This window comes from Glycine soja, chromosome 13, assembly GCF_004193775.1.
Source record: "Glycine soja cultivar W05 chromosome 13, ASM419377v2, whole genome shotgun sequence".
In the NCBI taxonomy this organism is placed as follows: Eukaryota; Viridiplantae; Streptophyta; class Magnoliopsida; order Fabales; family Fabaceae; genus Glycine; species Glycine soja.
Genome location: NC_041014.1, coordinates 13,291,400 through 13,363,488, shown reverse-complemented (window position 1 = coordinate 13,363,488; position 72,089 = coordinate 13,291,400). Strand labels below are relative to the sequence as shown.

The 72,089-nt window shown below is 35.0% G+C and overlaps 4 protein-coding genes and 2 pseudogenes across 4 annotated transcripts; 2 read left to right on the top strand and 4 right to left on the bottom strand.

The window, feature by feature from the left end:
• The first annotated feature begins 6,835 nt into the window (after positions 1-6,835).
• LOC114381600 lies at positions 6,836-15,501 on the top strand (annotated as a pseudogene).
• A 16,916-nt stretch (positions 15,502-32,417) lies between these two features.
• LOC114382191 (ATP-dependent zinc metalloprotease FTSH 11, chloroplastic/mitochondrial-like) lies at positions 32,418-47,233 on the bottom strand. The gene is made up of 17 exons (XM_028341451.1): positions 46,535-47,233; positions 45,674-45,827; positions 43,902-43,994; positions 43,660-43,745; positions 43,437-43,560; positions 42,873-42,992; positions 42,492-42,542; positions 42,079-42,140; positions 40,879-40,936; positions 40,634-40,759; positions 40,481-40,561; positions 37,771-37,900; positions 37,516-37,664; positions 34,619-34,900; positions 34,264-34,353; positions 34,093-34,146; positions 32,418-32,997 (listed from the first exon to the last, which is right to left on the bottom strand). Exons 1-17 carry the CDS (start codon positions 47,056-47,058, stop codon positions 32,842-32,844), a joined length of 2,340 nt encoding a protein of 779 aa, XP_028197252.1. The 5' UTR covers positions 47,059-47,233; the 3' UTR covers positions 32,418-32,841.
• Positions 47,234-50,180: 2,947 nt separating this feature from the next.
• LOC114381599 lies at positions 50,181-50,678 on the top strand. The gene has a single exon (XM_028340863.1). It carries the CDS (start codon positions 50,181-50,183, stop codon positions 50,676-50,678), a length of 498 nt encoding a protein of 165 aa, XP_028196664.1.
• Positions 50,679-53,918: 3,240 nt separating this feature from the next.
• On the bottom strand, positions 53,919-54,814 carry LOC114381598 (protein MAIN-LIKE 1-like). The gene is made up of 2 exons (XM_028340862.1): positions 54,659-54,814; positions 53,919-54,578 (listed from the first exon to the last, which is right to left on the bottom strand). Exons 1-2 carry the CDS (start codon positions 54,812-54,814, stop codon positions 53,919-53,921), a joined length of 816 nt encoding a protein of 271 aa, XP_028196663.1.
• A 3,120-nt stretch (positions 54,815-57,934) lies between these two features.
• LOC114382358 (polypyrimidine tract-binding protein homolog 2-like) lies at positions 57,935-64,570 on the bottom strand. The gene is made up of 11 exons (XM_028341719.1): positions 64,427-64,570; positions 63,316-63,521; positions 62,989-63,198; positions 62,056-62,118; positions 61,900-61,973; positions 61,408-61,503; positions 61,114-61,171; positions 60,806-60,910; positions 60,622-60,703; positions 59,455-59,567; positions 57,935-58,587 (listed from the first exon to the last, which is right to left on the bottom strand). The coding sequence occupies exons 2-11, from the start codon at positions 63,499-63,501 to the stop codon at positions 58,288-58,290; spliced, it is 1,287 nt and encodes a 428-aa protein (XP_028197520.1). The 5' UTR covers positions 63,502-63,521; positions 64,427-64,570; the 3' UTR covers positions 57,935-58,287.
• Positions 64,571-67,449: 2,879 nt separating this feature from the next.
• On the bottom strand, positions 67,450-68,273 carry LOC114381597 (annotated as a pseudogene).
• Positions 68,274-72,089: the final 3,816 nt, after the last annotated feature.

Below are 72,089 nucleotides of genomic sequence, written 5' to 3'. Positions count from 1 at the left end.
AAGTCCAATAGGACACTGGGATTTCCAGCATTGATCACAGGTCTCTGCCAGTTCTATGGGGTACTGGTTATGCCCACAAAGCTCATCCAGCCTCCCATTAATAGGTCTTTCATTGAGAAGTACTGCATGCCAAGGCAGGCACAACAGTTGGGGTAGGACCATCAGCAGCAGCCGGTCGTAGGCGCACCACTGCCACCTCCACATCAGCCACCATCTCTAGGGTCCATCTCAGTTCACATGCAAAGAATGGAGCTCTACATGCAGCATTTGGCTGACCAGCAGGCAGCGAACCATAGGGGCTAGGTGCAGTTGAATGATAGCTTCTATCAGTATACACTACATCAGCAGCGCCAGGACCCCAACCCTTACCCATGGCCTACTCCCAAGCAGTTCAAGCCACTGTTGCATGGCCTGGGGATAGGCCTATTTTTCAGGCGAGGGCAAGTCCCACAGAGGCCCCAGGAAATGAAGACAAAGTTGAGGAAGACGGAGACATGGAAGATGTGATGGATTTCTTCCTTTGAGGAGACTAAGCCTCTTGACCAGAACCTTCTAAATTTGTGAACTTGTCTTTATCTTATTTATCGCTTTCAGTACATTTGTTATGTTATTTCATTGTGATGATTGGTTGAAACAAAAAAAACTAAACAAAAAAAACTTATGCGTGGTTTCATTTCTATTTTTCACACGCCTTTTGTTCTTTTGATAGTGTAGTCTCAGATTACAACTTTGCCTAGGTTTCAGTTTTTCTCTAAAACCAACATGCTTTTAAAAAGAAACAATCACTAGTTTTCTTTGAAAAGTTTGCTGATCAAAACACAACAAAAAGGGCTTTTTTTGGGGGTAAAATGTGTACCTAGAGGGTGAAAATAATGAAAGACTTTCCCGAATGCCAAAATGGACTCGGATGTTTTGCATGGACTTGATAAAAGAACAATTGTCGAAACACTGATTTGATCTGAATGTGGAAACAGACCCTAAGCCTTAGTGATTGTGTGACCATAAATTTTATGTTGATTGTCCGCATGGGTATGATCTATGATTGATTTTGTATGAATTTCTAATTATCATAGCATGTGATTCATGGAGGTGATCTAGGCATTCCTTTCTTTCTAAGCCATTGGCCAAACAGTCGTCCCAATATAGACTATTTTCTTCCATTTGCAAGCCTTTTGAGCCAGACATTTGATTTTTTACCAGAACCCTGACCTAGGATAGAAGTTTCCTACTTTACCCTAGGATAAGAGAGCAGGGGTATCTTCCAAGGGGGATTTCTATCATCTTTTGGTTAGTCATGTTCATAAAAAAAAAAAAAGGAGAGAGGGAAAGAAAAAAACAACAAAGAAAGGAAAATGAAAAAAAATGAAGAAAGGAAAAAGGAATAAGGAAAAAGAAGAAAAGAATCAATCAATCAAAAATATAAAAAAAGTAAAAGGAAAATAGAAAAGAAAAACAAGTTCTCTGGAACAAGCAATGTCTGAACCATATACAGAGTTGTTGTAAAGAGTAAAAAGGAAGGGGAACAATAGTAACTTGGTCAAGACATGAAGGGATAGGAAATGATCGTTTGTTTAAGTTACTGACTAAATCTTTGTGTCTGCTCTCAAACTCACACAAAAAAAGGGGGGGAAGACCATAGAGACCCAAGACAAAATTTCCTACAAGTCCGATCTTAAAAAGTCCTATTGATCCATGATGATTATGCACATTATCCTAATTTGATGGGAAATGACTTGCAAAATCGATTTATGACATATCAGTGATTTGGAATTAAGATAAAACACTTACATGTGTGAAGCTTTATACACCTTGTGCGGTTTTCCTCTATTTGGTTGGACCCAATGTTTCTTCTAATGCTCCTTTGAAAATGAAATGCAACTGTCTTAATCTCATTATTGGTTATGAGAAATTCTATCTGTGTGCTTTCATTCCTCATTCGTCGTATTATTGTTTTAAAAAAAATGTGTGTTTGATCTGAGCGGTTTGGGGGGTTTGTTTCTTAACCAAGCCTGTTCGCATTTTAGTGAAATTTTTAAGAGACTTCAATGTCTTCTGTCTTTACATTTTAAGACTTCAATGTCTTCAGTCTTTACATTTTCAAGACTTCAATGTCTTCAGTCTTTACATTTCAAGACTTCGATGTCTTCTATCTTTTACATTTCAAGACTTCAATGCCTTCAATTTTTACATTTCAAGACTTCAATGTCTTCAGTCTTTACATTTACAAGACTTCAATGTCTTCAATCTTTACATTTCAAGACTTCAATGTCTTTAGTCTTTACATTTACAAGACTTCAACATCTTCAATGTTTACATTTCAAGACTTCAATGTCTTTAATCTTTACATTTGAAGACTTCAATGTCTCCTATTTTGTTGTGCAAGACTACAACGTCTTTTGTTTAACACTTTTGATACTTCATGCCAATATCCTTTTATTCTTTTTTACAGGTTTCACTTCCTTGGTTTTCGCCAGTTGCTGGTCGGATAGCAAGATCGCTCGAATGAAATTAGTGTCCTTATCTTTACTGACCTTTTCATTTTCAATAAAAGATAACTAAAGAGGGGCAACTGTCAGACCATAATTTCGTCGAGGGACTATCATTCACTGATGTTTTGATTCTCACTAACCGAACTGTGTTGTTCAACACCGGTTACCGCACAAGATGAAAGATCATTCAATGTTTTGGTTAAGGATGCGAAAGATACCAAAAGGTCATTTCAGGGAATTTTTTGGACCCTAGCTCGCCTAGGCTAGCCTCTGGCTCGCCTTGGCCCCCAAATTACTTAGGACTGAAGGAACTAGCTTGCCTGGGCAAGCTAGTTACTTCAGGATGAAGCATCAGCTCGCCTAGGCGAGCTGTTATGGTCCCAAATGCCATTTTTTGCTATAAATAGGCGTGAAGGGGGGCTGAGGAAGGGGTTCCAGCATTGAGTAAAGAAGAAATTGAGAGAAATTAGAGAAAAGAAGAAGAAAGAAGAGGAAAACAAGGCTGAGGCGCCACCAAATCATGACCGTAATCAATCCCTACGCCGTTTATCACTCCGTGTTCTTCGTTCGTCATTCGGTTAGTGTTTGTTTTTAGAGATTTGAACATGGTCTATGCACCCTTAGGGGTCCTCTTTGTTGTTTCGTGCATCTTCATCTCCTTCTTCTATCATTGTAATCTCTTTTCTTTTGTAAAGTAAATTTTAAATGACCATTAGTGTTGCAAGCCATCTTTTAAAGAGATTGAAAGTCAATAAACAAAACTGAAATAAAATCAACATATAACTGAATTTCTCTCCATTAAAGCCATTTGAGATTGTTCAAGGTCCAACGCCTTCACAACCTCTTTTTGTTTTTGTTAATTAAAATGGATCTTTCAAAAGCCTAAAACCAATTCAATACACAACTTTCTTGCTTTTTTAAAGAACTACGTAGGTCTGAATTCCTCATTGCACCTGAAGATACGTAGGAGTAAGGGTAGAACCCTTGTCGATCCTAAAAAAATAAAAAATATAAAAAGGGAAACTTAATAATATTGAAGTTACGTTTTTTTTTTTTTTTGCACAATCAATTAAAGGCTGTCATCCCTTGGGACGGGCGCGTGTTGTGCTAATACCTTCCCTATGCGTAAATAACTCCCGAACCCTTATTTTCAAAATTCACATACCTCTTTTTGGTTTTTCTAACGTTTTCTTGGAATAAATGTTAGTGGCGACTCCCGCGTATTTTCCTTTTTGGAAGACGCTCTTTTTATTTTGCCTCGCCCTCCCTTAAAAGGAGGATGAATGCAGTGATGATGCAACCACAAACAATAGTCGTCCAGCAAAGGTGTGCTGGTATCTTCCAATAATACCAAGGTTTAAGCGATTGTTTGCTAATGGACATAATGCAAAAAACCTTACATGGCATGCAGATGGCAGAACCTGTGAAGGTTTGCTCTAACATCCGACCGATTCTCCGTAATGGGAGACAATTGATTGTTTGTATCCACATTTTGGGGACGAGGCAAGAAGCCTAAGGCTTGGTCTTGCTTTGAACGGAATGAATCCTTTTGATAACTTAAGCACAAGCCATAGTTCATGGCTTGTTTTGCTGATGATTTACAACCTCCCTCCTTGGTTGTGCATCAAGAAAAATACATATGTTGTGTATGATTATAGCGGGTCCAAGGCTACCAAGGAATGACATTGATGTGTATCTCACTCGGTTGATTAAAGACTTGAGAAAATTGTGGGAACACGAGGTTGATGTGTGGGATGGGAATCTCCAGCAAACCTTTAGGTTACGTGCAATGGTGTTTTGTACCATTAATCACTTTCTAGCTTATGGGAATTTGAGTGGATATAGTGTCAAAGGACATCACGCATGTCCTATATGTGAGAGAAACACGAGCTTCATCCAACTTAAACATGGCAAGAAGACAATATGTACTAGGTACCGAAGATTTCTCAAACCTTATCACCCATACCGACGATTAAAGAAAGATTTTAATGGAAGCCAGGAGAATGAAAGTGCTCATAGACCATGAGCTGGAAATGAAGTTTATGATCGGGTGAAGGACATGATAACTATCTTTGGGAAGACCAAAAAGAAGCCATCATCTGAGACTAACATATGGAAGAAAAGGTCAATATTCTTTTACCTTCCATACTGGTCCGATCTACATGTGTGTCATTGTCTAGACATAATGCATGTCGAGAAAAATATTTGTGATAGTTTAATTGGCACCCTTCTTAACATTAAAGGCAAGACAAAGGATGGTTTGAAATGTTGTCAAGACCTGATTGACATGGGAATACAAGAGCATTTGCATCCAATATCACAAGGTCGGCGAACATTTCTACCCCCAACATGTCACTCCATGTCAACAATAGAGAATAGAAGCTCTTGTCAATGTCTGCGGAGTCTAAAAGTCCCACAAGAATACTCTTCAAATATCAAGAGCCTTGTATCCCTAAATGATCTCAAATTGGTTGGCTTGAAGTCTCATGATTGTCATGTCTTAATGCAATAACTCTTGCCTGTAGCGATTCACGATATCTTGTCTGACAAAGTTAGGGTTGCCATAACTCATTTGTGCTTTGTTTTTAATGCTATATGTAGCAAAGTCATTAACCCTCGATAATTGGATGATTTGGAGAATAATGCTTCCATTGTTCTTTGTTAATTGGAGATGTATTTTCCTCCATCATTTTTTGACATAATGGTTCACCTAATTGTTCATCTCATGAGGGAAATCCGGTTGTGTGGTCCTATTTTTTTACAGTGGATGTATCTAGTTGAGTGGTACATGAAGGTCTTAAAGGGTTATACCAAGAATCAATACTAACCAGAAGCTTCCATTGTTGAAAGGTATGTTGTTGAAGAAGCTATTGAGTTTTGTTCGCGGTACATTAAAACAGTTCAATCTGTTGGGCTTCCTGAAACTCATCATGACTAGACACGGGGAGGTAAGGGTACACCAGGATACAATGTTGTAACAATGACTCAATAGGAGGTCTCACAAGCGCATTTGTATATCTTGAATAACACACAAGAGGTTCTTCTCTACATACCTACTCACAAAGAACACGTTGTGGCTATTCACCCAATAATGAACATGATGAAAGTGTTGCAAGAGCATAAAAAAACTTTCATAAACTGGTTTAAAGAAATAATCTTTAGTAATGGCAGTGCTTCTAAAACATTAAGACTATTGGTTGTTAGCCCAAATCTTAATGTCCCCACTTGGAAGGGATATTATATAAACAATTATTCATTCTATACAAAGTCACAAGATAATAAAAGTAGTGTGCAAAATAATGGGGTGAGTCTTGAGGCTGATTCTGAACACTTTTGTAGTGCATCAGATAACAACCCGATTCAAGCCTCAATGCTTTACTTTGGAGTGATTGAAGAAATTTGGGAGCTTGATTATAGTCAATTTAGAGTGCTAGTTTTTAAATGTAAGTGGGTTAATGAAAATACCAGTGTGTGTCAAGATCCATTGGGATATACTTTAGTGGACCTTAATAAGGTGGCTTACAAGGATGGACCTTTTCATTATGGTAGAACAAGCCAGACAGGTGTTTTACATCCAAGATCCATGTGATTTAAGATTGTCAGTGGTTCTATAAGCAAGACCAATTGGTATCAGTCACCAGAATGATGATTCAACACTTCACATTTGTGAGACACCTTCTTTTTCCACAAAAATGCCTTCTATATTGAAGAAAATGAGGTGGATGACACACATGCAAATCGTAATGATCATGGTGAAGGTTTATGGGAGAACATTCCTACGTAATTGTGCAGAAAGCAAAGTAATGTTTATCATATTATGTTATTTGCAACAAATTTATTTAATGTGCATATTTAGAATTTGTAACCAATTTATGCTATTTGTAATCAATTTACATTAATGAATTTGTTTTATTTACACAAGGTCATGGGAACACCACCAAGGTCCCCTCCACATTCAGATGGTCATTTAGAGGCTACGTCTAGGAAGAGTAGACAATCCACAATGCTAAGAAGGTTGACTTTAAGAACCAAGAATCATCCCAGACCAACGACTAACGTTGATCCTGTAACTGGGAGAGGATCAGGCCCACATAAAGAGAAGTTCCACAACTATCTGGGGGTCGTAGCCAGAGAAAAGAATTCTATTGTACATAGAAATTGGAAAGATGTACTAGAATCTCTAAAGGACCTAGTATGGGATGACATTTTGGTAAGTCCACTTAACATGGAGGTGTATTTAATTATTTGTTATGAACACTTGAAAATGTTGACATTCAATAATTACACAACAATTTCTTTTGCATGCCAAATTTGATATCCCAGAAGCATCGAATGCCAAGAAGGTCATGTCGACGGTGGCCACTAGATGGAGGCAATTCAAATCTTCCCTGTCCAAAAAATTTATTTATGCTGACACTGAGGGTGAAGATAAACAGGCTCCTTCTGTAAAATATGGTCTAGATCCACAAACTTGGGAGGAATTTGCTACAAGCCACAAGAACCCTACCTTGCAGGTTAAATGTCGATGTATTTTACCTTAATTTTCAATTGAAAATATATCATTTCATTTGAATTAAATTACATGCAAATTCTATATGTTGTATGACAGGGAATCGACAAAAAGGCACAGGAAATACAAAAATACAATGACTTCCCCCACATACTTTCTCATGGGGGTTATGATTTGCTTGAAAAGAAGTTATTAGATGAGAAAAGGAAGAAAAGACAAGAGGAGGCAATGTTGACTTAGAATACACCATTGATTGATGATCCCCCATCTCCCATTGAAAGACATGTCAACTAGAAGTTGGCCCGCACAAAGCGATATGGGCAGATGACATCTCAGGCAACACATGAAATATCTGATAAAATTGTGAGTTAATGCTTAACTTTTGTATATTTCAATAATTTTTTTCCTATAATAAGAATGAGCTCATTTGATGTATGTGTATGTCGTTCTTGTTATAGGACTTGTTACAAGAATAGACAACACAGGGTAACTTTGTTCCCCATGGTTGTGACGACATACTCAATGCCATTGGGCGACCGGAGCATGCAGGTCGTGTTCGTGCAGCAAGGTCTGGTGTGACAATCAGTCACTACTACGAAAGGGCATCACATGCCTTCGGCAATTCCTCTACATTCATCACCTAACAACAGTTGGCTGAGATAATTGGTAGCCTTAAGGAAGAGTGAAAGAATGAGATAATCAGAAACCTTAAGGAAGAGTGGAGGAATGAGTTGGGAGAAGAAAACAAATGGAGTCTAGAGAAAATGAAACAGAGTTGAAGGAGACCATCAAAATTGAGTTATCCCAAAGGGGATCGCAGTACTCACCCCCCATTGAGGCGGATATACAGGTATTAGGTGCATGGGTGAGCACAAAGGGGAGCAATGTTGAAATTGTCATCAATGCATCAGGGGAAGAACATATTGCATAGGTGATCGTTGTACACACCTGGTGTGACACCCTCTACCCCGACATATATATAAATAAATAAAATATATAAAAATATCGGTAACCAAATTCACATGGATAAAAGGTTCACATTCACTTCACTATTATCAATTAAAACTTATTAAAACATATTTGGCTCAAAATAAGGCCGTCAAAATTTACAAAAATATTTTGTTAAATCAGTGAGATAAAATAAAATAGACTAACATCATGCAATTAATATAAAAACTTATGCCCCACTGTCACATCCTATCAGAGCATTGTGTCCCGACATCCTTCAGCACAAGGTTCCTTAAAGCACTTCACCTAGCCATCTGCTCCCCCGAACATAAAGTTCAAGATCATCACAGGATCCAAACACAAACAACACACGGGGAGTGAGTTATCACATTCCTAACTAATAGAGAAGCAAGACAACTAGATATACATATCATATAAACAAAATAAAACTTACTTAAATATAACTCACATAATTCCACCACTTTGTCATTCAAAATTCACCTTTCAATCATCAATCACATTACACAAGAATCACACACTCTGATCAAGACATAATAACACATCAATTTCATCATAAACAATTAGCAAGCGTATGCAACAGTTATGCTAAGACTCAATCCTATATGCAATGTGGTACCATGTCACTGAAAAGCCACCTTGGGCGCTTAGGAGTACATAACAAGACACACCACACAATGGGTTTTTCAGGTCACTCTCACTAAGTAAGATCATAGGGAGACTAGTCAGGGTCATGATGTTTTGCGAGAATGCTCCAACCATATGGGATCAGCATAGGCTTAAAGGAGTACTCAAACCCGGTGACCCCCAAGGCCTACACTCCGAAGAGTCCGTCAGGGTCTCTCCCTCCTAATTCAGGTCCAACCCCTAAAATAATTTTGCATGCAGACACTGCTCATGAATTATACAATACCCACGACCTCACACTCGTGTTTTAAACACGTTTAACACAATTGCGCTACAATTTAACACTGGTTCCTAAATAGGAAACCTACACTTTCTCTTTAACATTGGTTCCTAATTAGGAACCTACATTTTCTCTTTAACACTTCGCATCAACGCTTTTCTCAAGATAACACTGGTCGGGTTATTGTACAATTCATAGCTTAAAACACAAGTAATGTCACATCAAGTGTTAACTACACACATATCCACAACCAAAACTCATTCACAATTTCACATCTCATAGTGTCACAATCCACCATCACATGTTTACACGTATCTCACAAATTAACACATGTTCAACTTTACACTTATACTCAATCTCAATAACAATATTATAATCTCAAAGCAACATGTTATTCCATAATCATCACATATTCTATTTATAAACACTGCTCATGAATTACACAATACAACGACCTCACACTCATGATTCAAACACGTTTAACACATTGTGCTACAATTTAACATCGGTTCCTAACTAGGAACCTACACTTTCTCTTTAACACTGCGCATAAACACTGGTCGGGTTATTTTATAATTCACAGCTCACAATACCATTATTGTAACATCAAGTGTTAAACACATCCACTTATTCACAACCAAATATCATACCCATAATTTAACATCTCATAACATTTCTAATGATATTCATAAGGTACAACATACACATGTTCATCAAATCTAACCATAATATTCTCAAACTCCAACACTTAATAATTTATAACAACTCTACAATATTATTTAAATAAAATATTAATATAAATAAATATATAACTAATTCTATATATATAAACTAGCAAACATCATATTGGATCACGAATTTCAAAGTAATCTTTCAATGCACAAATTCTAAATAATTATATGAACACTTTGGTCAATTTCAATTATGATATTAATTTTAAACTATATAAAAAAAAACCTAAAAAGCATGAAAAGAGAAAATACAAAATCAATATCTCACTCTAAATTTCTTCTTACTTTATTTCATCAATCCATGCTAATTAGAAAAATGCTCGATTTATAGGGTTCACACTCGACACAATAGCATATCAATTTCACAACAATTGGTTTGTCAAACATATATAATTCACAATTATAATGATAATGATAGAATCAAAAATGGCGGAAACACCCCAAAACCCATTTCAATTGATACTCTAAGGATCCCTACACATGTTCTCACTAATCCCCAATTGTGAATAACTCATCTCTTACCTCGAAGTAGTCACTCAAGCATTCTCCATTATCAATTGTGGTGTGTTTGGTGCTCTCTAGAGCTCCTTCTCCGGTTGTTCTGTTAGGGTTAAATGAGAAGGGATTGAGGTCTCTTTTCGTGTGATTCATCTTTCTCTCTCCATAGACATTACTTTGCAAAACCCAACGGTGAGGACGTGCGGAAATGACTCTCAAACAACATATCAAAATTTCACTACAATCCAATGGTTAACGAGTCCGGGATCTTAGTTTTACCGAAAAAGTTTTGGGTTTCTACGGGAAAAGAAAAAGCTACGATGCGAAGGATATTTCTCTCAGCTTCGACATTATTTCAAAATTCCTAACAGTGAGATTTCTCGAAATTGAGTTGCGAACCTGGTGCATAAATTTCACGACAATCCGACGGTGAATGAGTCTGAGATGATCATTTTTCTGAGACAGGTTTGGTGGTATGCAGGAAAAAGAGAGGGTTTTGAGAGGAGAAGGGGAAAAACGAAAATGAGGGAAAGAAGAGGCACCTTCAGTGTGAAAACTGACCTAACGCTATTTATAGCTAGGTTTACTCTATTTATTTATTTATTATTTTATAAAAACAAACTCTATTTTATTCTCTATCAAACAAATAAATAAAATACCCTTTTTATTTTCTCTCAAATCATTATTTTAATTAATAATTATATCTCCTTATTTATTTATTTATTTATAAAATCTTATCATTTTTCTAAAACTCTATTTATTTATAAATAACAATTATTTTTAAATTAGCTTATGAAAAATGGGATGTTACACCTGGTGCCATTAGGAAAAATATATGACGGGGGGTTTACCATACACAGTGTGGCTTATACAGATGATGTGGTAAGGGTCAGTGTTGAAAAAGTTTTTGACGGTGACACTTAAGTCTCATTCCCAACGTTAGAAATCCAGTATGTCAAGCAGGCCCTTGACACATTCATTGCATGGTTGGCACAGCTTGTGAAACTTGTATCACATGAGGTAATTTTTATTTTGTTTAACATGTATTAAGACAATCGTAGATTGGTATAAATTAGTTAATAACATTAGTTTAATTCTTCTTTTCATTAACCATATAGGATTCACATATTAGTCCAAATAAATTGGCTAGACCTATTCAATGGTCGAATAATGTTGCGGCAGATGATCATTTACGTGACTTGATTAAGAGCCTATATGATATTTACGAGAAGCCTATTGAGTTATTGTGGGATGGGACTAAATTTGGGATAATGTAGATGCATCTTTCTTCTTAACATATTCTGATGTAAATGAAATAATATCAGGTGACAAATGTTTGAACATAGTTATACTACAGTTATGGATGATGTAAGTAAATTTCATATCATTGACTAATAATTAATATTCCTATAACATACATCATTATCAATTTTCATTTGAAATGTTGAAAATAGGTTTTTGGATTAGTGGAGTTCAAGCTTGGGCATGGTTCGGTGTATGGATTCCTCGAGCTTTAGTCCATACACAATGCAACGGATAGACGCGTTGAATGTCAACATTACATTCAAACATAGGTGAAGGATTCCCAACGAGAGGTCTACCTTGGAGCTTACTTGAATCAGTAAGTATAATTTATGAAATGAGTGTAAAGAGTGTTTGACCTAGTATGAATTCAGAGCCCATTGGCAGTTGGTTGTTCTGTGTCCTAAGAACGATGTTGTCGTCTGGTTATGTTCGTTGCGTAAAAAGCCTGATATTCATATCAAAGTTGCAGTTAACAAGTTAAGTTTTGTATTTAATTGATTTAATCTATTGTAAACTTGGATAGAAAAATGTGTTATTGTCGTATATACGTTGATGTTTTTTTTCTAACCAGTGCAATGAAGACTTAAAGACTACTGTGGATGGTAAAACTGATCAAGTTGGTCCTCAGTGGATTGAAGTAAAGGTTAGTCTTTTAATTGGTTGGCTTTTTTTTGACTAGTGATGTTTTGTAACTTCGTAATTGATAGATTCAATTGTTTTTCATGTTGATTATAGAGTCATGTTCAAAGCGGAGGTTATGAGTGTGGCTATTATGTCATGCATTGAATGTGGAACATAATAAGCAGGGGTTTAAAGAATGATTGGACCATTGTATATTTACTTTAACAACTTTAAATTATTAGTTGACTATCACATTTTATTCATTTTACATGTACGTCACTAATTTGTATATTTCATATTTTGTAGTGGTTCGGTGATGGCACACCATTGGACGTCGAGACCATAACAACACTTCACAATAAATGGACAACATATTTTGTAAAAGTTCAAAACACTAAATTTAGAAAGGTGTAGATAATATAGGACGAACCACTATGGTGTATTTGATGTTTAATTTAAACATTATAAACAAGTTTATACAATTATCGACAATTATTTGAGAATAAATATACATATTTGTTTATTTCATTTTGTCTGCATCAAAGGCCTTAGACAATGCATTTTATTTGCAATGGGTACTTGCATCGTAGGATAAGAGTTTTTTGTACAAAAATGCTGCCCATTTTGCAGGTCATTGTCGAGTTGAGGATTTGGATAGTACTGATGATAGCCCAATTCGCATCCACATAAATAGTTTCAACAACTATACTCATGTATTTTGATATGAAGCTTTTATTTTTCTATTTTGTTTATTGTCAATTTTTAAGTAATTGATACTATTCATTATGTATTAACATGTCGATGCTGCATCAAAATTACAAATCTCAATGGGAGGGTGTCCGATGAACGATTGACACTAAATGCTTTTGGGTTAGGTCTCCTGTTTTCGTAGGCATGATCTAGCTACAAGACCAGCTTCCATTGTTTCTTGTACAAAGTTTTGAAAACAGGAAACAAAGTGAAAGCAAGGTAGCATTTTTTGTAACTGAAAGTGACTCAAAGTAAACATACCCTTATATTTGGTATTTCTTGGTGTGCTCTTTTTTTTTTACATTCTTTGTTTTTGGTAAAAATGTTGGCTGATAGCTAACGTGTTACATTTCCCTCATGCAGCAAATTCATTCAATTGTCTCGTTACTGAATTTTACTACAATTGAGATCAAGACAATCAATTCTCTTGACTCTGGATGGAGGTGTGCTTGTGATGGTCTCAGGTTTTGTGAAGATAAAGGATGTCTGTGGGAAGCCGAAGTTTGTTCAAACTTTCTTTCTTGCTCCTCAGGAGAAGGGTTACTTTGTAATGAATGATATGTTTCATTTCATTGATGATGGAGTAACGAGCCCAAATCTGGTACCAGTGGCATCCAAAACGATTGACACACAACCACATCTTTCTGCTTCTCTTGCTGAGCCACCAGGTAAATTAATTGCTCAATTATGTTTTCATGACATTTGTTTTTGACTAGTTTAACTGGAAATATTTTTGCTGCAGTCTGTTATCCTAGCATCTGGTTTGGAGATTCATGATCTGTGTGCATCTAATGGCTCTTATTTAATAAAATATTTTTTTAGTAGTAGGGCATAGCTGGATAGTATATAGGTTTCCTGGTGACAATGTTTACGAACGAATTTTATGCACACCTTTCTTATTAACCAAAAGATGAGTGCTTGTGTGACTAATTTTCTCAGTCCTTGTTCACTCTGATTTAAAATTAAATTTCATGTATATAAAGCATCAGTTAAATATTGTGCATGTCTTGCATCATTTTTCATTGCCAAAAATATTGTTTTTCTGAGTCCAGAGTCTCTGATTTAGCAGTTTCAGACTACGGCTTAGAGGAAGAAGCCAGGAAATATGTCAACTCAGTTCATATAGATGATGATCCAGTGGACAAGTATAGTCTTCCTGAGCACCAGTAGCAGCTACAAGAAGAACTTGAAACCGAAATAGTGGTGGAGGAAACTTCCGTACAGGAGGCATCTCCACCAATTCATACCGTTGCACACATTATCCAAGAACCCCCTGTTGCTCTTGTGGAAGAGTCCTTAGAGGAGCCTCCTAAGAAAACATATGCATCTATTGTATGTAATACTTTCTTTACATGTATTTTTTTTTCTGACTACTTGATTTTTGTGTCTAACTATGCACCATCCATAAAAAAGGTACCACACCACTGGAGTAACTAATACTCACTTTCTAATCAAAACAATCTTTTAGGTAGTTTTTTTATATTTGCATAGTCCTAATTCTCGAAATCATCTGCAATAAAAAAATTGTGTCTTGCGACACTCATTGAGAACTCCTAGGGATGTAGACTTTTGGCTGGGCTACTAGCGTTCATTTATCTGCTTCTGTGGGATTGGCCGTAGGCAGAAATTATATGTCTCTTAGATGCTGGAAGAAAATCTAAGCATGAAGGGAGGCAAAGATTAAGGTCGTCAAGAAATACATTTTTCTTATTTGGTGGAAGTTATTGCTTTGAAAGCTCCTCTTTCTGTCTTTAATGTAGTATTAGGCATCAAATATTGGAAAAGTGTTAATTCATTGTCCTTTGCTGTATGTTGGATTTAAACCTAAATAAAGAGCAATTATATTTTTAACTTTCGCGTTTTGTCTTAATTTAATCATGTTACAATGAACTTGCAGTTACGACATACGAGTTTCCAAAGGGCTGCTAGTGTTGTCAGCTGCTCCAAAGCATGCTCCACATTCTTTCAAAAGTGCTCCACCTCCTTCAGAGTTGAACCATGTAGCACAGCCTGCTGTTCAGCAGTCAAGCTCTGCTTCTATGTATATTCCCGAGTCAGGGACCGAGGCAGCAGAAGGCTATAGACTAGAAGAAGGTTTAGTTTATGTTCCTGATATTACAATTCTTTTCTTGGCATATTTGGCGTCTTCATATATTTGAATACTCGTGTCATTTATGCTAATATGTGGGAGTTTCGATCCAAAGTATTAGAAATGAAAATATTAGCATTAGAAATTTCTTTTGGCAGAGACTTCAGAGGTGGTTAGGAGGGGGATAAACCTTTCGATCCAAAGTATTAGAAATGAAAATATTAGCATTCTTTTTATGGTAAAATAGTTGCTTTGTTCATGCGTTTTGGAAACTATTAACATTGTTGCATGACTCACATCATTTAATATTTGAACTTTATATTGTCTTAGAATTTTTATAATTAAAATATCAAGTTGATTTCTGATCTTAATTGTTCCAGATGAATTAACATCTGTCTATTTTGGAAACTTGCCTGCTAATGCTACTGAAGCGGAGATTGATCAGGAATTCAAGAATTTTGGCAGAATTAAGCCAGATGGAATATTCATTAGGGTCTGAAAGTTAACTCCTCTCTTTGGATTACACTGAATGCTCATATATCCATCTACGAAAAAAAAAACTAAGTATAAATTGACGTGTACAGGAAATTGGAGTCTGTTATGCATTTGTTGAATGTGAAGACAAGTATACATAGAGGAGCGGAGGCCAAATCCCAATTTTTATAATCTAGATTAAAAAGGATTGTTATTTATAAATAAATAGAGTTTTAGAAAAATGATGAGATTTTATAAATAAATAAATAAATAAGGAGATATAATTATTAATTAAAATAATGATTTGAGAGAAAATAAAAAGGGTATTTCATTTATTTGTTTGATAGAAAATAAAATAGAGTTTGTTTTTATAAAATAAATAAATAAATAAATATAGAGCAAATAATAGGCTGAGTACCCTAGGTATAAATAGTTATGTTAAGTCATGTGCCTTTTTTTGGCCTCATTTTCGTTTTTTCCCTTCTCCTTTCAAAACCATTTCTTTTTCCCACGGCCCATCAAACCTGTCTCAGAAAAACAACGATCTCGGACTCGTTCACCGTTGGATCGTCGTGATATTTGAGTACCACGTGTAACCCAATTTCGAACATTCTCACCCTTGGGAATTTCAAAATCATATCTGAGCTTAGAGGAAAACCCTTCGCATTGTAGCATTTTAATTTCCCGCAGAAACCCAAAACTGTCTTGGTAAAACTACGATCCTGGTTTCGTTAACCGTTGGATTTTTATGAAATTTGGATATGTTGTTCGAAATTCAATTACGCACACTTTAACCGTTGGGATTTTTGAGATAATATTTATGGAGGAAGTAAAAGGAATCGCATGAAGATAGTACAAGTGGAGGTTTCAATCTCTTCTCCGTCTCTTGATGTTTGAGAATTCTATCGGAGCAGTCGGAGGAATAACTGAAGGAATCTCAGGGAACCGCTAGAGATGTTACTATCATTGGCTAAAGACACGTGAGTCCGCTCAGAGGTAAGGGATGAGTTATTCACAATTGGGGGTTAGTGAGAACATATATAGGGATCCTTAGAGAACTAAATTTGAGTTTATTTTAGGATGTTTATTGAATTATAATTTTTCTTTATGATTATGAATGCAATATTATTGTGTTCTATGTACCAATTGATGTCCTGATGAGAATTGATTGATAAACTTGAGTGCTCTTGATGTCTTTGTGTTTAACCCATGATTTTGATTAATTGATTTTGATACAATTGTGAGAAACTATTTTAGAGGCTTTACATCCCATGTTGTGATAAAATCTTTTGTATAAATTGTTATGTTGAGGTTATGAAATGATGATTCAAACTGTGAGTGTGTGATAAATTGAACATGTGACGGATGATGAAATACATGTGTATTGAGATGAGATGTGTGTATTGAGTTGTGAACTATGAACTGTGCAATCACACAATTGTAAGACCCTTTAAGGGCGACGAGTATTGTGATGAGATCCACTGTGGGAACTCGACGAGTTAAAATAATTTTGAAAACAATTGAGTAAATGTGTGTATTGCATAGTTCATAGATAAAGTGTATATGATTCATGAGGTGTGATAACATGTTAAATTGAGATTATACTATTGTGATTGGGATTAAGTGTATGTGATAAATTGAGTATGTATATGATTGAGATATATATGTGCATTGAAGTGTTGTGTGCATTGAGTTGTGAACTATGAATTGTACAATCACACGATCATAAGTCCCTTCAAGGGCGACAAGTTAATGCTAAGTCCCTTTTAGGGCGATGAGTTGATGCTAAGTCCCTTTTAGGGCGACGAGTTGATGTTAAGTCCCTTTAAGGGCGACGAGTTAATGATAAGACCCTTAAAGGGCGATGAGTTAAAATTATTTTGAGAACAATTGAGGAGTCGTGTGTTTTGTACAGTTCATAGATAGAGTCTGTGTGCTAAAATGTTTTATGGGTTGGACTTGAATCAGGAAGGAGAGGCCCTGACGGACTCTTCGGAGTGTAGGCCTTGGGGGTCACACGGTTTGAGTGCTCCTTTAAGCCTATGTTGATCCCATATGGTTGGAGCATTCTCGCAAAACACTGTGACCCTGACTGGTCTCCCTATGATATTACCTAGTGAGAGTGACTTGACTTATTATTGTGTGGTTTGTCTTGTCATGTACTCCTAGGCGCCCGACGAGGTTTTTCACTGACATGGTACCACATTGCATATAGGCTTGAGTCTTAGCATAACTGTCGCATACGCTTGCTAATTGTTTATTATGAAATTGATATGTTATTATGTCTTGATCGGAGTGTGTGATTCCTATGTATAGTGATTGATGATTGAAAGGTGTGATTGATGGATGAAAAGTGTGATTGATGAATGACAAAGTGATGAAATAATGTGAGATATGCTAAGTAAATTGTATTTGCCTACTATATGTTGTGTTGTTTCTCTCTAGTAGTTAGAAATGTGATAACTCACTCCCGGTTTGTTGTTTGTGTTTGGATCCTATGATGATCTTGAACTTTGTGTTCGGGGGAGCAGATGAATAGGTGGATGACTATGAAGAACCTCATGCTAGAGGACACGGGAACACCACGCTCTAATAGGATGTGACATTAGGATATAGGTTATATATTAATTGTATGAGACTTAGATGACCTTCTTTGAGTCGAGATGACTTTATTATTTATTTGGACAAGTTTGAATATGATGTAGAAGAAAGTGAATGTGAGCCTTTTACCCATTTGAAAAGCTTGTATTTAAAATTTTTTTTTAAATACTTTTAATTAATATTTGAATTTTTATTCCTTTATTAATATATATGTGAGGGGTAGAGGGTGTCACAGGTGCAGCTCGGGGAGGAAGTAATGTTCTACTTCACTTTTTGTCTCTTACTCTCAAAACTTTTGGCTTCTCAAGTTATGTGGGTTTTACTTAATGGTTAATAAGAAATCTTTGTAATGTTTGTTGCTTGCTGCAATTCCTAATGTTGGAGTGCACCTAACAAAAAATTGTGCAATACATTAGTGATCAGAGTGATTGAATTATGGTTGTACACGCTAGGGCATCGTTGTTGTGGCAACACTTGGTATTTTGTATTGAAATGTCCATGTATATCTATTAGGTATTAGGTTAAACCCTAAAGTATTAAGTTCTAAATGACATGGCAATATGGCATATGTGCTTGGAGAAGACTTATGGGGTTGTACATGCTATTGACATTGGAAATTGTTATAGCTTTTCACACCTATGGGAATATTGTTTGAAACACTTTGTTGTGGCTGGTGCTGTACATCAGAGGAACTTAACCATTGCATTGTTGTTGTTCTATACATCATAGGATCTTAGTGTGACAAGGTGTGATGGTGATTGTAGTTTGGGGCCTAGCTTGATGATGATCTAGCGGGGAGCGGAAATTTCATTGTTAACTTTTTTTGGTATTGATAAAACTTAGATGTGAGTATATAGGTTCCATTTTGTGAAATTGAAAGTACTGTTGTGATTAGGATGTAATGTTTGTTGAATATTTATTAGTTGAATACTAAGTTATTTAAGGATGTGTCTAAATTGTTTGATCCTTTGCTTTAGGACCGAATATGATTGAATATCAAGCATTTAATAGATTTCTAGGAAAAGGTCAATTTCTCATAATGGGGATATATATATATATATATATATATATATATATATATATATATATATATATATATATACATGTTCACAATTTAAAATCGTGGTCACATTATCATGTTATACAGCTTCTTAATTGCTACACAGGTCTGCTAGTTAAGCACCATTCTAAGACTAGGAATCGTCTTAGAAAAGCTACAATTTTAAGATGGTTCTTAGCTATCAACCATCTCAGAAGGATCTTTCTTTAAGACGATTTTGAAGAAACCATCGTTGAAATTGAAGGCTTTCTACGACGTTGCTTTCAAAGATGGTTCGAAACCATCTTTGTATGTCACTAAGAACTGTCGTGGAATGGCCTTTCTTCAGTAGTGCATCAAAACCTCTCATGGGCAGATCTTGTTTTCTTTACTCTTGCATCAACTAATGCACTTAGCATTCTGAAGTACCTTCGAACAATGAAATGTTGTTCAACTTCAATCTTCTAATGTGTCCTCTATTATTGTGGCATCATATGGAAGATATGATGTTGTTCTTGTGATGCATTCTGAGTCATTCTAAACCATTATAATGTTCAGTTATTCAGAGTCAAGGTCTTCATCATTCTGATGTAGACTTTGACATAGATTCACTCTGATTCTATATGCTCTTCATGTAACCTTTGATGAATCTTCTATGTAAGAACTTGTTGTCCAGTGTCTTGCTAAAAAGACAAGTACCCAAAGAGAAGCATTTTTTTTATCTTTTTGATGGGCTTCAAAAACATCTTTTGAGTTCTCAACTTTAATAGTAGTTCTAAACCTTTCTGAACACTTCAAAATGAATGAACATGTCTACTTATTAAAGTAATAAGCACTAAAACACTTAAGTAGAATATTAGTTATCACTTAAACCCATCATCCTTTCAATTTGCATTGCTAATGGTTTATCATAACTAAAACCAGGGAGGTGGATTCAACAGTTACATTGGGCATCACTTATACTTGATATAAAATAGTTTGTGTAAAAGGAGCACAGTGTATAGTTTTCACATTAGAGTGGAGGCTTGGTTATAACAACACATTGGACGTTGGGTGTTACTTTTTAATAAAACTAAGTTCCACTTGTGAATGGATGCAACAAATAACAACATTAAGATAGATAATTGCCACGTTTTCTCATATGTAGAAGTCCCGTTTCACCTAAGAATAATTAATTAATCCATCAACAATTTATAACCATGTAATAATCAAAATTAGGGATAAGAGTGGATCGTCCAGTTGTGACTAAGTGAATCATACAGAACTAACACAAATCCATAATTTTATAACCACAAATAATCTTTCTCGAAGTGAACTTGATAGTGTGCATAATTTACACTCCACGGAGCTAAACATTTTAGGATCCTTGAATTTATACAAAGATTTGAGATGTATTCAAGACAGAGAAAAAAATCATGTTAACAAGTTCTCCCTGGTTAATTATTAAAGTTTTGAAATTTATTCTTGAAACTAATTGTCTCTAACATTATTATGAAAAACAAAAACGCAGACTAATTAAATAGAAGTCCAAAGAAAGACAAACTAAATATATGTTTAAAAGGTTTTAAATATGGATATTTTTTTCAACTTTCTATCCAAAATATATAAAATAATTATCCTTGATATGTTTAATTTCTTATTGAAACACATTTTTTTCTTAAATTTTATATTGTCTTAATTTATTAATTATGTGAATTATGTAAAGAAAATAGTTTGACATATTTAAAAAATATCCCATCTAACAATTTATGATTCAATTCATAATTCTTTAAATTAAATTTTAACAAAATTAAAAAAATTGTTAAACATATTAATTGTTTGACTTCCTATTTAGTGTCAAAATGTTAGAATTGAATACTAATTTTTATTTGCATGAAAATACGCAATTAAGTTAATTTATAGTTTCTTGGGTATAACTAATAAATTAGATAATGTGTAATAAATTAGATAATGTGTGTGTGTGCATGAAAATAAGCAATTAAGTTTTATAGTTTCTTGGGTATAACTAATAAATTAGATAATGTGTAATAAATTAGATAGTGTGTGTGTGTGTGTGTGTGTGTTAACGAAATTGATTCCCAATATCATAAGGTTTTTTTTAACTCAGTTCAGAATGTGAACGGAGTGGGTGTGTGGGTGTGTGGGTGTGTGTGTACTAACGAAATTGATTCCTAATATCATAAGGTTTTTTTAACTCAGTTCAGAATGTGAACAGAGTTTTCTTTTGGTTATTTATTTACTTTTTGTTATTTCTTTTTTCGAAATTATTTTCTATTATTTTTTTAGAAAAATTAATTGTTTTTTGTTTTAATTTGTTTTATATATATATATATATATTAATTTATGAAAAATATAATTTATCTAAAATAGTATTTAAGAAAAATGCATATATTTAAATACTCAATATAAATATAATTTAGTTAAATATTTATAAAAAATATAATTCCATATGATTTATATTGTATTTAAATTTAGTTAAAAATTTTCTTTGTTATGATTTACATCATATTTTTATTAATTATGTTACTTATTTAATATATTTTTCAAGAAAAATGCATATATATTTTTAAGTGATCATATATTTTCTTACTTATTAATTATATTTTGTTTTAGTTAGAAAATTGAATGAGCAAAAGAAGATAAAAAAAAATATAGCAACAAGTTAAATTGAACTTAAATATTTAAATTTGAAACAATACAACAAAATTTTTAAAATACAAAGAATATAACATAAATTCAACGTTGTTGGCTTGAGTTTACACAGTGGGAGCAATTTTTCTTTGAATGACCTGGGATGTGACACACGGAACATCGCTTTGGTTGACCTAGTTCTTGGATAATCATTTCGGTGTGGATACGAGAAAAGATAGGACAACCCTTAGAATTTTTTTCATGTCAGGGTCGAGGCAGATTATTAGCTTGTGACATGGTGGCAAATATGCTTCATTGTGTAATTCTGCAAGCAATTCTCTATACATGTTGGAGACACTTTCCAACATATGCACAGGACATATGTAGTTCCTGGACCCATGGCGAGTATGCTTACAAGTAGCAACAACATGAGAACAAGGCATGTGTAATTTCTGGAATTTGCCACAGTTACACCACCATTCATCCAACCTGACCATGAAATCTCCAACAAATTGAACCTCTCTCAGGTTTACTGTCTCCTAGACCAAGAACCATGTATCACAACAATTGAACTCAAGAATAGTATGAGTGTTTGCCTTTCTTTGTACGTCTTTGATGACCTTGTTTAGTACTTGCATATAAACTTGGTTGATACAAGCATTGTTGTGGCTTCTCTCTCTCTTTTGTTGAAGAATTATTGCATTACACCTTAGATATGTTGATTTTACTAGCGCAACTATTGGCAAATTTCTTGAGTACCGAATTAATTGACTCAACAGGATTGGTGGTCATGTGCCCCCATCGTCGGCCACCACCCTATGGGAGAGTCTATTTTTCTCCCAGAATCTCACTAGCCAATTAATTGCTCGGTTAGCATCTACTTCCTCCCTTGGAATGTTGTAGTAGTGATTGAACGTAGGCTTTGTCCTTGCATATGTTGAATAGTTATAAAAATACAATTTCAATATTTTGAATAATACAAAATGAAATGATATTTAAAATGAAGAGAAAGAAGTTTGGCACTCACCCATATTGATAATTAGTTTCTTGATGGCATTGTTCTTGTACCTCCTCATGTAATTTTGTGGAATGTGTCGAATGTAGAACACATGCACAAAATTCTATGATGTCCATCCACTATCACGTCTTTAGTAGGCACTTTTTATTGACTCATGTCTGTCTAAAATAAAAAAAGACCATGTTGTGGGGTGGCATGCCTTTTTAAATTTTGGAATAAGAAGTGTCATGCTCCCATAGATTCATTCTCGACAATAGCAAAGGCTATTGGAAGAATTTTATGGTTGTCATCTTATGCAACTGCCACAAGGAGGATCCCTTTGTACTTACAGTACAATCATGTTCCATCAACCTGAACCATAGGCTTGCAATTTGAAACCCATCGATACATTGTCTGAAACTCCAAAAAAGATGATGGAACATCACGAAACCCTTTATTGGTTGACCTCCTTGTGGTGGTATTGGAAATGTTTCCTTCTCCACAACCATTCCAGGAAGAAATTATTGTATAACTTGTAACAATCTCAATAAATCATGGTACGATCTTTCCTAGTTGTCGTAAATGTTTTCAATAGCCCTTTGTTTTTCCTACCATGCTTTGTGGTACATGGTGGTGTATCCTTCAGTGCTTTGATGTGTATTATCAAGGTTGGCATTGAAGTTGATGGATCGTTTTCAATCAAGTTGTGGATGCTTTTACTGATGAGCAAATATGACAGTTTTCCATGATCTTGTGAGATTGATGGATTTGAACATGTATAGGGTTCATGGAGCTTTCTTATTTCCCACTACTTACTTGCAAGGATGTATGATGCCATGCACCTTCAAGCACAACTATTATAATCACAAATGAGAATTAGCTTTATTGGGTTTGATAGTTGTGCATTATAGTTAGCTCCTTAGATCACATGGTATTGCTGCAAAACATGTTGTACTTCTTGTTTTGTCAGAAAACACATCCTTTCAAAGAGAGTCCTCACCGAATGTCAGACTTCTTCACGATATAAGCTATGGCCGTATTCAGAATCTTGAAAATTAGATTCTTCAAAATTTTGCATGTGTGGTGGTATGATTGTGATTGGTGGAACAAGCTCAGCTTCTTCGTCATCATCTTCCTCCTGGGTTTGATTGTGTAGAACTTCATCTTTTTCCTCACTAAAGGGACCGATTTATTCATTAGGTAAGTCAGGTTTTGCTGTAAACTCAAGCTTGTTTGGTTGGGTTGATGAGGTAGGCTCTACTGCAAGGGTACTCAAGTATGGGTGAGGTTGATCCTCAATTGCATCAAATGCTTGTGAGTTAAAAAAAATTGGTAGAAAATGGTGCAAAAAGAAGTTGGGTAAAAGAAGATGTGTTTGGTTTAAATAAATTTTGTTGTGGTTGGGTTAAAGTAAAAGTATCTTAGGTTGCATCAGGTGTGTGTAAATAATGGGACTGAGGATAATATTGTGGTTGATGAGGTACTGGTTGAGGGTTTAGGGTGGAAAGTGTATATAGCTCAATGTTTGCATACAATTCACAACATTGAAGAATCTCACTTTGGCGAATAGCAGAAATCAGACCTTTAGCATCCTCACTGTCAACAAGTTACACTGTTGTAAACTTGAGCATTTCGTGCCCCACTACTTGTGGGGTATCAGAATGAAATATCGCATACTTGATCTAGTGGTTAAAGATGGAGCCTTTCGTGGATTTTTCTTTTCAAGGCTTCAAGTGTGAGACCTTGATTTGTTTGAAAGAAAAATGGGTGGGGGCATTGAAACATATCCCCTTCATTTGTTTTTATTATTTGACCATTGTAGTGCCCTAACCATTTGATAGAAGAGGAAGACATGTTGTGTAATAGAGAAAGAAATGTGACAGAGGGTTTGTGTTTGCAAAGTTGGAAGAAACTAATAGAAAGGAAGTGTTGCGCGGATGTGTTAAACAAAAGTGAATATGACTTCTATATATAGGGGTCAGGGTTAAGGGTTTATGACATAGGGTTATGGTTTGAAGTATAAAGAAAAAGTGTCTCTGACGTTCTAGCTTAAAACAAAAGTGTCTTTGACCCACTGGCAAATAGCAAAAGTGTCTCTGATGCACTGTCGTAAAGTAAAAGTGTCTCTGACACACTGTCATAAAGCAAAAGTGTCTCTTACGCACTAACATAAAACAAAAGTGTCTCCGACACACGGCGTAAAGAAAAAATGTCTCTAACACACTGGCAAAAAGCAAAAATGTCTATGATGCACTGACGTAAACAAAAGTGTCTCTGACCTTACTAAGACTTGAAGATTTCAATCCATGAGGGCAACTTTTGGCACTTAAATTGTTATTTGTATTAGTTGTTTTGGATAAAATAATGTTTGATTCTCGTAGTTTTCATGTCAATGAATCCATTAAGACAACGTTTAGGTCTCGATTCAGTCCTCAAACACATTAACAAAGTTTCCAATAACAAGAAAAATTACTAAAACTTGAAGACTTCAATCCATGTGGGTAAGTTTGGGCACTTAGATTTTTATTTGTATCAGATATTTTTGTTAAAATAATGTTCCATTCCCATTGTTTTCATGTCAATAAAGCTATTAAGGAAAATTTTAGGTCTTGATTCGACCCTCAAACACATTAAAGAATTAGGGGAAAAAACAAGAAAAATTACTAAAACTTAAGATTCTAATCGGATCCTTCAAATTTTTGGCATGAAAACACACATGATGATAACTCAAAAATACAGCAATGCAAAACACACATGACGAATACAAATCGTTAAGTAATAAAATAGCAATCAAATAAATTGGGGGAGGGGGGTCTTCAAAACTCGATTCAAGGTTCATTGCTTCATCAAGGTATTCATCCAAACCCTCCAAATTGACAGAGCTGGTAGAAATTAGTGGTGGATGTTCACATGTTAGTGTGGTTGTGTCTACAGTGGTAATATATAACTCCAGGCATGTGAGCTTGGAGATTTCTATGAACATGGAAAACATAGTCATTACATCCTCATCATTGCGCAACATGCATGGCTTGTAGTGGCCAAAATCACCAACAAATGATACAGGTAATCGAAAATGTGCATCCTTGACCACTTTACCATTTGGTAGACTAATCTTGCTTCCAATAGCTTGCTTCAACGTATCAAATGACATTTTGTTGTCAAGTTGAATGGCCTTTAGGGAACCACTTACAAACATTGAACCATGTTTAGTCGTTATGATGGTGCCATCATAATACAAAATTGCATTGACTAATGATGAAGTCATGGTTAAGGGTTTAGGGTTAGGGTTTAGGGTTGTAGAAAGGTTTCTGATTAAAGTGATGGATCAAACTGTCTCAGTGCATACTATATTTATAATTTTTAATGGCTTATCAAATACACTTCAAAAGGAATGACCAATATCCCACTGACAAAATGAACAGCCTAGATTTCACTAATTTGAGCAACGCAGTTCAACAGCCAAGATCCCACTGACAAAATCAACAGCCTAGATATCACCGATTAGAGCAACGCATGTTGAATGCCCAAGATCCCACCAAAATTAACGACCTAGATATCACCAATTGTAGCAACGCACATTGAATGGCCAAGATCCAACCGAATGAACTATGTTACTGTTAGATTTTTTCTATAAATACAATGCATGTATTGTCATTATATACACTCACTGATAGACTCAATTTTCTCGTTCTCATATATCGCTCTTTAACTTCTTCTTGATGTTAGTACCAAAGCCTAAATCATGGCAACTACAGCTGCTCCTCTTATTTGGAAACAACACCTTCATAGATTTGGAGAAGTATGTAATACATTTTGTTTAATTTAATGTTAATTATGTTATGATTAACAAATAATGACGTTGTTATTATTTTGATTTCTGCAGGTAACAGACGATGTAATCTAGCCATATGCTTATGTTATGCCTTCTCCCAAATCCCAAAATTGAACCTTTGTTAGTTCAAGCTAGGTTTTCAGATGTTGCAAAGCTTAGACAAGTTAAAATCAATGATTCTTTAGTGAATGCTTTGGTTGAAAGCTAGAGACCTGAGTCACACGCATTTCATCTTCCTGTTGGTGAATGCACAATCACCTTGGAAGATGTTGCTCTTCAATTGGGTTTACACGTAGATGGAAGAATAGTTACTAGCCCAACATATTATGATTGGGAACAAATGTGTGCAAAATATATAGGTGTTGTTCCCCTAGAGAATGCATTGGTGGGATCAACACTTAAACTAAAATGGTTAAAAGAACACATGTTGACTCTCCCAGCAAAACCTACACCACAACAACCAGCAGCCCATTGCAGAGCAAACATTTTAGGAATGATTGGTGGGGAGTTGATGCCAGACAAGTTAGGGAATAGAGTTCACCTGATGTATCTACCCTTGTTAGCAGATCTTGATCAGGTTTGCTGATACAACTAGGGTTTGACATGTTTAGCACATTTGTACAGAGAAATGTGTGGGGTTATTTATCCCACATCCAAAAAAATGGGATGTATATTGTTGTTACTATTACAGTCTTGAGCATGGTATCGCAGGACGTTCATTCAACCAAGGTTCAAGCACTAGTCGTCATATCCATTTGCAAATAGGTAAACAAAAAATTCTCACTCAAACAAAGTCCATTTTTGGTAATGTGTTTGACACTAACATATTACATTTAACTAGATGGAGTGGCAAAGGCCTGTGGCTTTTTGGAATCCCACGCGGTGATGTGATAGGCTACAGGTCAAGACTCAACCACATGCTCAATCATAGCACAAACCAAACATAATTGATTAATGCTCAATCTAAATTGTTTATATTGTCGATACCATCTCATTCGTTGGTATGACTCATATGAAAACAGTAGATCATCTTATATCATCTTCAAACAGTAGATCATCTTATCTCATCATCTTTAAACCAATTATTTTTTCCACAAAGTCTCATTCATCATGGACAATAATCAATGGAAGTTTCTCGACATTGATGACTCCAACCTCCCATCCTTTGTTTTCCCTTCTAACCCAAATTTGTCATCCTCCAATTCAACAACACTTATTCCTTATTCCCAGTCTCGCAAGGGTCATACAAGTTGTCATGGTGAATCGACATTCTAGGGAGTCACTCCTAACTCAAGAATTCATAATGTGTTCCCACCAAGTAACCCAACGTAAATTTAACATGAAACCATGCTTATATGCTTTAGATTTCGTTCGATCACAATGTCAGCCACTGTAAAATATTTATTGTATTTGATACACCTAAACATTCAATTGATTATTGAATTCGTATAATTGTAGCATTGGTAAATGCTGATGACACACCTCACAGGACACCGTTAGGGTCCATTGATTATACTTTTGATCGTGTACCTTTAACAGTCGCCATTGTCAAAACTTGTACCTCCAATGGGTATTGCGACATGAGAGTTACACTTAAGGAAGTCAAGTTTAATTTGGTCTCTAACGATTACATTGTTATTTTTGGGATATTCATTCATCAGACTTTTAATTTCAGGATCATACAGGTACTATTGATCCCACTTTGTGACGGACAATCATAGAAGATCAAGATTTTGGTCAATATATAACTATTGGTTTAGTCTTAATCCTATGAGAGGTAAGTTTCTTACTCTTCTTGTTAATTTCTTACTTTATGTGTCGTATAGAGTTTTATTTTTTTATTGAAATGAATGGTATACTCTATAGGCGGTTGTGTTTTGTCCCTTTCCTCCTCACTCCAAATGTTATTTGAATATTACACTGCACAATGTTGTCAAGGTATTTTGCATTTTAGGTTACCAATAATTTTGGTATTCACAAATTTGCATTGTATGCTCATATGTTGTTAATGTTTGACATAGGTGTTTCTAAAGGAGAAATGATCTCTTATCAAGAAGTATGTATTTTGTGCGTGCAACATGTCATGAAGTATGTTTGAGCAATGAATTTATCGTTTATGTTTGTTTTATATGATGTTGATTATGTATGTTTTAGGAATTTTATAGGTAATCTTCTTTTATGTGGAATCTTGTTTTATTTTATGGATTATCATTTAAGTTCAATCATAATGTCTTTTTAATAATAGTAGTAATTTCAATTTAGATTAAGTTTTACTATTTAATATGATATATTAACTCATAATTAGCTAATTATATTATAAAAAGAGTTTACTAACGTTTTAGGAAAATAAATAACAATTTAATTAAAAAATATAAGAAATAACAAAAAAAAACACTTAGTTCACATTCTGAACTGAGTTTAAAAAAAACACCTTATCTGGATAATAAGGTAAGTAAAAAAACTGTAGGTGAGAAATCGGTTTGGGATCGATTTTTCACCATGAATAATGTTTTGTATCATTGGTGAAATAATTTGAATTGCATTATTTGGATCATTATTTAATTTTTTGTGTTATTGGGATGAAAATAATTATTAAATTTAAAATTTATTAAACACATTTGTTTGACACTCCTGGATCAGCATTACTCATGACAGTTTTAAAGATGGTGGTAGTATTAGGTGAAAGTGGGAATTTTTACGAAAGTTGGCATGTAAGTTTCAATCCTCATGTTTCTCAATTAATCAATTGTGAGAATTTCTACCAAAGCTAGCATGTAATTGAGCATTTCTATAGAAGCTAGCATCATCCCTACGATTGTAGATATTGTTTTCAGAAAGGTGGGCTAAGGAATGACAGAAGATAGTAAATCCCAACTATCATACATAATTCTTCTACACCCAACAATTTTTTTTAAAATTCCAAAGTTACCTTTGTTAACTTTTTCTTCTACGTTTGTTGGTTTTTTTTTCTTCATACACCATTCAATCTCGTATCCTTTCAGCCGAGCTCCTCATTTCGTCTTGTGGCTGGTTTGGTCAAGGTGAACTATCGCGTGGTTATTCGTAGTATGTGATTATCGTCATCGTGGGTGTTGCGGTGCAACAATAGAGGAGGTAAGTTTTTTTCGTCTACAACTTCAACTTAGATCTATGTTGTAATAAACATACGGGTTGGCAATCCGTATAATTCATACGGATTGACAATCTGTATAAGTTATACGGATTATCAATCCATATAACCTAAATATTTTTAATGTTATTTTATAAATTTAGTTATACTTTTAATATTTGTGTAAATATTATTACATTATGAAAATTTAGATATAAATTTTCATATATATGCTTATCAATTTCAATGTAATACTTTAGTATATGGAATAAAAATAATAATAAAATCGTGTGATAGTATATGTTAAAAACATATTTATTGATAGATTGACATACTTATCTAGTGTAGAAGATTTTAAAATAAATTTCAACATGGAAACTTTTTAAAATAAATAGATTTATTTATAAATAATTAGAATTATGTATGGTGTCGTTAGGGGTCGTTAGTTTGTCATTAAAATTTTTTTTTAATGTTTTGTTAAGAGGGACGAAGATCAATGGATATATGACGACATAATGTTTGAAGAAGTTAATATGAATGAAAACAATGGAAAGGAACCTAGTGTGTTTGAAAATATCATGTATTATCCCTTTTGTAGGTGTTTGCTACTTGTGATGACGTTTTGCATTGGGTCCGCTCTGTTGCGTATTATATTGATTTTATGACGGTGATAATGAGGTCAGACACATATACTGGAAAGAGAGAAAGGACTTCATATGTTTTAATTGGTTGTAAGAGCAGTGAAAAATATAGGGCATACAAGAAAGATTTAGTATGAATAGTGACTGACAATAGAAAATGTGGGTGTCCCTTTAAGCTGCAAGCGAAATCAGTGTTAGGAGGTGAAGTGATGAGAATCCCAAAGCTGCCTAAATACAGGGACCTATGACCAGGAGTAGGATCAAACAGTTAGAGGATATCCTCCAATAGATGGTAACAGTCATACTTGACAAGGCCCAAGTGAAGAAGGATAAAGGCCTAGAGGCACTCCCAAGAATCTTGATTGCTGAAAGCTCAAACTAATTTGAAGACTCATATCAAATATTTTCTATTTCTGTAATTTTAATTAAATAAATTGGCACATTTTCAACTACACCTCAACTACACTATATGTATTGAACTCATTTTAAAGAAAAAGGAACTTTTTGCATTTTGAGAAAATACGTGTATTGGTTCCTTGTTGAACCAATCTCAATCCAATTTTAATTAAAAGGAACTTTTACAAATTTACATTTTCTTGTTAAACTAAATTGTTAAATATATGCTAATAAAAATTTGGAATTTATGATATCTATCAAATTTATAAAAAAAAATTAAAATATCAAATATAACAAAATTACTTATACTTTTTCAAAAAAAATTAAATCGCAATAATACATATACATTTATTTTAAAATAAACAAATTACTTAACTTCTTAATTAAAAACCAACTTCAAAAAACAAATATAATTAATTAAATAAAAATACAAAAAAAAAATACACAATATTTATTTATTACAAAAAAATTAACAAAAATATGAATTTATTTAAAATTTGTAATTTTTTCTTTCAAATTTAAATAAAAAAATTAAAATAAATTCACAAATTAGATAATCTGTATAAGTCATACAGATTACTAATTCTTATGAATTATATGGATTCACAATCCGTATAAGACATACGGATTGTCAACTGTATGTGTTATACGGACTCTCAATCCTTACTGACGCAAATGTAGAAATAAAGAGGGAGGAACCCAGACCACTTAAGACGATGGAATGACGACCACGACGAGGCACGGAGTGACGGCACGACACAAGCAAACGAGGTATGGAAGCTCCAAATCACAGAGACAACACAAAGGAGGAAGGAAACTCAATAGTGCACATGAGGAAGAGAGAGGGAGAGGGAGTGCTTCTTAAAATTTTAAATGAAAGACATTTTCACCACTTCACTTAAAATGTTGAGTGTACCAACAATACAGCTGGTGCCCAAAGCATAAGCCCGCAAAATATCATCCAAAACTGCAATTATCCACATCCGCGGATGTTGGCTACATTAATCTTCAAATATTTTTTTAAAAAAAGAACTAATGTCTAACCTTGCAAAATATCATCACTTGTTTCTTAATAACAATAAAAACATAGTAGTAGTTTCAAAAAAGTAAACAGCAATGATTTAGCAAAAGCTTTATAAATTAGGAAATAAATTAACTGAAATTAAATTCTCAAATCAATGTGGAATTTTACTTGTTTCTTTAAGTTTCTGATCATTTTTCATAAAACAAAAAAAAAAAAAAAAACTTCCAGATCATAAAGACAGTAGGAATTAAACTGCCGTTATATTGAAAAAATGGGTTACAAATTTTATGCACTTTTTAAAAGCCTCGTGTATTCCATACATAGGTATCTGGAAGTTAAAATTATCAAAATTTTGGGTTTCCTTATTTACCTTTCAAATGAGGTCAAAACTCAAAAAGATTATTATGCAATGGAATGAGCAAACCAAATTGAAGCCCCCTTAGAGGATCCATCCATTAGACATTTGCGGGCTACTGGGAGCTGTATTGAGCAAGTGGAACATTGAGTTTAAAACACCAAAAGGACAAATGATTTCACAAACTGTTTAAGTGAATTTCCTCTTAACTGTAGACTCAGCACACACCAGAATACATAAACTGAGTTAAATGTGTGCATCGTTGATATAATTTAGATTGAATTGAGTTGAGATTTTAACCTACTAATTCCAAATAAACCTCGATCACTTTGAAGATACTTAGAAAAACTTTCAACATAAATATGGGTGAAGCTCTACCCTGAATTAAGATCACGATGTACTACACTATATTAAATCATCGGTGGTTGCACCCAGTGTGTGTGCATGGAGTATATTAAACCCAGGATCTATCTATTATTTGTTATTAAATAAATTCAAGCAGTATATGCTAGAAAGCTTATGTTTAATAAATTCTTAAAAAATGAAGAATGCGTAGGCTATAAAACACATTTCTGAAAATGTCAAATTCCTACATATTACACAGTTCTCACCAAAAAATATTGCCCTCAGGCCCTTAGCAAAGGGCGATCATACTCTAATAGCAGACCCTTGCTGTTGTACACAGGAATCGTTGCTTCGCAGATATCCAACGCTGCGTATCCTTTTTCCTATATGCATCATACAACGAGAATGGCATGCACAAAGGAGGGAAGCTGCAGAAACCAGATTAAGAAAAATACCTGTAGGGCTTCTAGGTATACTGTACAGTGCTTCTCTTAAAATAGTACAGTAATAGACAGGAAGTGGAGAGAACAATTACACCAACACCAGATCCCCTTCTGCTGCTTCTTGTTCCTGTTGTTCTGGCAGCCATCCTTCCCGATATGGGAGAAGTATTCTCCTTATTTCTTCTGCACTAAGTGTCTCATACTCTAATAATGCATTTGCCAGCACATGTAATGCCTTCTCATGCTGAAAAAATGTCAGAAGTTACTAGTGTTACAAATTTCCATATGCAAGACTAGCAGATCTATATCATTGCTCAAGGTGATAACTTTTATTAATCAATGTCATTCAGATTAAAAAAAAAAAGTTGCTCTTGGTTCTAATTTTCCTATAGGTCAAGGTCAATGATCCACCAGCCTAAAGAAAGCCATAAAGCTGTAACTAGCACCATTCAATCCTTCTTTTCAGGGTAAAATAATTATTGATTCCATTTGACACTTGTTCATTTTGATTTAAAAACCAACCATACATTCACATCAAGAGCATTTGTTCTTGTCCACTAACAGTGAACTAAATATGCTCTTTTAAGTATAAGACTCACTGGAGACAAGTACATAAATGAATCTCAGAGAGAGAAAGAAAATTCACAACAGAATTTGAGGATAAAGGTGATAAGACTCAACCCAGATGAGATTCAGTTACACCTCAGCTTATATAGGTAGTTACAGTTGGGACTGTCAACTGACTATAGTTAGTTAGCTAACTAACTACAAGAGCAGAAAACTATAGTTAAGCCTATACACAAAGACTTAAGAAAAGAAAGAACTCTATCAAGTAAGTATACTCCTATAGTACAAGACTCATTAGTCAGACCTAACAGTGAACTAACTTGTGTTAATTTTATAAACTAATATGCTCTTTTAAGTATAAAACTTCTTAACTGACATTCTCGATTTTTTAGGAAAAGCATAGATAGTAATAGCTTGTGTTCCTTCAAATATGTCCACCATTAACATTAAATCATGATAAATAAATTAATAAAGATAACCTAAAAAATGCAAGAAGTTACAGAATGTAATATAAAAGAAGTTAGAAGCTTGAAGAGTTTATAGCCATCCAGATCCGAACAGATTGGCAGCATTCCTCTATTGATTTGTTTTTTTTTACTAGCCTTGTATTTTTCACTTGTGTCAAAGGGAATTTGTTATTCTCCAAACCTTTTTATAACTTCTTCTCTTGATGAAACTATTCTTTTAAAACGCTCAGACAAACCCAAAAGAGAAAGAAAAAGGTTTCCACTTTAAAGAAAAAATTTACAGACAATAATTTAATCAGACAAACCTTTTTCAAAAGGGCTTTCACGCGATCATATGCTTCTCTAAGGAGTTTCACAACCTGCAGAATAGGTAGAGGTGTATGACTTTTATTTTTGATAAAACATTTCTTAGAAGAGGAAGCAAATAATGGAAACATGATATTTTTAGTTAAAGTATATAAATTCACAACACTTGCCTCTGCATCAATACGTGACTGCATTTCAGAACTTGGTCGCTCTTTTATATTAACTGGCCCGATTGCATCACTCATCCCACAATTTGATACCTTGTGCATAGAGGAAAAAACAACGCAAAGCTCATCATGAAATTAAAAGATAAGTTCAGAGTTTCAGCGAAATTTGTAAATGTTGTCTATCTAATAATTTTAGGGAGACGATAGTTGTAAATTACTTTGTTACTACTTGTGAATATTCCAAGTAACAAACAACCAGCAAGAAAATATTATACAAGCATAATTTTTTAATAAAAGTGATCTCTAGTTTAGCAGATGCAAGACTGCACATGACACAATACAGGGAGCAGAAAATTACCATGTATTGGGCAAGCTCAGTAGCAGTGTGGAGATCACTACTTGCTCCAGTTGTGACATAATCCTGGCCAAAGATAAGCTCCTCTGCAACTCTTCCTCCCATACAAACATCAAGGCGAGCTAACAACTGTTTCTTGCTTATTGATGTCTCGTCACTTGAGGGAAGCTGAGTGACCATTCCTAAAGCAGATCCACGTGGCATGATTGTTGCCTTGTGAATTGGATACGCACCATCGGTGTTAAGGGCAACAATTGCATGACCGCTCTCATGATAAGCAGTAAGCTGAAGTTTCCAAAAGCACGAATAACATATATAAGCATACATCAAATTCATATTATTAGCAGTAAGCCAAAGGTTATTAGTTAGCAGCTATATACTGATGATTGCAGATCAGTACAGGGTACAGAAAATTTCATTATACAAACACAGTCTGATTATAACAAATATCATAGATTTAAAAGATGCTAAAATAATTTATATAACTGAGCCATCAAATGGTCAGGAATGAATTGCTAACTCTTCAACATACTCATGTCAGCACACTACTATCATTGAGACCAATAAATAAAGTACATCGAGAAGAGTGCATCAGAGAATGTTTTGTTAACATTTCTCATAAACAACTCTTAGAAGGTGGATTTGGGCTTAACTCAGCCCCAAAAGCTAGCTCATGGGGTGAGGATTTCCAACACACACCTCACGCAAAGGACTAGCATCTCGAGCGTGAAGTTAAGCACTGAACATCTTTGGGTGATCCGATCTCGATAACAGGTGGCACGATAAGTCCAACAACAAATCGTTATACCCACATTCTAAGATGGTATCAGAACTTATCCTAGATTCATTAAATGGTCACCCACCATGCCATCCACGCACCAAGCTCAAAAGTGTTGGGCATGAGGGGATGTATTGGAAAAAACCCAAGTCCCACATCGACCAATGATGAGGCCAAAAATAGTATATATAAGTGGAAGACAACCCTCACCTTACAAGCCAGTTTTCTAGGAGTGAGTTAGGTCCATAACCCCCTTTCTAAGATGGTAATAGAGCCTATCCTAAATCAATTAAAAGGATCATACACCATATTATCCACGACCAAGTCCAAAAGTGCTAGGCGTGAGGGGTGTATTGGGAAAAACCTCACCCTATGAGCTAGTTTTTTTGATTGAATTAGGCCCGTACCCAAATTCTAAGAAGAATGTTACTTCAGAAAAATGGCTCAAGATAAGATACAAGGATAATTTTATTAAAGAACAAATTTACCTATACATGTCCTACTCACCAGCTAACAACTGACTTGGCAAACTAACTATTCATAAGACTGCCAATCATTTTTTTCCCTGTAATATAAAAGTTGATGTCTTCTCTCAAACAAAAATTCATTGTATGCTTAAATTTTCAGTTTTAGTAATTTTAGTATACTGAGGTTAAACCTAATGTGTTTACTCAGGACTTTTCAAATAATTTAGCGCAAAAATCTCATGCTCAAAAATTTTAAGACAATAAGGTTAAAAAATATAGTGGCTTTGATGCATTTGGATCAGCTTTGTAAAAACCACTTCTTTGATATAACTTTTCTCAAGTTTCTTTTCAAAAGTTACTGTTTCTTGCTTCTGAGAACACACTAAAGTAACCTTTTGTTAGGTTTTTGCTCTTTTTCTTCCAAACACTTGTAAGAAATTGAGATCTCCTTATATATATATATATATATATACATATGATAAGGTCTTTAAAAGTTATAACACAATTGAACTTTAAAAAGGACTAAAAAAATATGAAAACGTCATCTGTAATATCATATCTCTTATATCAGCAAATGATATTTTAAAAAGGTCATGCATAATATAAAATACATAATTTTTTAGAACATGTAAAGACTGCTGCCCAGCAAAAGAAGGCAATGTGTCTTTGGTGGACAAACACAGCAAAATGTTAAACACACTGACACAAGATCACAACTCAAATAGGCAAACTCAGGCTTGAACAGCAGCAAGCTCAAACAAGATCATAACAGAGAGAAAAGATCAGAGAAAGCTCAAACGCAGAACAGAGCATAACAACAACACAGAATTTTTCTCTCAAACACAGAGAACAGAGCATAACATGAGCACATTGGTGACGGGAAACTTTAATTGAGAGGGAGAGAAGACTAAATTGATAGTGAGTGTCTTGCATTAGTAGCCTAACGCCAGTTGAGAGAATAGAAGTTGGTTACGAAAAAGGACGCACCACAGGTTTGTTCTTCTGGGTTGCACAACCCAATCCACAGAAGCTCATAGATTCAAAACTCGAAAAAACTCACTGATTGTGCAAGTTTACAAGTAATCAAGATGATCCTACTCCCATCCAACCAACTTGTAATACTAGGCGTGAACGAGATTGGAAATGGCTGGAAATTCGTAGGATTGTACAATCCTATGAGTATGATTGTATGATTGGGATTTTGACAACCTAGAGCAAAAGAGAAAAGTTTGTGTTTTTTCTCAAAAATTGCAAAACAATGTTCAAAAACCTCTATTAAATTGTGGGAGAACAATGGCAAAGAGTTGTTGAACTTGAAGCTTGCAACAAAATGAGTTATTTTTTTCTTTTCTTTATTTTGTTTGTGATACATATGTTTCTGATTCAATGGTTTGATATGGAAACAAGAGTTAGCTTTGTTAACTTCTGTAATAGAGGTAACAGCAAGGAGAAATGTGGGAAAAAAACAAAAACTTAAAGGACTAAACTGAAACCTGAGTTAAAATTAGACAACCAAAATACTAATTTTGCTTTCTAAATTTGAGAGGAACTTTTTTCTTTTAAAAACAAGAGTCAACCCTATAGTTTAGATCAATCATATAAACCACAACCTACATGTTTTAAGTACTAAACCAGATCCTGGCATATACACATACCTTCTTTGACTCTTCAGATATAAACATTGTTTTCCGCTCAGTACCCATAACTATTCTGTCTTTTGCAAACTCCAATTGTGCAGCTGTTACTTTCTCTGCACCTTCAACTGCAGCTTTAATGGCAGCAACATTTACCAAATTCGCAAGATCTAGTTTAAGGGAGTATATAATAGAAAAAGTCATTCAGAAACTTGGAGGACTATAAGATTTGCATTGATAAAAAAAGTCATCTCACATAAATAAATTATAATTCACCTGCTCCATTAAACCCTGGGGTACCACGAGCAATTGCTTTAACATCTACATCATCAGCTATAGGTTTATCTTGCAGATAGAGTTCCAATATTTCTTGCCGACCTCGCACATCTGGATTTGGTACAACAATCTGGTATCGGCAATTTGTTAGTCTCTGTATCTTCTATATTATGTGGGCACTTACTCCAGTACTTTTGATTCCAGGTTAGGTTGTCAAGTAATTTTAATGGTTGATAATTAAACGCATTTTTAATATTTATTCTGAAATTAACAATCCAAAAATGCCTGATAACTCCCTTGAGTACAATACATATAAAGGTTACCATAGCAACTCCCATATTATATAGGACATTAACTTGCACATTCAGCATTGTAGTTAAATATTTTATAACAAATGTTTATTGTAAGGTTCCTTAATGGATGTTTTAATTTTTATTTTTGGACAAACATAAGCAGAGCATATTATATCCTACAAAGCATACCTTAACCTTATCATAGAATGCTTGAGCTTTAATCTGTCATATTGTCGCTAGGTTGCTTGAAGAGCAAAAAAAAAAATACATAATGAAACCTAGAACTGCCTCACAATCAAGTGAAATCTACTCCAAAGGGAAGCCCAGAAACCCAAAATCTGGAACAAGGAGCAAAAGCATGTGCCAGTCTCTCAGCATGTCCAACAAAAGAACTTCTCCACAACAGCTATTAACTGCCACTATTAGGGTTTAGAGTTCAGACAACTCAAGAGAAAATTTAGAGAGAATTTCTGAATTTTATTTAATGGGTAAAAAATTATAATGATCTGATACAAAGGCAGTATTTATACAGGGAAAACCCTAACTAACTTGTAACTAATCTGAGAATAACTTACCATTAACTAACTGAAATCAGTTAGCTAAAGACTACAACAAGGGACCCAAGCTAACTGATGACAGCTGTCACTTAGAGAGAGTAATATACTCACCCCCACCCCCCTGGCATGCACAAGCTCAAGGTGGTGAGCAGTGGAAAAGGGCTCAAACACTTTGAGCTTGGACGGAATATGCAGGAACAGTATGGATGTAAGTTCTGTATGGACTAAGAGGTCTTAGAACAACTGGATGTAAGTTCTGTATGGACTGAACCACTGCAAACTCTTGTGTGATTTTCTTTCTCTCAAACCCTTAGTCTTGTGATTCATCTTGGTATTGGAATTGATTTTAAAGGGTCATAAAAACTCTATTTTTCACATGATCTTGTTCTCATAGTTTTCTTGATTGTGATAATCTTTTTAAAACAATTTTTTTGAGAAAACGTTGATTAATCAAAAAGGGTCATTTTAATTGAATTAAAGAACAAAGTGGCAAAGTTTTTGAAAGAATCTATTCAACCTCCCCCCCCCCCCCCCCCCCTCTCTCTCTTCTAGATTCCCGGAGTAGTATGCGATCCTCGGAGGAGTATTTAAGTGGGTTGGCTCACCTCCCTTAACAGCAAGCTTTTAAGGGAGGGTTCCACAAGTTCTTGGGTCCTTATCATGCTTCCAATGGCCCTCTTTGTACGTCCAAACTACCTTTAACCAATTTTCTGCCATCTATTTCCTCAATCGATGTCATAAATATCTCCTCATACAACATTTTCAATACCACATATTCATCTTAATATTCTCATTTCAGCTACTCTCACCTTCTTTTGTCCTTTTAAAGCCCAAAATTAACTACCAAAGTATAGTTGAATGTATAACAATACAATAAAATTTCCCTTTGATCTTAGTATGTACTTTGTGATCGCAATAGCAAATAACCCCCAATGCCTTTCTCCATTTTTATCATCTGGTTTGCATCCTATGTGTGACATCCTCATTTATTTATCCATTATTTTGTAATATTGATCCCATATATTTAAAGTTAAAAACCTATGGTATCACATCTTTTCCCATATTTACTTCCAAGCCATTTTCCTCCTTGCTAAAATTGCAACACACATACATTATCTTAACTCTTAAGTGAAAACATTGTTTCCAAAGTATGTCTCAAAAATGCAAGTTTAGAGTTAATTGGTTCCCTTGACCTAATCAAAACTATATCATCTACGAAAAGCAAGCAATTAGGGATAAATATTTATGCCCTTGGTATGCAAATCCAATACTAAATTAGACAAGAACTTAAGGCCAAACCTTGATGTAATCCTATCCCAATATATTGCTGAGGGTTAAGAGTATCTACAAAAAGTTTTAAGAAATATAATATATATATATATATATATATATATATTGAGAAATCAATCAGTATCTAATAGAGAAAATGTCAGGAGCTGTTTCTTTATCTCATCATGTCAGGAACTGCTTCTTTATCTCATCATATTCCCTCATTTGTTTCCTTATTTAATTAATAGTCTTATAATATTTATCAGACTTGGGATTTACTAGTAATATTACATTAGTGTTACTAGATCTAATTATAAGTATAAATAGAACCATTATTGTTAGTATTTTGCATCACACCATAACACATCGTATCAATCAGTCTAATAGAACATGATTATTGGGAAACTCATTTCTCTCTTTTCCTCCTTCCTTGCCTGAACACAAATAATTTCATCACGCATTAAGAGATTAAGAAAACCACATTACATCAGTATTGTAGATTAAGACTAACCATAATCATTCTTTCTATTTATATTATTTCCCTTAATAGATTCATCATTTCATCTATTGGGAAAAATAAATAGGACTTACATGCCGATCAAATCTGCCAGGCCTCGTTAAAGCTGGGTCAAGAATATCAGGCAAGTTTGTTGCAGCCATTAATATTATTCCCTAGAAGATAAAATAATGAATCAATTTCTAAAACCAGAGGAACAAATTGCACTCCAAGCTGTTCAAAGATACCTCATTCTGCTCAAACCCATCCATTTCAACAAGTAGCTGATGCAATGTCTTCTTTGTGTGGCCCTCCCATTGTTTTCTTGTTGATCCAACAGCATCAATTTCATCAATAAAAATTATACAAGGAGCCTACAGAAAGATAAAAGGGAAATAAATATTCCATAATCAGAAAAAAATAAAGGACCCATGTCACAACAGACCTTCTTTTGCAAACAATTTAAGGATACCATTAGCAAAAGTCAACAGACCTTCTTTTTGGCTGCTTGAAATAAGGATCTAACACGTCGAGCACCAACTCCAACAAACCTGAGCATGAAAGAAAAGTGATATGAAAATGAACATCCCTAACAGCCAACATATCACAACATTCCTTAATGTGACACTAGTTGCTACAGTATATGTCAGCATGCAAAATACTTGCTCAATGGGTAGGATAAATACTTAATTAAGGATGACAATTCTATCCAGAGCCTATAGCGCAATGGGTACGATAAACACTTGCTCAATGGGGATGGGCTGAGGCAGGGCTGGGGATTTACCCACAAAATTTAATGGGGATGGGTTCAGGTATGAATATATAGGTACCAAGCAGATATAGAGATTGGGATCAGAGTTGCTACCTACACAAGTATGGAGATGGGTACATGTATTTTTTTCAAACGCGAGTATAGGGACGGGAACTATAGTATACTACCCAACAACTCTACCCATTGTCATCCCTAGATGACATGAAAACATTTTAGCACCTAATCTGCCGAGGTAGAGTGCTACACATATCACAGAAATAAGAAATTATAGAATGTTAACAACTCATCATTCTGCTTCATGTATTTTGCATGTTTCAATTATTTGGATTTATTCCCTAGCAATAAATATCATAAGAAGCCAATTCCTTAGAGTTCAGCAGAAAAATGGGGACCCTTGAAGGTACTAAATTTTTTTTCATATAGCTTAACAAAGTTCATTATGTTAAGAAGTTCAACATCAATTTAGGAATCTAACAACCAACAAGCAATGCATTCAGTTCTATATAAAAAAGATGTTTATCCTCCTCTCCCCTCCCACCCAAGAAAAGAGGATCAAAGAAATGCAACAGTGCAACACTCCTCATTAATTAAGAGCTGACACAGATTGAGCAGTAAAGTTGATAAGAGTATGTTCAGATTAGAATAACAATAATAAAATACATTTAGTAATCAATAACAGAAAAGCATAAACATATTCTCTATCAATTGACAACTACTGTATTCTCATTATCAAGGTTGCAATACAAAAGCATTCTTTGTATGTTCTTATTTTCAAAATAACTAATGAATTATAATTTACCCACATTGCATTACAGCATAACTGTGCAATATCTTGTTTCTGATCTCAAGAGACTATATATAACTGTGCTCAATGCTAAAAACTAAAGCTATTGAAAACATAAAAAGTGAAAGAAGACTTACATCTCCTCAAATTCAGAGCCTGCTCGATAGAAAAATGGGACACCTGCTTCTCCAGCAATAGCCTTCAAGGTCCCAGATAAAGCAAACACTATTAGATCATAACAATGATAAATTTCAATTGATTAACTCAAAAGGTTGATGTCAATAATGTAGGATTTCAGTTACAGTCACAGATCAGAAGAATTATGCAAAGTGTAAGAAAATATCAAAGTGAGAGACAAGAACCAAAGTCCATCTATATCCTTCCTTGAACTTCCTAATAGAATAAAGCATATAACAGTGTAGTGTGGCATATTAAGAATGATAACGAATCCCAAAAGCATATAGAAGAAGACCAATAGGTTCTAAATTGTATAATACAATAACATCGTAAAAACTGTAAAAATGTGTCTGACAAGACGAAACTAACTGACCTTGGCTAGCAGAGTTTTTCCAGTTCCAGGTGCTCCTGTCAAAAGAATCCCCTGAAAAGAGGAACACTTTAGCCACAGTTGAAGAACAAGACATAACCAATACACACAAAAAAAGTATGATATCTTATTAAAAGACAAGCAAATTGATCAGCATAGCATGCAAGAAAAATGTAAACATAATATTATGATGACCAAAACATAACATGTTACTGTGAACAACACAATTTGCATATGGAGAAGGATTAAAGAGAATCAGTTCATTAGATGGAAAATTAGTTCTTCCTACCAAGAAATAAGAATAAGTCTATACATAGAAAATAGGAATATGAAAAAAGCTCAGGAAAAAAAAGAAAAAAAAATGACAAATTAACCTCTTCAGACCTTTGGCAACTTTCCTCCAAGGCGTGTAAACTTAGATGGATTTTTTAGGTACTCCACAACTTCCTCAAGTTCTTGCTTTGCATCATCACAACCTTTCACATCCTTAAAGGTTTTTACATTCTGCAAGGAAAGAAAGTGTGATAGAGAAAGATAAGAAAAGTGAGCACATAAGGCGTAGAAGAACTTTTGGTTTACTGTATATTCTACACACAAGGCTAAGGAAACTTGAAATGACTGACTTAATTATAAATTTATAATGTCAGATGTCTTTCAGAAATTATGGGGTGGTAAAACTTTCCAACTTTTTCGTTGACTGGTCCACAAAATTGCAAGTAAAGGCATAATTAGCTAGGATTATTTTATTTAGATAAAGGAAGGATTATGGAGGGTATAGTATATATCATGCCATTGCTCATTAGCCTATTCCACCTAGAATCTTCTCACTCAAATATTCACTAGCAATCAAAATTCTAGCTTATCCAAATTGAAGTTATTCAATCACAGAAACATTTAAGAGGTACAGAAATAGAAATCTGAGAACAGAAGTAAGAACAGATTATTAACCTTTTCAGGCATCACTTCCTTATTTAGCTCCTTTGGGGCATAGGAAGAACTTGATCCAACTCCTGAAGGTCCAATCCCACCCAAGCTTCCAATGTATTTTTGAAGTGCAGCAGCACCCATAAACCTGAAAGGATGTGTAGTAGCAATACAAGTATATTAAAATCAAAGAGTGGATGCTTATACATGAAAAAGAGAGGGAGAAAGGGAAACTAAAGACCCATACCAGACTAACCCCACAGCTACAGTGATCAAAATAGTTGAGATAAGCTCTTGTGCAAAACGTGACTTATTTGATACTTTTGGATCAACCTAAAGGAGGAAATAGCTTCATGAGATTCCGAGAACAACTAAACAAAAAGAATCTGGGTTACAACAGAAAAACTAAACAATTTTATTCCACAATTTTTAAAAATTATAACTAATAAAGCACAAAGCATAGAGAAAGCTTTTTGCAAATTTTTTTACCATAACCACATGTAGTGGCTGCTTGTCAGATATTCCAGGGCTAACAAAAGTTTCATCTGAGTTACCCAATGCACGCTGCTTCAACTCTTGCAACTGAAAAATATGTTTATCATTAGTTGCCCATGATATAACACAAGTAAATAATGACCTAAAAAAGTCAAAAGGCTGTTATTGTGATCAAAAGAAAGTTTATGTGCACAAAAGGAAAAATTGCAATCAATAGGAGGACAAGAATCATCGGTTAGGGTCCATTATAAATCTATCATGAGTTTAAAGACAAAAAGGAAGTGCCAAATAACTCAAGATCCAGAAACGTATGTGAGAGAAATACTGCCAAAAATTTTGTATACAAGTACTTAAAAAGTATCCAAATCTTTTATGCAAAACAAAAAAAAAATAATAACAACCACCACCAAAGTCTCTTCCAACTAGGTGAGTCAATTATATGATCAAACAATGGCATTGTGTTATGTCATGAAACAAATCCTCAAAAAACTCTATTTAGATTTTAGATCTAATTTTGTTTCGAAGAGTTCATCTAGAATCTTTCTTGGCTTCCCCTTATCATCATCATCAACTATAGGAATAGGACTATCTTGCATGTAGTGATTCTAGTCCCCTTTTCACAGTGAGGCTTCTATTGTCTTCTCGCATGGCCAAACATCCTCCAGTTTCAACAAGATTCTATGATCTTCTCCCCAATAGATGCTATCACTTCTTTCTCTTAATGCATTCATTCCTTAACCTATCATGTCTTGTATGTCTATTTATGCACCAAAACATCCACATCTCTGCAACACTAAGCTCATGCTCTTGTGAGCTCTTTACCGCCCTACATATAGTACCATACAGTATCACAGGCCCTATGGTTGTGTGGTAAAATTTCCCTTTAAGCTCAGAAAGCATCTTTCAATCACAAATATGGACAGCTCTGAATCTTATGGTTTACATCTCTGACAATTTTCTCCATCTTGATTGATAGTGTCACGAACCAACTATACCAAAAGCTTAAGCTATTAGGTGAAAACACATATGGACAGCTTGTATACTGTTATAACATCTCTAATAAAGAGATCAAAGATAGTTAAACCTCAATACTTGTGGAATGGTATAATCTCCAGTATATTCTATATCTTTTATTTCACATCTATGTAATCTGAAACCATATGCTTCCAAAGCTTTTCTCCATAGTTCTAGTTCACCATTAATCCCCCCCTCCCCTCCCCTTCAATGACTCTCCCACTAGGAATACATCATCCTCCAAAAGTATGCATAAAGGCACTCTAGGATATGCTAAGTGAGCAAGTTAAAAACTTAAGTTTAAAAACTTAGAATCATAATAGTCAATAAATAAGGAAAATACAACAGAGATCTGTAATAAAATTAATTTTCTAACACAAATACAAATGTCAAAAACTAGATGTGCTGCATGAAACTTATAACTTTGTTAGAAAAAGAGATCCTTTCAAAAAAAAAAATAATGTAGTTCACCAGGAGAATAAAACAGACATCAGTTAAGCACTTTGATCAAAACAGTCACAGATTGAATTACGTATTACAAAACAAATCCAAATATCTTAGATGATGCGTATGGAAATAAAACAGAATAAACTTTTGAACAGACCAATATTATTATTAACAAATAGATGCCAAACAAGATGCACAGGAAACCCCTCCACCTCTACTAATGAAAATGCAGCAGTAAGAATTTGGTTACACAGGCTAAAAATTGAAAAGCAGGATATAAAGAACATGATGCTCAAAATGATTACCAGGGTAGGAAGGCTAGAAGCTTTTCCAGAATCCTCATCAGGAAGATATTCACTAATAGCATTAGTGACCACAAGAGCTCGAAGATATTCCGCAACCCCTCTACTGTCCACAGCTCGATCCCTTTGTTCAAACCACTTGATGACAGATTCAGGACTAGAAAAAATACATTTAATCAATAAATCAATATATGCTAACAAGCTTTGACACAAAAACTTCCAGTTCAAAAACCTATGTGTCATTGTCTACCTAGCCGAATTTTCCCTAATGTCACATCTTTCTTTTTTTCTGTAAAGCATTACATGAACTACACTCTCCAATAACACCAAATCCATGTATCTAACTACAATCCACAACTTTTCATCTATCCTACACCATCATTTAACATCCAAGACCGAATAAAAAAGAAATGACAGAGCACTGAATGTAAAACCTAACGAACCCAGAACAACTCTTTCATGAGCACATGCATGACCAACCAAAGCTCAAAACTTTACCATTACTTCAATGCATCTTGAATTATACTACTTTTACTTTTACCTACAGTCACCGTACTAATGCAAGAATTGTTCAAGAACCAACTCAGCAAACAAAATCCACCACTTGCACCTTCTATTCTTGACCATTCATCAAACAACATTTCCAAATTCCAAAGCACACCTGTGCTTATTGAGTTCAAAGCTCAAAACTTCATCACTACTTCAAAGCATCTTGAGTTATATTAGTTTAACTTTTACCTAATGCAAGAATTGCTCAAGAACCAAAACTCAACAAACAAAATCCACCACCTGCACATTCTATTCTCCACCATTATTCATCGAACAACAACACTTCCAAATTCCAACACACACACACACACACACCTCTGCTTATTGAGTTCAACGAGCAGAGCACTCTGCTTGGCAGCATCCTGCGGATTCGCGTCGGCGTCGGCGACCAACCGCTCGAGGCGCTTCTCCTGGCGCCAGAACGGCCACCAATCAAGAAGCTCCGAAAAGGCCCTCTTCAGACTCTCCCTCGCCTTCACCCACAGCCCCACAAAGAACGCCACTATCGAGAGCCGCCTTCCATTCGCAATCTTCTCCGAATCAGCGCCACTATCGAGAGCCTCGGCGCCTTCTTCTTCCAAACCCAAATCTGAAACCGAAGCTGCACCTTCTTTTTCTTCTTCGGGTGAATTTATACCCGGTTCTTCTTCGGTGTTGGCTGAACCGGGTTCGGGTTCCAGTTCAGAGGGGTTGGGTTCGGGGCGGAAGGTGCAACATAGGAGCGTGGAAGGGACGCGGCGCGTGGGGGGGAAGGAGAGGGAGAATGGGGAGTGGTTCGGAGACAGGAACGGGAATGGGAGGGAAGGTTTGGAGAGAAGGGAAGCTTGGAGTGTGGCCATTGTTTTAATAATATTACGCTTTAGATTTCACAGAGGAGTTAGTGTCTCTTCTTTCTCTGTGTTTTGGTTCTTGTTTTGTGGAGAGTATTTGGGGAAGAAGAAGAAGGAGGAGGGTGTAAGAAAAGTAAACCTTATCCGGGGATTGAAATTGGCGCCGGCTTTGGAGATTTTGTGCGTGTATGGATTTTTATTAGTACAATTTTGATAATATTATTTGGTGGTATAATTAGTAATTACGCTTGGATTGAAAATGTTCGTTTCTTGTTCGTTTATTGCTTCTTCAGCATATCGTGGACATTTCATAATCACACTACTGAAGCAGCCTCCGTAGATTCTTTGTTTTGAGTGTGGGATATTATCATTATCAATAGGGTATAGTTACCAAGTGTACTTAAGACACTTATTAAGGAATTAAAAAATATTTATTAAGTAAATAATTGGAAAGTATAAAAAAATAACAATGTAATTTTATTATCATAATAAAAGAAAGGATAAATACTTAATTTAGTCATTGAATTTGTAAGAGATTTTGCTTGGGACACCAGCAGATTTGTTGGTACACCCAGCAAAAACTTTTAAATACCAATTATACCCATGGCTTATAAATATTGGTATCCTTTTTATTTTGTGTTCGAGCTTTTGTGTTCCTTGTTTTCTTTTTCATTCACCGTCGTTTGTTGCCTGAGAGGTTATTGGCAAGAGTTTGGCGTTCTTGGTGATTGGTCGATAAGTGGTGGTCGTGGTGATGACTTGTTTGGTCAGTGGAGGAGGTAAGCTTTTATTATTTTATTTCTTAAATTGGTAATTTGTAAGCTAATTTAGTTTTACGAATTGGTAATTCATAAAATTAAATGAACTTACAGATTGAAAATTCGTAAAAGAGTGAATCTGTATACTTCTTACGAATTACCAATCCGTAAGGTTGATAATTATTGTTTTTAATTTAAATGTTTTTTTAAAAAAATTAGTTAGAAAAATTACAATTGATAAGCATAAAACTTTTAAATAGATATAACAAGAATATTCATTTGATAGTTATAGTTTGTATACTAATAAAGTAATATTTAGGGTTTAAAAATTATGACAGAGTTGTTGTTATTCGTTTTTATTTTAGTTTAATGTATTATATTAATAAGTGTAGTCAAAAGGCAAAAATTATATGATGGTATAATTTTGGTGTGGTTAGGGTTTTTTTGTTTGTTATTGAAATTTTGAAATTTTTTGTGAAAATGGACGAAGATCAGTGGATGTATGATAGTGTAATGTCCGAAGGAGTTTATATGGATGACCAAAATGAGGACGAAGGTGGTGTGAATGAAGAACATGTTGATTGTTCTGATGCGTTCAATACTTCGTAAGTATTAATATGATTTATTGTTATTAAAGTAATTAAATGAACGTTTGTTGAAGACTAAAGGTGTATGAATTGCATTGTATGTGTTTGCTACCCGTGATGATGTTCTGTAATGAACTCGATTTGTTACTTATGAAATTGGATTTGTGGCGGTGATTATGAGGTCAAACACAAATAATGGAATTAGAGGAAATACCTCATTTGTTTTAATTGGTTGTGAAATGAGGAGTCAGCATAGGGCCAAGAAGAAGGATTTGGTTAGAAAATGTGGGTGTCCATTTAAGCTGCGTGCAAAACCAGTTGTGGGGGGCGAAGGATGGATGGTGAATTTAATCTGTGGGAGTCACAATTATGAATTGATAAAGTTTTTAGTTGGACATCCATATGTTGGTACACTAACTAAGGATGAGAAGATAATTGTTGCTGATATGACAAAGTCAATGGTCGAACCCAGAAATATTCTTCTAACGTTGAAGAAGCACAATGTCAATAGTTATACAACAATCAAACAAATATACAATGCAAGAAATGTTTATCGTTCTTCCATAAGAGGTAGTAATACTGAAATACAACAACTAATGAGACTTCTTGGACGGGATCAATATATTCATTGGCATATATTAAAGGATGAAGATGTTGTGCGTGACATATTTTGGAGTCATCCTGATGCAGTCAAATTAACCAATACCTGTAATTTGGTATTTTTGATAGGCAGTACCTACAAAACAAACAGGTACAGGCTTCTGTTACTTGATATTGTTGGTATGACACCAACAGGGATGACATTCTCGGCTGCCTTTGCCTATTTAGAGGGAGAACGTCTGAATAACATTGTTTGGGCTCTACAAAGGTTTAATGATATTTTCCTCGGACGTGATGCACTCCCTAAAATTATTGTTACCGACAGAGATCTAGCATTGATGAATGCGGTGAAAACTGTATTCCCTAAGTCCACGAATTTGTTGTGTTGGTTTCACATTGATAAGAATGTCAAGGAAAAGTGTAAAACCCTTGTTGGTAAAAAAAATGCATGAAATTATGTAATGGAAGCGTGGGGAAGTTTAGTGGATTGTCCTTCCGAGCAACAGTTTGATGGGTGCCTTAAGAAGTTTGAAATTGCTTGCTCACCATGGCCAATGGTTGTTGACTATGTCAACCAAACATGGGTCATTCCTCATAAAGAAAGATTTCTTAAAGTCTGGACGAATAAGGTCATGCACTTAGGAAGCACAACAACTAACAGGTATGAAATTTTTAAATATATAAAGTTGTCAGATTTTATGATTGAATGCATAAAAAAAATAATGTGTTTCTTCTATTGGTTGTGTATCTCATATGTAGGGTTGAGTCTGCTCATTGGGCCTTAAAGAGACTACTACAAAATAGCCTTGGAGACCTATGTAGTGTTTAGGAAGCCATGAACAACATGATCACATTGCAACACACTCAATTTAAGGCATTTTTTGAGACAAGTACACATGTGGTTGGACGTGTGTTTAAAGTTACCTTATACAAGAGACTACTAGGTATGGTATCAAGGTATGCTTTAAATCAGATTGCTCCTGAGTTTGAGCGTGTACATTATGCAGGCAAAAATCCTTCTCGTTGTGTATATGTGATGAGAACTACTCATGGTCTTCCATGTGCATGTGAGCTATCCTAATATGTTGTTGGTAGCATACCACTTGAGACAATCCATATGTTTTGGCGGAGGCTAAGTTTTTCAGACCAAGGGTTATATGAGCCACAAGTAAGCATAACCGAAGAGATGGAAACCATTTCCAAGCGATTTAAAGAGCTTGATGTTTGTGGCAAAGTTACTTTGAAGAGTAAACTTCGGAAAATTGCTTACCTTGATCTAAACTTTATGTGTGCTCCTCCAGAAAAGGTGAAAACAAAAGGTGCTCAGAAGAGACCGGTGACCAAGCAACAAAGATCTACAAAGTGTGATCCCTCGTACTGGGAGTATGTTGATGCATTACATTCTATGCAGAATAGTAATTCGTTAGTGAAACGTAGTGCATCATCATCTGAGCAACCATTTGAAAGAAGGGTCATGCCGATGTTGGATCAATTTCATCCATGCATTCATGATTCCATTGTAAACATTGTTGATATGAAAGTTGATGGTAATTGTGGATATCGTGCAGTTGTTGCCTTATTAGGTATGGGTGAAGATTCATGGTCATTGGTTCGCAACCATTTGCTTAAAGAACTTACAAAATGGTCTGATGACTGTATAAACCTAGTTGGTGGTATAGACTGATTTGAGGAATTAAAGCAGTCTCTACTTATTGATGGATTCCATGGTATAGTATATAATTTTAATGTTATGTTTTGTCCCATTAAATTTGCATTAACTAAATTCAATTTGTTAACTGTTACATGTAGGTTACCATGGACAAGTGGATGAATATAATTGACATGGGATATGTCATTGCATCAAGGTATAATGTGATCCTTGTTTCTCTGCCACTCCGACAAAGCATGACATTTTTTCCTCTTAGAAGTCAACCACCAATAGATTTTTTGGTGCATCGTGTGATATGTATCGGTCATGTGTATGGTAATCATTTTGTTCAGGTAAATGCATAAGTCATCCTTTTTGTGTAATTATTGTGAAAATATTTACACCATGGTATTTTTAATGTGTGTGTTCTTATGTAATAGGTATTTCTAAGGGATCGTTGTTCGTTACCGCCAATAGCATTGTTATGGTCTACACATTGTCATCAGCAGGAAAAGTAGTGGCTCACACCATATATTAGTAGAATGCAACAGTATACAAATTTGTCAAGGTTGAATACAAAATATGTTGATTTAGATGAAGATTAAACATTTACTTATGTGTTGTGATCTAAAATGATGATTTACGCGTGTTTCATTCAACGTTGACATTTACTTACTTAGTGTCTGTATGTGACATTGAATCCAATAATCACGTTGTTAGTGTTACTTAAATAATTAAGTTAGTTTCACTAATTAGGGTTACTAAAGGATAAACATAATAATGTTAATTCGTCATTAATTAAAAAATAAAAATACAACTTAAACAATTAACGTTGCTGAATCATATAAAACCATAAATTATATAAAACAAGGTAACTAAAATAACTCTTCATGCGTCTTCAATGTGCCGCTTGTTAGTCAAGGAATACGACTAACTTTTGTGTATAAAACCTGTGTAAATTGTATCAAACTCCTCCAATTTATGGTTATTTTGTAGCGTTGTAATTACTTTTTGTTAAAGATAGGTAATAAATACTTAGTACTTCCACTTTGTGTGTTTAATAATCATTTCCTCTCATTTTTAGGTCAATTAGGCAAGTTTGTGAAATGCTGATTTTCATCTGCTCGCTAAGCCAATCTTCTGGATTAGCGAGCCATCCGCTGAGCGCACCACTCCTTTGACTGAGCGCAAGGAAGATTATGGAAGAAGGATGAGTTGTGCATGTTCGTTGAGCGAGGGTTCATCCCACTAAGCGCACCGCTTGAGCCCATCCGCTGAGTGAGAAAAACACGCGCTAAGCCGAAATCCACTAATGCGTGTTGAGCGGTCCATATTCGCGCTAAGCATGCTAGCACAAACAAAGCCACTTATTTAAGCCTGAAATCAGATTTTGGAAGGGATTTTGGCCATTTTATCGAGGAGCTTCTGCATGTGAGAGATTCTAGAGAGAGAAGGGTTTGAATCCAGAGAGTTTTGAGAGATTTTGTTGTGCAAAGAACGAAGCTTGAAGAGGAAGTCGTCATGAGAGCTTGAGATGAGTTTGTGAGTGATTGTGAGGTTCTAGAGGTGGAGGAGACATCCTCACCGCTTGTATTTCTTCAATCCTTTATTTTTCTCTTCTCTTTGTTGTAAAGGAAGCTTCCCAGATATAGAAAGCTAAATCCTTTGTTGGTTCTTCCTTGTAGGTACTTGATGTAAATACTTGTATATCTATTTAATGATGTTTTATGTGTTCTCTGTGCTATCAGTATTTCATTCTAGCATGCTTTTTCCTTGATCACGTAGATGCATGTGTTGTTAGGATCATTCAACAGTGGAAACTGGTCTGATTCTTAGAACTTGATAGGATAGGGCTAGTTTATCGTATTATCACGAGGGATCGGGGTACAGTAGCCTAGTTGTTTGTATGTTTGTCTTAATGCGGTTCTGGTCAAGTTTAGTCCAACAAGAGGAATCTGAGGATGATGCTTGATCGGGATTAGGCTAGACTATCATGAGGAATCAGGGTTTAGCATTTTAGGAGACACCATAGAACATGTGAGCATTGTTAAGTAGAGAATATCCTTTTAACATCAGGCACCTAAGAGGAAGACCAACGTGTTGTCTACTTGTCTTTACACATCATTACTCACGTGATTTTCCTTTTAATAGTTAGTTTACATACATGTTCATAGTCAACACATCTCTTTTCATACTAGACACCTATTCACTGAATATAGTTTTACCAAGTAACACAAGTTTCCCGAGAGTTCGATACTCGGTTCTTACCGTTTTATACTACTTGCGCGATCTGGTGCACTTGCCGGGTTCCAACACCGCCTTCATCGTGCCACACATATACATTGTGGTCTGGAATCACTCCTCTAGCGATCCGCAAGCAGTCCTCCATGGCATCATATGTCTTTGTACCTTCAGTGACTATCCTTAGGTTGAGCAACCGCTCCAACCTTTCTGGTATTGCTTGGCAAGCCTCCTACAACATGATTAAAAACAAAAACAAATAATGTTAAGGGTTAATGAATTCACATAAATTGAGTAACAATTACATTTGAAAAATTATTTTACCACTGCATGTCGAGGCCGCTCTACACCAGCATGTGCATCTTCAGCTGCTTCATTCATACTCATTGTCGCCACTGGATGCTGAGCAATATATGGTTCAACAAATGTGTCATGCTGTTGCACGGGGGGCTATCTAAGAGGATCCCTAGGTTGTGTTGGACTCATGAAGGGATGAGATATCGAGTAGAACCAATCCATGTAGTCTGGTGAACACTGCCCAGGCGCTACACATATCTGACCAACCGGTGCAATGTATTCAGAAAACTGAATTCATCTATCATCAATGTCTTCTATACAGAGAGAAGGAGCATTAAGGTGTGGAGGAATGGTTTGCACATACCCAAACTGTCGTACAACCCTCTCCGGTCGGTGTATGACAGTAGACGGACCCTAGTTGATATGCCTGGAAATAAAGAGATAACCTCAAACTCTCTGAATGCACGGTGGTCACCATATGGAATCCAACATACAACATCAGATGTCAATCTATCCAACCGCCTACGATACGTTGATATTGGTAATGCCTTCACATACTTCCAACGACAGGCATGTGGTTTCCTCTCATCATAATCCTCAACAACAATAACTCAACCAACAGAGGAAAAGTGCTCGTAGATCCAATACTGCACATATTTTCCAAACAAATCAATTAAACACATTTCTCAATATAGAGTAAATAAGTAAATATATATTTTGAATAAAAATTCAAATGACCTATAAAAGTGTGATGTATCCTGCAAGTTGTCTGGTCGTGCTCTTTGACGCATCATTCAGATTGTCATACAAATGCACTAGTGCAACAACTCCCCATACGTAGCTTCCAGTCTGCGTCAAGTCCCTCAATGCGTCCAAGAATACCACATGAATGCGTGTCACACTCTTGTTAGCAAAGAGTATGCAACCAAGAAGGTGCAACAAATACGCACAAGCTACGGGTGTCCACTGTGTTGCATCACATTTGCTTCGATATATGTCTCGCAGCCAGGAAAGTCGAACATATGCCCCTTGACATTGTACTGTCTCAACTCGTGCCTCTTCACCACTTACTTCAAGCAATTCCACTAGCAGCAAGATGTCATCATCCACATGAAGAGACTCAAAACTATGGAATGTGCCTGTAATAGGCAAATGCAGCAATGAGGCCACATCATTCAAGGTGATAGTCACCTCTCTTACTAGCAGATGGAAACTACTGGTTTCCTTATGCCACCTCTCCACGAAAGCAAACATAAGTCCCCGATCACTAGTGTCCAGCAAACATGTGATCAGAGGACTTAATCCTGTGGCAGCCACTAAGCCTTCGATCTCAAGGACAGGCTTGGCAAACTTCTCCACCTTTCTTCCATGGGAGCATAATTTCAGCTCAGGACGTTCCTGGAAATGATAATATAAATCATTTTAACAAAAATTAACAATTACTTACGGAAATAAAATTTATTTAAAATTACAAATACCTCTCCACTCCAAACTTTTGTGGGCACATGATAAACATAGTCTTGCAACACTGATGTGTTGTGGGGTCCGCCTGGAAAACCCTCGGCATTAGTCGGCACATCAACACCAACTGCTTCATCAGGCTGTTCATGGACCTCCTCATCCGCATGATCCATATTGTCAACATTCTCAACAACAAGTGCAACTTCCCGTTTCCTGCATGCGAATGTTGTGGGCCTTCGCCACTAGAGAGCATCATCTACATCACGTCTGACATCTCTCCCTAGGGCTCTTCCTATAACCCTTCTTAAAGCCCGACCTGAACCTCGTGTTCCAACCATGATCTGCACATTAAAGGAGTCATAAAAATTCGTAAGCAAAAGAACAATACTTCAATCAATCCCAAATTACTATCACAATAAAAAAATTAAATTTTTTTGAAAACTTAAAGTAATGGTCAAAATAAAACTACAATTTTGATTTTCAATTAAATTTTAATGAAAACTTAAAGTAATGAAAATTGACTAATGATCATTTTTTTTATAGTTCCATATCATTACTAAATTGTCAAATATATACTAATAAACATTTGAAACTTATCATATATAACAAATTTATAAAACACTTTTTAAACTATCAAATATAACAAAATTACTAAACTTCTTAATGCAAAATATTAATATTTATGTAATTAAAATAACAAATTTAACAAATTCTAATTTACTAATACTTTTTAAAAATAATTAAATCACAACACACACACACACACATTTGTTTTAAAATAAACAAATTACTTAATTTCTTAACAAAAATCAACTACAAAAAATAATTATTTTTAATTAATTAAAATTACACAAAAAAATAACAACATTTACTTATTACAAAAGCAAATTTTAAACTAAAATATTATTTAATTTTAAAATTTTATTTTTAACTCAAACAAAAAAAATTACAAATTAGGGATCTGTATGATGCATACGGATTCCCAATCCATATGTTGTATACGGATCCACCATCCCCTCCAATCCCCCCCACCATGAATGCAAAACCAGGTAAATGGAATAAAAACCAACTTACCACGATGACGACTACAGTGACGGCGAGGCGACAACATGAGCGGCGGTGGCACGATGAAAACACGAACGGGGATGAAGAGAACCAATGGTACTGTGGGCTAGATACTGTAGCAGCCGGGGGGGGGGGATTTTCGAAAGCTTTTAAAAAAGGGTGAAAGGCATTTTTGCCATTTCACCAAAGATGCTGGGTGTACCAGCAGTTGGGCAGGTGCCCAAAGCAATTGCCATTTGTAAGATGCTGATACTTGTGTCTCTAAATTATAAAAAAATAAATTTGTCTCGTTACTTGAGATTTTTTTGTTCTTGTTAGAACACAACACCTTGTGAAGCCTAACATCTGTTGGGTTATCAAGTTCTTAGTCAATGATTTCTTTTCCTAAGATTTGGAGCTTTGGATGGAAAAGAAGTTTTGAGTCTGGTGAAAGAGAACCATTATTGAAACTTGTTGTTGTTATGGATAACTGATTACTCATGGATCTAGTGCGGCCATTGGATCTCGTTAGCGACATGCGCATACATGGCGATGATGTCGTCACCCTACTAGGGGAGGATGATAGAGAAGTCACCGCACAGAAGGATCTCCTCGATGGCTTCTAGTGGCACAAAGGGGTGTCATCAACAAAAATGGTAGGGTTGAGGGACCATAATGGTTGTTGTTGAGATTTTTAAATTTTTTTCTTCTTTTGAGATTTTTTTTCATTTTTATTTGGTTGTTGTTGTATTGATGATTAGTCAAGTATAATGCACTTCCAATAATATGTGTCAATTTGATGTTGTTTAGGTTTTGGGAAATAGCCTCAATCTGGCGTTTTGGGATATGAGTGGTTTGTGAAAGTAAATTTCAACAAAGGGAGAGATCACTCAAGAGGAAGTAAGTGGCAAGAAAGGAAAAAAAATGAAACACAACTAATGTTCTCAAAAACATTGAACACAATGCAATGTCATCGTCGAAAATCCTCTAGCACGGAAAACAATGATCGGAGGAGAAGAGGTGGGGGAGGGGGGAATTTGGTGTCATGATGACAAATTAATTTGTTGAAAATTTGGTGACAAATCAATCCATCTCATTCATCACCGACGCAACTATCTATTTGCACACATGGCATCACACGTAATCAAGCCTCATGACACGTACGCAGGTTTGTTTGGGTTAATGAATGAGAGTTAAAGTGGGACAAATTTGTCACACTTTTTACAAATTGAGTGACAAAATTTCATTTTTCAATATCAAGGGACCCAAGTGTTAGCGCTTTGCAAATTCAAAGACTAAATTGAATATTTACTTGAAAATAAATTCTCCTTTTAGTTATTTAACTTTTTCCTAATTAGCATTTTTCTTATCAATTGAATGCTCCTTTTTTTAGGATAAAAAGATTTTACATTATACACATTGTCACAGATAAAGTGATAGAAGGTTAAATTTTACAATATATGATAGTAATTTTTTTAATTATCATAATTAGGACCTTTGGTTCTCGATGGGATCTCAAGGTATCCCACAAACTTTGATCTTTTAAGTTGGTCATGGGACTAATAATTGATCAGGGACTTCATCACACTTAAAGTTCTTCACCCCTCTCTAAGGATGTATTTTGTGGTAAGGGAAAGGAGTTTAAGTGTAACTGTATAACTAAGTATTGGATAAGGATCAGTCTCATGGTCGAGACAAAGACTCAAGCTTGTAGGAATATCTCGAGATTTCAAAGATCCTAATTATTATCTTATCACTCAACATTAATTATTTTTCCTACATATTTACTTAATTATTCTCTTTCTAAATATTAATGAGAAACAATTAAGTGGATAGGAAGATAAGAAAATAATTTTAAAATGATAATACAAATAAGTGACAAAAGTTATGTGATTAACTAAATTAACTATTTTTCTTAGAAGACATTAATCAGCTGAAATGATCTTATAATTAAGGATTGAAGAAGTATAATAAACAAATAAGTATATTATTTTGGTCATAATAATAAGAAACATGGACTTTAGATGTATTACTTGCTAAAAAAATATCCTTAATTTATTGTGAAAGATGTTCATTTATTCTCTATACAAATTGATTAACTTGCTAGAAACGAGGATCGAATGGTGTGTTAGAGAAATGTAATAACTTTTCCCCAAAAGAAAACTTTTTACGAGCAAATATGTAAAGCATAAATTCCATATATTACCTAAACTACGTTGGGCTTCATTCAGAATTTGGATTTACATATATATTACCTAAGAATTTCATTAACAACTTTTATTTCATTGACTGATTAACTTATGAAAAGCAATATCTGAAAAACAAATACCAAACCAAGTCAAAATAAACGAAAAATAGAATGTGTAGTTTTTTCCAATGTTAGCCAGCCGACCTAAAGTTCTTGACCAATTGCTTACACACAATATCAAAATCTCATCTCATCTAATAATAATAAACCAAGGGAGAATGAGAGTTTCGGAATCACATCAGCAAACGCCAGTTTCCTCACATCATAGGAAGCAACAATTTAAATGGTAGTCCTCACTTCTGCAGATGGCACTGACCTTGTTCACCACTTGGTGTATGAGACATGAGATGCAAGCTATTGAATGTGACTTGGAAACTGCATTCCAGGGGTTGTTTGCGGTGGCACCATGGCGGATGGCGTGTAAGGATGGTTATGCATCTGTTGCATAGACTGAGGTGGACCTGTCCCCCATCCAGCCTGAGAATGAGACATCAGAGTTTGCTCAGTAACTGGTGCGTACTGAGCTCCATTGTAATGTTGAGGAGGAGGGCCCGTCATCGGAACTGGATGTTGCCCTAAAATTGAGGGCTGAGCATTCACTACAGGTGGAGGTACATTAGGAATGGTATAGTCTCTACTTCTCTCATTATTCACCTGTAATCACACAAATCCCAAAACATTTGAACCTCCAAACACATAACAGAAGTGCATTTCTTTAAAAGTAAAATAACCATATATGGACTCATACTAGCTGAAAGCTTGGAAAAAGATTTCATAATATCCAATAATCAATATGTTAGGATATAAGGAGAAGGAAAAGTTAGTTAAGATGGTTAGACTATTAATAGTTAGTTACTACAGTTAGGATTGATTAGTTGGTTAAGGAGCTAGTTAGTTAGTTAAAGGGATTTATTAGATATAAATAGGGGAAGAAGGATAGGAGAGAGAGGGATCTTATCATTTGTAGATTGAGCATTAGCTCTTGGTGAAAGGAAAAATCATTTGTGAAGGAGAAACCCAAGGAGGAGAGTTTTCTCTCTTATTTTCTGTTCTTTTCTTACTAGTCAAAAAAATCTTTTCTTTTCTTTCTCATTTCAATTCTTGGTTCCTATCACAATACCAATAGAATAAGGAATTCCCCTCACCTGCCAAGCATAATTAACAGAAAATATGAATTCAATATTTGGAATAGGATACTTGACATTAATGCATTCAAGAAATTCCATAACAAGGGAAATCGGGAAAGATCCAGTGGAAGTCTTTTCAGCATATATTGACACAGCTACATGCTTACTTCAACCTGAAAACCGGTCCAAAACTAGAGGTCTCATGTTGAGTTCAGTAAACTGTATATCCCAAAACAAATAGGTCTAGATATGATTTGCTTGTATAACGGATGGACCATTGTCTGATCATAGTTGCACAAGATTTGTTACTATACTTTTCTGGTTTTCATCATTACACTGAACTCTTACAAACATTACTCATGAAATCCTCATCTATACTGTGTAGGTTGGTTACCTTTATACTAAGATCAGTATGACGTGAATACGAGATGTGAAGCTTGCAAAAACCTCCATCATATATGCAGTGTCCTTCCAAGGTTTCCTTGGCCACAACAGCTGTTTGGATATCTGTAATCCAAAGTAAATCAAGATCGCAAACATATAAAAAAAACTTCGTACTCCATTGCCCAGAGGCTCTTCGCTATGCGAAGGTATGGGGGAGGGATATTGTACGCAGCCTTACCCTTGCATATGCAAAGAGGTTGTTTCCGGATTCGAACCCATGACCAACAAGTCACCAAGATCGCAAACATATAATATTATAAAATAAAACATGCAAAATTCTGCTAACTATCAACTAGGCCAAAATCATCGTGCAAACTCATAATCATAAACATGTATATAGCTAGTCTCGAAGGATAAAAAGTCAATCATGTGCTGGTTGGGTACCATCTAAATTTTTCTAAAATTTATAAAAATTCCTTGTATAATTTTGCGTTTGGACTTTCCAACAAGAAATTTATAGCTCTACCCTGCTGAGGAGATTGTGAGAAGTATCCATAATCCTTAGGATGTGTCTTTGGACAATTTTTTTGCAGAAGAATAAGGTGAAGCTAGAGTCATCTTTCTTACAGATTTCAATCCAAAATAAATCATCTCAACAATGTATCACTGCTGTTATCAAGTAACATTAGATTTTATTCATAATGGGAAGAAACTCTAATGGTGTGTTTGGTAGAGAGGAGAGAAATTTTGTACTTTTTTTGTGAGACTCACCTTTTACACTTACTTTAATTAAAAAATTTCTCGTCTATTTCTATCTTCTCTATTTCCATCCTCTAAACCAAACACACCCTAAGAAAAAAACTGCAAATAATCAAACAAGGGAATTCATCAGAGTATATATACCAACGCACACAGTAACACTTAGCTCCTCTCATCAATTCGTAGATCATATAAACCAGATTTTCACAGAACCATGCAACACAAAAGCACATTTGATTCAAATACTTTCCCAAATATAATGTTCAAACCGTTCCCAAATATAATGTTCAAACCGTAGGAAATATAAAGAATATTGACAGCCACACCAGTTTGAACAACCCTAGTGATCAACTGTAAAAACATAATATAAACATATATATCAAAACAAAGATGGGTAAAGCTTTTCAGATAACCTAACCTGGATATTGAATCAGAGCCTGTAAACCACCATTCTTGTCAAACATTGCAATCTTTTGGACAGGTCCAAAGGCAGAGAAAACCTGCCACAGAAAACAGAGTAAAGAAGGTATATATTATCAGCTAAAGTGTACCATTAGTCAGTAATGTCAGAAATAAGCAACTGCCACTGTGACTTAAAGTACCATGTGTAAGACATCCAAGGTTACAGTATACTGCATGTTCTCAATAGATGCAAGAAGAACATTACTCTCGGCCTCCAGTCTCTTCCCATCCAAACCCACCATGGGCTGCAAAAATTAAAAATAATAAGTTAAGAACACATTCCTCATTGAGGAAGTCAGCATGAATGGCAACCCCTTGGTAGTAGGCACACCTCACTGATGTGTATGAGGTGAATATCAAGTTACAATAAGCAATTCGGAGGGTTCCATTTGCACATTTAAAAGGGTCATGACTCACATGAGAGAAAACAGAATGATCAAAACACTACCTGTCCACTTCCCTCCATGGCAGATTGAGCAACAGGAAGGTAAGGATTAGTGTAGTCTCTAGAAGAAGAAAAAACCAAGAAAAGTTACAATAATTAAAAACAATAAAGAATGTGATATAATAACCATAAAAATAAAGGCTAAGAAACTATATGGACAGCAATACCCGTGATAAGGAATAAATTAAATACCAGCAGGGAAAAGAGAGAACACAGGTAAAAAGAGCAATACAAATTCTATAAAAATATGGATCCATGTAGGCCTAAGAAACTCAGAGTCCAGAGGAATCAGGAAACCTGCTTCTGTGACTTTGAAACTTGACACTTAAGTCTGAATGTCCAGAATATGTGATCTTAAGGCCACATGGTCCTATATGTTCAGGAAGCAGGTACCTGATACCAAGGGAGCAAAAGTCAAAGATCAATCATAATTAACAACCAACAGTTAAGCAATAATAATGCATAAGGTATATAACCATATCAGCAGAGCCAATGAATGTGCTAATAACTACTAATTAGTAGAAAAAACTTGAACTCAACACATTTATTCTTATGATTGGTCCAGTTGGAATGATATAGCTAACCGTATTTTACACATTCAATGATTCATAATTACAATTTCAAAAACAGCATATAAACTACATAATAAATAAACCAAAGTGAGAGTGTGAATATACAAGTTACAACAGTCTATAGTTGACCAATCTGAGGATATGCACCACATCCACAGCCAATATGTCCATCACAGTTGAACTAAATACCATGTCAGACAAATAATACAACTGTCACCTAGGTATGCTTCTTCCATCCAAAGCATCCTTTGCGGAGGTAGCAGTTTCTGCATCTGAAAATTGCACCAATGCCTACAATTGTATATTGCATAAGCTTGTGGCCATAGAATGAAAAGAAAAAGTCACAATAGATAAGGGTGGTCAATCATTAAACCTGGAATCCTGCTGTCTTCTCAAAAGTAGTAATCTTATGCACAAACCCAAAGGCTGAAAAGACCTACATAAGGGAACAACAACTTTTAGAATGATGTTTAACAATCTTACTAACTGAACATGAAATGAACAATGTCTGGTGTAATCTAAGGTATAATGTAGAGAACTGGGAGCATCAACAAATAAGTAAGATAATTCACCATACAAAAAATTGGAAGCAGGCCGGAGGGGGGGGGGGGGGGGGGGGGTAAAACAATATAGTTTAACTGAGTGAACTCAATTTAGACAAATTTCTTAACTGAATAACTGCTTCAAATATATAATTAAAATAACATTAATATTTATGATTTTGAAGGTAACGGTTTTATTTTCTTTCCTACTTGTATTCAAACAAAGCTCTGAAGAAAATTAGCTCCTCAACTACAGCCTACAGGTTAGGTGAAAACTCAGCATCTGATTGCCATGTTCAGAAGGGGATTAACCTACTTCAAATAAGACCCCCAAATGGTATACAACACAACCAAACACTAAATAAAAAACTTTAAAAAGCAGAGTCAAAATCTAAATCCAGACACTGTACAAGCAAAATGCCGACATGGATATGAAAGATAGATGGACAAATGAAAAAATAATTGCAACATCCTAAACTACAACCATGGTAGGAGTCAAGGGGGAGAATAGGGAAGAAAGAGGCAGCGTTAAGGGAAGGAGAAAGGAGACAAACACACATGCACTCTTTCTCCCAAAGCACTAAGCTAGTAAGCTGCCATCGCAGATATTGCCTTGACATTGGCCTGCTGATTCATTTACATACATGTCAACAATTTTTCCATAGCCTGACAAAGAACAACCTAATCACGAAACTAAACAACCAGCATCCACACATGATGACAATTTCAGCATATATAGCCAAGGCACACATGCAATCACTTACCAAGTGTAAAACATCAATGCTGACAAGCCTTGCATCTTCACCCTCGATTGTTACCAACAGTACATTTCCAGCAACATCTGCTGCAGTTTTGTTATTCACTATTTCTTGCCTATTGGAATACTGAAGATACACAGTTTTCCCTCGTACTTGAGCAGGCTCCGACGATGAGGCATAATATGATATCATTGCGATCGCCTGATTTAAATCTGCCTAAAGGTTACAGTATATGATTTATAATTAATAATTAAATAGTTTAATACCATTACATCGGTAGCTTCATATGAAAGGCAAAACAAGACCAAGGAATAAAACAGCACATTAACTCACAAATTCTATAAAAGCTTGATTCCGATTTGCTCCGACATTGCACTTTGTGTTCACAACTTTCCCAAATAGCTTCCCAAGTTCAATTAGTTCGTCCTCTGTGCACTCCCACGGCAAATTTCTCAAATGAAGCACCTTTGATGGTGGCTGCGTGTAACGGAACTGTTGCTGAGTAGACACCGATGCCATTTCAGATAATAATCCTAAACCTGTTGAAGGAAATCACCAAATACACATTCCCTTAGAATTTTCAAAATGACAATTAGGTGTTACATCCTATTAAGAACGGACACCTCTCTTGTTGGAAGTGTTGCCGTGTCAAACACGTTTCTGACACCGACACACCCAAACATTTGTACACTTGTTCGACACTTCTTATTAGGTATCTGATTCAAAAATGACTTTTTGTTCGCTTGAAGACTTAAACTGTTACCTTTATACACTAATACACTTTAAAAAAACGTAAAAGGTTCGTTTAAAAAGATGAATATACCATCAATTTGGGTATTTTGTTATATGTTACCCATATTTCATTTAATTAGAATCTCCCTGTTTGTGTGTGTATACAGTGTCCCCATGTCCTATATTTTAGACATTAACGGTGTCAAAATGTCCGTGTGCAGTGTTCGTGCTTCATAGGTTCCATCATATAAGCATAAATATTCTGCTTAATTTATCTTCTTTTTTTTTTTTATCTAAAATGTTTTCAACAAGAGACACTCAGTTCCTACTAATTCAGACACCATGCTTTATATAAACTTTCAATTCCACCAGCATCCCATCAAGAAATTAACAGTATCAACATTCAAGAACATAATCGAGTCTCCTTACTACATGTTTCTTTTTTAAGAAAATCGGTTCCTATATAGACTAATTTGCCCTTCATCGTGTCACAACAGAAAATTGATAATAATTTAAGGAATAAAAATATAAATTTTTCGCAGGCATAGAATCGAAACAGTTTGACGGAGATCGGATAGGCGAAATCTCCAATGCCGTTTTAAGTTCAATTTATCAAAACACGAGCCACTTAAATTTCATTCAACGAAGACTCAGAGGAATGCGTGAAAATGGAAAAAACGAGAAAGGCAATTAGGGAAATGGTGTAAATTACCTGATAGTGGTAAAAAAAACTCTGATTCTTGAGATGTTCACCAAAATAGGGTTCCCAAACGTGCGCAGTTATGTTTCCTCCGCTGAAAAAGCTTCAGATAACCCAACCCAATGGTGTTCGGCGAGAGGCTCAGCCTCGACACTCATATTAATTTTTGTTTAAATATTATTTGCTAATTAAAAAAAAACTAAAATATAATTTTTATCCCTATTTTTTATTTCAATTAACTATTAGTGTGTTTTAATGGAATTGATTTTTATTAAAATTAATTTTGAAATAACGTGATTTATCTTTTTTACTATAAAATTAAGTTATAGATAAAATTTAATACAAAAGATCTAACATAAAAATATTATTCAAAATTACTTTAATTTAAAATTATTTTTAAACTTAGAATCAATTTTATATTATTTTTTAATAAAAATTAAATATATAAAAATGATTAAAAATTAATTGTATACTTAGAATCAATTATCAAATAGTATAAACTAAACATACACTTAAATTTGAAAATTAATTCTAGACTTAGTGTCATAGCTTTAAAAAATCTGAATACTTGATCCCACTATATAATTAATGTTTTGAGTGTTATGGAGTGTTTGGTACAAGATAAATTTGTAGTTTCCCAGAAATTTTAAATTTGAGAAGGTCAGTTCCTCATATTTGGTTTGATTTCTAAAAATAACATTCCCGTGAAATAATATTTTTTGAGAATTTTTTGATCAAATTTCCTTTAAAAATATTCTCATAGGGAGGTGAGAATGTAGGTTCTATGTTAAATTAAAAATATGTTTAGTTATAATAAAAATATTATATTACTTTTATTAAACTATTAAATGAGGATTTATAAAAAAATTATTTAATGAGGTAAATAATTAAAGAATGTGATTAATATATTATTTTACTTTTATATTCCTAAGAAACTTATATGATAGGAAAGAAGAGTTTTTTTTTAAAATCTTGAGTTCGAAAATTTTAGTTTGTCATGTTTGTTGGTGCTTTTTTTAAAAAATAAAATAAAATCTACGGTGAACAATCAATTAAATGGTTCACCTACGAAAAGGCAATAAATAGTTTTAAACTTTGTCGCAAGTGGTTTAGCCGTTTAGGTGTTGTTGCGATTTTAATAGCCTTTGGATCTATTCTTCTAAAAACAAATAGCTTTTGGATCTATAGTAAATAATTTGGACGGTTAAAGATGTGTTTTTAAAACATAATTTATGGATTGAATTGAGAGCTGTAATTTATCGGAATGACCTTTGCTAGTTGTATTTAGGGTGATGCTAGGTGCACCCAGCACTTAAAGGTAAAAGATAAAAATATTCCTACCTTTTTTAAAAAAGTTTTGTGCACCCAGCCATTTTTTCACGCCGTGACTCTGATTCTCTTCTTCTTCAGCCTGTTCTTCTTCTTCAGCCCCTTCTTCTTCTTGAGCCCCTGCGCCCCTGTCTTCTTCTTTAGCCCCGTTTGTTGTGCGCGCCCCATGTTGTCTTCTTGTTCTTGAGTCGTGTTCGTTGTGCTTTGGAGCTTCTTCTCATCCGGGTTTTGTCGGCATTGTCGAGGTAAGCCCTCTTCTCCCTCCCTGTGGTGGCGTTTGCGTTTCTGGTTCCATTTTTGCTGGTGTAGTGTAGTGTGTATGGATTTATTTGATTCGCATAGGGATTTAGTTGATCCGCAGTAGAGATAGGTTAGGATTTAGATGATCCACATAGGCTTTAGATGATCCGCATAGGTTACGGATGAAATAAGCTACATACGAATCAAGTTGATCTGTATGTTTCTTACGGATGAAGTTGATCCGCAAGAAGCATACGGATCAAATTGATCCGTAAGAAGCATACGAATCAATTAAAAAAATGTCAAATAGGTTTAAATTTATGAAAAATGTTTTTTATTAGGGTTTAGGGTTAGTTTTGAGGGTTTTAGGATGAAGTAGAATATGAATGAATGATGAAATAAGTTTCAAATCATACTTTAATTGTTTGATGATGTTGATATTGCTTTGAACAAATAGGTTTTATGCTACATTGTTTGGTTTGTATTGTACTGTTTGATTTGTTTGAACATGAACATGTTAATATTGGTTTGAAATTTGTTTAGTTTGCATTACTTTTGACTTCAGTGGAAAACCTTAAGCCAAGAATAGAAATGGAATCTTGTTTAATAGATAAGTCAAACTTCCTAAGCTCAAATTAGTAAAGGCACTAGAACAAAAAATTCATTTGAAAGAAAAGTGACCATAAAACTTGAAGTGAATCTTGTTTAACAGATAAGTCAAGCTAGCTTAACAACACTCATAACTGACTTGATTTACTTAAGCTCATATGTTGCCTGTTTGGGCTTTGTTTATGGCCTAGCCAAACTTAGTTATAACTCAGAAGGGTAACTTGCCCATATAATATAAAAAATCTCTTGCATATGTGGTTTGGGCAAAAGTGCAAAATTTCAAACCTGGGCCTAGATAAAATACTTAATGAAAACTTCATTATAAGTGTAAACTTGTTCTTTTCCAGTCCAATTAGGAAGCTAGCTTCAGCTAGGGCTGCTAAGAGGCTTCCTGTCCCAGCATTTTTTCCAGTCACGACATATGAGGATTAAGCCATATGACTTCCTGTCCCAGCATCTTTTCCATTTCTATTCTTGGTTCCTAGCAGTATGAAATCTGAGATAAGCCAAATGACTTTAATTAAGCGCATACCTGAAGCCAAACCATGGGTTAAGTGAAAACCTTAAGGGCATAAGTTGATTTTAGGGGATAGGAGGAACTCAATCTTCTTACCTTTTTAATTACTTATCCTATAAGTAGTTATGGAGAATTTCATTGGAATACCGAACCACATATTTTAGATAAGTATTTAGGCTATTAATTACATTGTGATGAATTTGCTAAACATATGGTGTATGGTGTATATGTTTAGGATGGCAACTTGCTAACAAAATGGTATATGGTGTCCGCCCAAGCGTTGATGAGTATGACAAGTTAATAGAGTCTCTTTGCTTGAAGGCTTTGGAGCAACCAATGTTTACACCCCTGCAACAATGCTCTCAGCCTTGACAACCTCCTTGTCCATCTCCTTGACAACTTTAATCAAACCCCTCGTCATTCCCTTGAGATGCAAACCACTCCCTTTCATTTCCTCCAGTAGCTTTTCTGCCATTTCCCAATCCAAAGCCTTCAAGCAGAGAGACTGTATTAACTTGTCATACTCATCAACGCTTGGACGACACCATAATCTTACACCAGCAGATAACTTCAAAGCCTCATGAAACTGTTCCAACTTGCAATATCCACGAATCAGAGTGTGAAACATCACATGCCTCAACTTAACTTGCTTCTTTTTTGCTTCTGCCAAGATCTTTGGAGCCTCTTCCATATCCCCACCATTTCAATAAGCGCTAGCAAGAACAGTGTAAGTGTACACATGTGGTATGCAGCCCGTACTTTCCCTCAAACTCGTCATCTCCATAGGTTTCCCCATTTCCCCAACCTTCGAATATGCCGTAACAACAAAATTGTAAAGTAATAGGTGTCTGCATCAGGCAAACAGTGAAAAGCCTCAAATTTATCAAACACCTCCAATGCAGCCTTCCCTTTGTGCAACTTGGAGAAGGAAATAATGAACTGATTTAGAATCCTGACATTGAGGAGTCCACTCTCCTTCTTCTCTCCAATGTCGTTAACTAACTCCCACAACGAGTACACACTATAGAGTTTATGAGCACCTGAAAATCAAATTACTTTTTGAAGGGTATAAGTTGTTGAATTTTGTTTTGTTTGAACAAGTTAATATTGCGATGAATTTGTGTGGTTTAGTGATGGAATTTGTGGTAGACATTTGCAGATCATGGTTAGAACTAGAGGCTTAGGTTGTGCCTTAGGTAGGGTTAATTGTAGAGCTCTGGGGAGAGAGGATCGTCATGATTCATATGATGCTCCCCAGCAACGAAGGCCTACAACATCGACACGTAGACAATGGGAAGCTGCCCTTGTGGTAGCGGATGAGCCTGTGGTAGCTGCAAACGTACATGCACCTGGTGCAGACGCTGGTCATGATGCTGAGGGATTTCCAGGTGGGCCGCGTGACCCATCAGTGCTTACCGAGTATGCTGACCATGTTGCAGTCAGTGTATGGAACAGAGAGGTATTTATAATTTTTAAGTTAACTTATTTGTTAACAATTTCTTATTATTGAAATTTTTCATCATTTAAATTATAATATTAATAAAGTGTCTGTTCAATTATACTTCAATTCAGGAACGTCTTGAATTGAAGTTATCCTCCCATGGGAGGAAGGTGCAGAAATTACCTAAAAATCAAATTACTTTTTGAAGGGTTTAAGTTGTTGAATTTTGTTTTGTTTGAACAAGTTAATATTGCGATGAATTTGTGTGGTTTAGTGATGGAATTTGTGGTAGACATTTGCAAATCATGGTTAGAACTAGAGGCTTAGGTTGTGCCTTAGGTAGGGTTATTGGTAGAGCTCTGGGGAGAGAGGATCGTCATGATTCATATGATGCTCCCCAGCAACGAAGGCCTACAACATCGACACGTAGACAACGGGAAGCAGCCCTTGTGGTAGCGGATGAGCCAATGGTAGCTGCAAACGTGTAGACAACGGGAAGCTGCCCTTGTGGTAGCGGATGAGCCTGTGGTAGCTGCAAACGTACATGCACCTGGTGCAGACCCTGGTCATGATGCTGAGGGATTTCCAGGTGGGCCGCGTGACCCATCAGTGCTTACCGAGTATGCTGACCATGTTGCAGTCAGTGTATGGAACAGAGAGGTATTTATAATTTTTAAGTTAACTTATTTGTTAACTATTTATTATTATTGAAATTTTTCATCATTTAAATTATAATATTAATAAAGTGTCTGTTCAATTATACTTCAATTCAGGAACGTCCTGAATTGAAGTTATCCTCCCATGGGAGGAAGGTGCAGAAATTTGGTAGGTATCACTAAACCTCAATCTAAAACAAAAAATGTGATAAGTTGATAGATGACGAGTTTTTTTTTATTTACTCTCTTTGTCTTTTTTATCTTTCTATACTTTTTTATTTACCAACAAATTTATTTTCTCCTCCCACTGTTATCATTTTAATTTAACGAATTTCTTGATTTAGGTAAATCATGAACATAAAATAATAATCATACGGTTTCATTCTGTAATGGACATGAATTCAAACATTACATTAACTTCAACATAGTGGAAAGAAATAAAATTTGCGTGAAATACTACAACTAAGTAATGCTAATTTTGCAACAAGGACACGTTGTCTTCCATTTCCATTACATGTTTACTAAAAGCAACTAAAATTTCTATTGGCCCAAATTGTTTCCAGTAGTTAGACTGCACTAAGACCTTTAGCACGTCATCATTAGTTTTCAGTTGAATAATTTCAAATTTGATAATTTTATCTGAATACTTATGGTGGCTTGGTTGTCGAAAAAACAATCACCTTACCATTTGTGTTTCATGAATACCATAAGGGGGAATCCCATGAGGCGCAACTTGCTTGATCAAATCCTTCAGCTCATCCATGGTACATCCGAAAGGAATGTCAAACTTTTTGGGACTTTTTCCTGTGAACAAGTAACCAACAAACTCATGTTGGTGTGACATGTTCCACCTCTCGTTGTAATATAGCAGGACATCATGAGTAGGGGTCATAGTCGCTTCAAGTAAGTTTAATATAACATTTGGTGTTCTACCAATGGTGCATAATAACTCAATCGAACCAACACATGAAAATTGATTATTACTCATTAACATTGTGTTAACATCATCATCATTTTTTACTTGCATACATTGAAAGCGAAATTGGTTACCTGTATCTGTGAATGGCTGCCGGTAGTAAATTTCATCCAAATATTGTTTGTCGGTTAGCTGAACGGTATTGTGTATTCTGGTTTTTAACTTTTGAAAATCACAAGTGTTAGGTACTCGAATGGGTACTGGAGTGGGAATTTGAAAATAAACACCACTGCCGTTGTGAACAATGGATCCATTAGGAAAAATAAAACCTAATGTCGAGTTCACAATTGTTTGACTGCTTGTTTCTCCTAAGAATGCCATACTTTGTTCTAAGAATTGGTTTGGGAGAGAATGTGTGATTTTTTACAGTGTTCGGGTGTGTCATATATATAGATGATTTTCAGTATCATTGCTTCAATTTTTTTTAAAAAATAGAGACGCATGCAGATGGTTTCTGTTTGTGTTGTCAACTACAACAATGTCATGACATGCTTTATCTTGCATTAAAATGTGTTGTCAAGTCTTAATATGTCCTGTCACGCTTTATGTTAATACGCATGCATTTCATAATGTGTTATCAACTCAGACAATGATTTATCATACATTCGCACTTTATTTTAGTAGCACCAATTAATTTTTTTCTTAACGCAACAATTAAGTAAGAATTTTTTTCTTAACGCAACTTTAAATATTTCTTAACTACTTACAGCATTTTAACTACAATTTTAGTATTCTTAAAACTCATTAAATCTTTTCCTTAAAAAAAAAACTCGTTAAATTTCTCTAAAAAAAAGCTTTGATTAAATTTAATATTTTTAATAAGAGTAAATAGACATTTTGGTCCCTAACTTTTGGCCCCTTTTGCAAATTAGTCCTTATCTTTTTGAAATATAAAAAATGGTCCCTATCTTTACATCCGTTATGCAAATAAGTCCCTACCGTTAAAATCCAATTTCCACTATTAGTCATATGTCTATGTGGCAAGTCTTTGTCCATGTAAGCAAACACAATTAAAAATTAATGTGTTCAAACTTAATTCAACAAATATACAAAGACAGATAACTCAAATGTGAGATTAAAATTCATAACGATCAGCCATTAAAAGGTACATGTTCAATCATCATTTATGTCATCATGAAGCTTCTGTAATGCTGCATTAGTTGGCCACTACTTTGCCTGAGGAAGACAATTGCTAGACCATAACAATGCTACATGCGGTAAAGGACAACGGTCTTTTAAATAAACATGTTGTATATGCAAAAACAATATTAACTCAACTGTCCACAACTGATTGCATAAATATAAAAAAAACACTTTATATCTAGAATGTATCTGAACAAAATGATTGTCATAGATGTGACCGATACAAATTATGCGATGCACTGAAAAATCTGCTAGTGGTTGACTTCTAAGAGGAAAGAATGTCATGCTTTGTTATTGAGACAATGATACAAGGATTACATTATACCTTGATGCAATGACATATCCCATGTCGGTTATATCCATCCACTTATCCATATTCACCTGAATGAAACAAATATAGACGTCAAAGTTAATTTTAAAGTTAACTCTTAAAAAACAAAACATAAATTACATACCTTGGTTAACCCATCAACGAGTAGTGACATCCTTAATTCCTCAAATTTGTCCGTGCCACCGAAGAGCTTGATATAGTCATATGAGAATTTGCCAAGTTCTTTAAGTAGTGGTTGTGGACCAACGACCAAGAGTCTTCACCTATACCTAATAAACCGGCAACCGACAGATATCCACAGTTTCCATCAGCTTTGACATCCACAATGTTGTCAATGAAGTCGTGGAAAAATCGCTGAAATTGATCCAACATAGGCATGATCCTTCTTGGATTGGGCTGGTAAGAAGATGATGCACTATGCCTCACTGATGAA

Excerpts from the sequence above, each read along its gene's own strand:
- LOC114382191 (XM_028341451.1), bottom strand. The coding sequence starts at position 47,058 with ATGGCCACACTCCAAGCTTCCCTTCTCTCCAAACCTTCCCTCCCATTC. Across the intron at positions 45,828-46,534 it reads GTTGAACTCAATAAGCAGAG|TCCTGAATCTGTCATCAAGT; the intron begins GTGTGTGTGTGT and ends TATTTTTTCTAG. Across the intron at positions 43,561-43,659 it reads GTAGCTGTGGGGTTAGTCTG|GTTTATGGGTGCTGCTGCAC; the intron begins GTATGGGTCTTT and ends ACATCCTTTCAG.
- LOC114382358 (XM_028341719.1), bottom strand. The coding sequence starts at position 63,501 with ATGGCATCGGTGTCTACTCAGCAACAGTTCCGTTACACGCAGCCACCA. Across the intron at positions 63,199-63,315 it reads ATCAAGCTTTTATAGAATTT|GCAGATTTAAATCAGGCGAT; the intron begins GTGAGTTAATGT and ends TGTAACCTTTAG. Across the intron at positions 59,568-60,621 it reads GGCTCTGATTCAATATCCAG|ATATCCAAACAGCTGTTGTG; the intron begins GTTAGGTTATCT and ends TTTGGATTACAG.
- LOC114381599 (XM_028340863.1), top strand. The coding sequence starts at position 50,181 with ATGGAAACCATTTCCAAGCGATTTAAAGAGCTTGATGTTTGTGGCAAA.
- LOC114381598 (XM_028340862.1), bottom strand. The coding sequence starts at position 54,814 with ATGGATCATGCGGATGAGGAGGTCCATGAACAGCCTGATGAAGCAGTT. Across the intron at positions 54,579-54,658 it reads CAAAAGTTTGGAGTGGAGAG|GAACGTCCTGAGCTGAAATT; the intron begins GTATTTGTAATT and ends TATCATTTCCAG.